Source organism: Musca autumnalis, unplaced genomic scaffold (genome assembly GCF_047663935.1).
Source record: "Musca autumnalis isolate F117 unplaced genomic scaffold, ASM4766393v1 scaffold_4, whole genome shotgun sequence".
NCBI classification, from domain to species: domain Eukaryota; kingdom Metazoa; phylum Arthropoda; class Insecta; order Diptera; family Muscidae; genus Musca; species Musca autumnalis.
The window spans coordinates 248206669-248271561 of record NW_027411977.1 but is presented as its reverse complement, the minus strand read 5'-3'; the positions used below and the strand labels follow the sequence as shown (position 1 = coordinate 248271561).

Sequence of the window (64893 nt, the reverse complement as noted above, 5' to 3'; positions counted from 1 at the left end):
TTTCTTTTTTGGCAGAGCCTGTTTTTTTTTAAGATTTTCTCAAACTCCTGCAAAAGAAATTACGTAAAAATGAAAAATTTATCTTTTTTGTAAATTTAAATTTTGTTGTGTTTTTAGTTGTATGTTGAGTCCCTTATAATGCAATATATATTACACACTGACCCTCCAGCAACCAACACCACCACCATCAGTACTAAACATTGTTATTAGAATGGTAAATTATTATTATTTATTGTTTCTAGAAAACCCCCCCAAAAGGAAAATAAATTAAGAAGTCAACAAAAAAACAGTTTATTAAACATACTATTGAACCAATTCGTCGATAAGAAAGAATGAATGGCTTGGCAATAGCATGCAACTTATTGATATTGTAAATTGTAAAGAAAATATAAATTCCCCCTATCTATTAAATAAATATTATATTTATAAAGAAAAAGAAACATAAAAACAAATAAAAAAAGAAACTACAAAAATTAAAAAAAGGAGTATAAGATGAAAATGGTGCATAAAATAGTAACAAAAGGATGTCATATAAGTGTGTGTCTGTGTGTGTGTGTGGAAATGCAAAATTTAACCAGCACAAGTTTTAGTTTAAAATTGAAACACTAAAGTCCATAAACATTTAATTGAGAGTTTGATTCATATTCAAAACATAACCAAACCAAGGGAAATAATATTACACAAATCAAAGTTGGGATGTTTTTCTTTCGTTTTCATTCTCCTACTGGCTGTAATTGTTTAGAGTCCTTTGCACCATTGCAAAATAATCTGAAACAGAACCCATGTACTTTTTTGAATCGAAACATAACTCCTCCGTGGAATTTAAGGACCTAAAGGCTTTTCAACTTTTTAGTAAACTAAAAAGCAATTAATTTTCTAAATACGTATGACAGCTAAACTTTTATGCCTTCTGTATATAATTCAAAATTCCGAAACAAATCATTAAACACAGATTTTTGTTATTAGAAATCGACCTCCCAAGCTTCTAAAGCAATCGGGTTTTCTGATATCATTAAATAGAATTGAGATGTTTCATTGTCTGTGGAATATGCGGAAAATAGTTGTAGTTCCATAAAATATAGTTTCAATCATATTATCGGTGTTCTAACGGTATTAGATACAGGATTTGATAATAAGACCAATGTATGGTAATAATGTTCTTTATTGTTTTTAAATTTAATTTTTTTCTGTTGGGCTGATCAGAATTACGCAAATGGCATACACACACACCCACGCATACGCAACAAGTTAATAAAAATGTGGCTCATTTAAACTATGTACCATAATATGTTTAAATGAATGATGACTGTTTTTGAAAATATTTATTTTTTTGGTCTTCTCTAATGGAGTCTGATATACGTTACTTATTTAAGTAACTTTCATTGTACATTATGTATTGAAGTTAGGAAAAAACACTACAAACAAATTACATAGAAATTTAATATGCAGAATTTAATACAAACTAAAACTAAAAAAACAAACATTGTCATTGACATAATTTCATGCTAAACTAATTGGCACACCATTGTTAAATGTTTTGGCTTTAAATTTAACACAAAATTCAAATCAATCAACACAATTAACTAAAACTAAAAGCTCTAAACAAAATGTATTCCTTTAAAAAAGAAGAAGAAACAAAAACAAAGCAATATTCGAGCATGATTGTAAATTTAATAAAAAAAAACAAAGAATCGGAAAACTCTTCTTAATTCTTAAAACGTAAATAATCATGTTTTCATTATTATTACTATTAATTTATTATTTATTAACAACAAAAAATAACAATAAACGTTATACACTATACATTTTTATAAAATAATGTATAATGTATGAATTGAGACAACAACAAAAATATTAAAAATACAAAAAAAAACTAAATAAAAATATGATGATATTCGACATTTAAATAGTTTTTATAAATAACTTTTTTTTTTTGTTCTTTATTACTCATAAAAGAAAGAAGAAAAAAAAACAAAACAACCCAACTACTGCTCCTCCCCCTCCTCCTCACCTTTCTCTATAACTTCGTTAAATATTTAAGTATAATTATTATCGTAATTAAAGTAAAAACTAAATAATTAAATGAAAGCATCAGCAGCAAAACAACAATACTAATTATAATTATTAAAAAACAACAACAACATCAAATTCTAATTATTAATTGATAAGTTATTATTGTGTAGTCTTAGAGAGAAACAAACAAAGTTTTAACTTGGCTTTTGTTCATTATTATTAATATTATTTTTTTTTTTATTAGAATATTAACAAATTATTATTATTTTTTAATAAACAGAAAAAAATAAAACAATCAAGAAACGTTTACATGAATTTATTACTCATATATTTTTTGTTTTCTTTTGAGATCGTTTTCAGTTTAAGCACTTAAATAATTAGGAGTTTTTTTTAATTTAGGTTTGAAAGATAATGATGTTTATTATGATATAAAATCAAACATTTAGAAAAACAAAAAAATTTAGCGCAATCTATTGTACAATTGTATAAAAAATATGTTTTTTGCTTAATAAATGTTTTTGATTTTTTTCTATAAAGTTATTGTAATCTAAAACGAAATAAATATATATTATTTATTTCCAGCTTTTTTGTATTATTAAAACAACAACAAACAGCCAACCAATAAATAACGAAATACAAATACAATTACTATTATTATGATTATTATTATTTTGTTATATATTATTAATATGAATGGACAACAAAAAAAAACAACACTTTCAATTTGAATATCATTAGAATTTAGAATTTAAGTCATTATTAGCTTCAAACTCATTACAAAAGTAAAATAGTAGCAAACAGGAATAATAATTATGCTATAAATATACATATATTTATATTTATAATATATATACATACATGATATGATTAGATAATAAAACTATAAAAAAGTTTTTGAGACAAAATAAAACAAAAAACATTGAAACTGAATTAATATAAATTATAAAAATGGGTATGAATGGAAGGAATATGGATGGATTTAGTGAAGAAATAAAAAAACACCATGTGAAAAACAACCAACCCACTAATCAAGGTAAATACCAAACACAATGCTTTACAAAGACTGTCAATAATTGCTTCAACAACAACAACAAAAACAGCAGGCTTATCCCTAAACTACATTAAAAGAAAAACACGAAAAAATGATCAGGATTTGAATAATTGTGCCAACCAAACAACATATAACAACATTAACAAACTCAATAATATCCTACTATGCTACTATTAACTAAATCAAGTCTGAAATTATTTGTTAAACATAATAAAGAAAGTTAGAGAGAAGAAAAATAACCGATTCACTCACACTGAAGTTATTTATATTTGTAACCCATAAACACATAGTGAAAGAGAGTAATAGAGTGATAGCGTTGGCTTTCGTTCATATCCCTGATCGTAAAAAAATGAAATATTTTTGTAATTTTCTAAAACAAAATAAAAAAAACGAACACAACAAACAACAACAACATAAAACAGTAAAGCATTTTAAATAATATTATATAAAAATGGATGATAACAATGAAAAAAAAATTGAGAAACAAGAATAAATTGCTTACGAATACCTGAAATGTGTGAGAATGGAAGTTAGTAGTTACTAGTTTAAATAACGTTTTATAAATAAGGCGTAAAAAAAATGGTGAATGAAGTGGAAATGATGCAATAGAAGAAACAGGAGGAGGATTATCTTCTTTTTAAAACAAAATTTATTGCTAAATTACTAGTTTTTAATTAATTGAGCTAACATAACCTAGGGAGTTTGTATTGAAAAAGTGAATTCTAGCGAAGTTCCACACAACAAACCAATGTGCTACGATCGTCTCGCTGGTGGCTTAATTCAGCTGATCAGGCATATCGGATGTGAATGGTTAGAGGACAAAGGCTGAGTTTGATAACCTCTATTTATACAACTATTATTACAAATTTGCAGATATGTGGCCTGTTCCCGTACTTTATAAAGTGGTAAAAGTCGTAAAAGTTGTAAAGTCGTGAACGATTTTCATATAAATTTTGTGTACGGGAACGCAAAATGTGTAAAAGTGGTAAAAATTGTAAAAACTTTTTAGTTCTGGAACAGATTTATGAAGTGTTTTTGAAGCCCTTTCTTAATCAAGTCAACCTCTAGTGTCTTATCTAGAATCAATTCTCAATACATACCCAGTCAGAATTTTTTGACAATTTTAATCAAATTCGAGCCCTTGTTGATCCGACTGCGCGATTAAAAAGCTAGAATTTGTCGGGAGAAAAATGTAACCTCAGGCGACTTATCTAAATAATTAAAATATGAGTCTTCGGCTGCGTTAGTTTAGAGTCATTTTCGACCATTTGCTGATGGTGTATAAAGTCCTTTTTCGATTCGTATTTTAATCGTTTATTGGTGATTTGTTGAGTAATTTGGGGCTATTTTTTGAGTCATGTTTATAATCGTTTTTGAGCCTTTAGTGAGTAATTTAAAAGTCATTTTATCATTTATTCTTCTTTGCTTTTTGTTTCTTTCCTTAGTTTTGTTTTTTTCTGCTTTGTTATGACTTTTAATTATCCCTTTAGGATACTGTTTCTTCATTCACTTTCTTCATTCCACTTGTATTCTTTGTCAATATTCATAATATTATACGTGATATTTATATCAAAGTTTTGAAGAAAGTGTATATGGGAATTATATACAACCAAACCGTTATGTTTAAAAAAAAAACAAAACATTCAGTGTTTAATCACCTAGCTATTCAAAATATTATCAGAAGATACATGATTATAATCACTTTTCAAACACACATGTATGACCTGTTTTTGATTAAGCATTTTTCAATCTTCAGATGATCAATATATGACCATAAATAACGGAAATAAACAGGCATGTCACAGATTCCGATCGGAATGGTTGCAATTCCGAAATTTCATTTCGATCGTTTTTGTCTTAGCTTCTTTAGATTCCGATCGATTTTGTGAAGTCAAAAAACTTAATTATTTATTTTAAATGCGAAATTAAATGTAAATTTGTTAATAAAACAACATTTTAATTATTTCTAAGTGTTTTTAGAATATTTTAAAGTGGCAGACTTAAACAAAATAAAAATACAATTCCGTTTGCAAAATCAAAAGTGGTTTCATTCCGAAAAATTCTTCGTTTTCTGAAGAAGCTAAATACGGAATCAATTCCACTTTCGATCGGAATTCGTTTCTGTGACATGCCTGAAAATTCAGATTTTAAACGCCTCAATGATTTATTTGTGATTGCTACACATTTTGTTGTTGTGTTTTAAATTGAACTCTTTTTTAAACATTAGATCGAGCCACTTTCGAGTTTCTTTCTGATCGTTAAAGCGACTTAGTCAGTTTTTGATCACCAAAAGGATCAAAAAGACTCCGCAATATGATTTTTGAAAAAAAAAAATTCCAAAAGCTAGCTGGGTACACACATACAAATCGAAGAGGGGTTTTCTTCATGAATTGTAATGCCTTCCAGTTTGGAAGTTTGATAGATTAGAACGCTAAGACCTCGACAACATTGTTTGTTTGTTGGAGAGGACCCAGGTTCAAACCTCAGCCGGGCAGCCGGGCTCTGCTTTGAAATTTTATTTATTGTTGTCTTATTAGGACGAAGGTAATTATTTATGAAAGTTATTAATTAACTGAATTAATCGAGCTAACATGACCTAGGGAGTTCGAATTGAAAAAGTGAATTCTAGCGAAGTCCCACACACCCAACCAATATGCTACGATCGTTTCGACGTTGGTTTTTGATATCTTTCAAAATTGAAAAACAAGCTTTTTCACATATTTATTTATTAATCATTCTGAGGCTTATCTTTCCTTTACCGACCCACCTCTGAAAATTATGAAAAAATTACCTCAGATAGTGCTTTTCTGCGATGTTTTGCCAAAGTTATAGGTTAGGGCCTTTGTGGATCTTTGGAGGCCCATATCTTCGGAAGTATACATTTCCGCAACAAAAGCAATACATGGTTGGAATCAGGATAAAAAGCACTATCTGTGGTAATTTTTTTATAATTTTCTGCGGTGGGTCGGTAGTTCCCATTCCGAGTGTCAAGGATTTTGTACAGAATATTGTTCAGAATATTGCTGTATATCAGTGAGTATCAGAACATTTCAAAACAATCGTAAAGTGGGCGATAAAAAACCTTATGTAAAAAGTATATGAGATACATATATCATGATACAACGGCCAAGGGTTATAACATTCAAATTGCGTTTTGGGCGATATGAATTCCATCTATAAGTCAAAAAATAAGCATCCACATAGTCATAATTAATTTTGCTGCTTGTGGTCGTCGATTGCCATTACGAAATGTCACTTTAGTTTTCATATTACTTAAAGCGGAGAGAGATGTATAACCAAGTCGATACTGAGTCATACGAAGCACAATGGTTCAGAATCTCTTTATCCTGATCATAACAGAGATTTTTTTGTTCATCAGATATCACAATCAGCCTTCCGGTGAATCAAAAACGGCCAAATTCGTTCTAAAATTGCAGAGGAATTCAAGGTCAAAACCATGGTGTAAGAAATTCGCCTTGGTCAAAACTAAACTTTGAGTTTTTCTCAGTATTTTTCATCAAATTATGAGTGTTAAAAATGGTCAGATTGATTAAATCTAATACATAAAACTAAAATACATGCTCCTGCAAAATTTCAAGCTTCTACATACGTTCCTATCCAAGAAAGAGCATTTCGGAAAATGGGATAATATTGCAGATTTTGTTGTAATGACGGATCCCAAAACTAAGCGTTCTCGCGGTTTTGGTTTCGTTACTTACTCCCATTCGTATATGATTGATAATATCCCATATACTCGCATTCATAATCATTTTATAACGTTTTTTTTGCTTCTCCTGTAAACTAATGGAATTGTTACTTAGTAGAAAAAATGTTTGTACGTTTGTTTGTAGTTTATGCACTAAAAACCGCTGAACCGATCTTTCTGAAATTTTGAGTATATCACTACATGGCCTTAAAGTAACATAGGCTATAAAAAGTTTTGAAATCCGGAGATATAGCGTAAGAATCGGATGTCCCTCCAAAAAAAAAATAGATTTTGTATGCAAATATCTATAGAATGGTAAAAGATAAAGTCTCAAAATTTTGGATGTGTGAATGAATTTGGTCTAGAAATAAATTTGCAAAATTATATTGAAATCGGTTCAAATTTCGATATAGCTCTAATATATATTTTCCACTCCTTCGGGTACCTCCCTCCCACACAAAATTTCGGAAAAGTTTAGTTTAGGGCCTGCTCTTGAATCGCTTTGATTTTTGTTGTAGCAACTTTTATTCACTGCCCCCTATACGACGGTACAAGTTTCATCAGGGGCAAGTCCATACTTCCTGAGAAAATAGCCTAAAAGGTGCAAAAAAACCCCTATGACACAGTGTGCAGTGGTGGGAGCGTAAGATAACTCTCGAACGGATCTGCCGTTTCGGTCCAAAATGTGGCCTTCGTAATATTTTGTGCAAACTTAGTTTAAGTTCGAAGATAAGCCATATCGGTCCACTCCTTCAGGTACCTCCCCCACAAAAGTTCAAAAACGTTCGGAAAAATTGTGCGTACGATAACTCTTGATGGGAGTGACTTCACACATCCCAATATATCTAACAGGTACAGGTCAAGTTCGAATATGAACTATATTTATCCACTTCGTCGGGTACTTCCCACACACATTTTTGGATAAATTCACTTTAAGACCTGCTTTCGGATCACTTTGATTTTTGTGAAGCAACTCGCTGCTTAACTCGGATATCGTAATATTTCTTCGAATATTAGATGAAATTCGAAGGTGGAAGGAGTGGACATTCCGGTACCTCCCCCACAAAAATTCGAATATATTCGCTAAAATGGTAATCTAAATATTGACGAAACTCAGTTAAAAAAGCCCTATCTATCGATAATCCTATCCATATTGTTTTGAAAATCACCCTAAATATGTAAGTTTTTTTGGAAAAAAAAGTATTTCAATCCACACAGGCTGAGGGTATATCTCTGTCGGCAATGTCGACTGATACTTTTTTATACCCTCAGCCTTTAGGCTAAAGAGGGTATTTACACTTTGATACGACCAAAAATGTGCCTCATCGAAATAATGGTTTTAGACCCCAAGTATGTTTGTACGATATCCGTTTCAGACAATTTTGAGTAGATCTAGCAATGTCCGTCCGTCTGTCTGTCTGGCTGGCTGGTGCGCACGATAACTCTCGAACGGATCAATCGATTCGGTTTAAATTTTGGGTATCGAAATATTTTGTCCAGATTCGATTTAAGTTCGAAGAAATTTTCAAAAATTGTCGCAAAACTTGTGCGCACGATAACTCTTGTAGGGAATAACCGATTTGGTCCATACTTTGCACATCGTGTAATTTCTACCAAGCTTAGATTAGGTTCCAATATGGACTCAATCGGTCCACTCCTTCGGGTACCTCCCACACAAAATTTCGGAAAAGTTCAGTTTAGGACCTGATCTCAAATCGCTTTGATATTTGTTTACGCAAGTTGTATTCGCTGTCCTCTATACGACGCTGTAAGTTTCATTAGGGGCAAGTCCATACTTCCTGAGAAAATAGCCTGAAAGTTACAAAAAACCATATGACACCGTGTGTAGTGGTTGGAGCGCAAGATAACTCTCGAACAGATCTGCCGATTCGGTCCAAAATGTGGCCTTCGTAATATTTTGTCCAAACTTAGTTCAAGTTCAAAGATGGATTATATCGGTCCACTCCTTCCGGTACATCCCCCACAGAAGTTCGAAAATGTTCGGAAAATTTGTGCGTACGATAACTCTTGAAGGGAGTAACCAATTTGGTCCATACTTTGCACATTATGAAATTTCTACCAGACTTAGATGAGGTTCCAATATGGACTCAATCATACTTTACACATTCTCATAATATCTACCAGATATAGATCAGGTTCGAATATGGACTACATTTGTCCACTCCATCCCGTACCTCCCACACAAAATTTTGGATAAGTTCACTTTAAGACCTGCTATTGAATCACTTTGATTTTTGTTGAAGCAACTTACATTCGCTGCCTCAATTACGATGGTAAAAGTTGTTTCAGGGGCAAGTCCATACTTCTTGAGAAAACAGCCCGAAGGGTGTAAAAACCCCCTATGGCACCCCCATGGTCTATGTCGGCCCATTCCTTTAAGTACCTTTCAGCAAAATCTTTGAACTTTAATCCTAATCAAACATTTTTGTCGGTTCATACGAGACCAAAACTTTGAAACCCCCTAAATACATAAGTTTTTTGTGAAAAAAAGTGTTTCAATTTGCACAGGCTGAGGGTATATCTCTGTCGTCAAAGCCAACTGATACGTTTTTACTTGTTACTTCTTAATTTCCATATTTATATCTAAAAAGGGAATATTTGTGTTAATTCGGCGAGAGTATTACATATTTAAGTGATTCTAGTAGTTCTCAAAGTTTTAAAATAATGACCTTAAAAGAATTTCACTTCTTAAAATTATTTTCCGTGAGGAAAATGCCGAGGGAAATATTCATGATTGCCCTGATTGTTTCCTAAAAGTTCTACTTCACTAAAGTTGGAATTTTACTAAAATTTAATACCTGTAGTGCGATTCCGTAACTCCTTAACGACAGAATTAACGACGAATGTCGGTAGTTAACGATAATTTTCGGTAAGTGCTATTCTGTATACCAATTTTAACAATTTTTGTCGGTAAATTTTGTCGTTAATTACCGAAAATTATTGTTAAGTTAACAACCAAAAAAAAGTAGACGTTAAGACTTAACGACAATACTTTATTGCAATATTTAGCTGATTTCTTTTAAGAAAAGCGACTTTATATCAGAATTCGGCACACAACAACAACAACTTGAGCAAACACTGTTGTCAGTCCATGGTTTTTCAATTAGTGAGTGGAGAGAGAAGCTCTCTTTGCTTGCTCACGAGTAAAGAGGTGCCGAATTCTGCTTTATATGCACAAATGTTAATAAGGCGGGTGTATATAAAGTAAATTACGCATTGTTGACCTATGTTGACAACTTTTGGTGGATTAGTTTCGTGACCACTGGGAACCTCAAATATCAAATATCCTCAAAATGTAGAAAGTCGGGAGGTACCGTTATATGGGGGCTCTACCAAAACGTGGACTTATGGTGAACGTTTTTGGTGGATATGTTTAGTGGCCGCTAGGAACCTCAAATGGCAAATTACTGCTAGTTCGGTTAAAAAATTGTAGCTAAAATCGTCAAAATACCGAAAATTGCGAGATATCGTTGATCCACGAAAATCTTTGAAGAGGATTAACTTATGTCAAATTTTAAACCTCTATCTTTGCGCCGCAACGCAAAATATGATCCTACCTTTGTAAATAGACAAAATAAAACAGTGCTTTAAGTATATATGTATAGGATTCTACCACTTTAATATTTTTATATCACACAAACGAGGGATGTGTGCAATAAGAAATGACCTTCTGACCAATGATTATGATTACATACATCTATTGAACATAAATAATTCAGCTTATGTTGCTACACCACAGACATGTATAGATGCACCTTTCCTTATATTGCAGGCAAATTTACTGGTCCAAAGGACAAGTTCCTGTCCACTTCTAATCCATAAATTCGAGATATTCTCTATATTGCCTTGCCGAGCTATTGCATTGGTGCTAATGACATGTTTAATAGCCTGGAATAAAACCACCAAAATCTTTGACAAGAATTGTTATTTACCTCGTAGAAATACATACATACACACTTGACGCTTTAGAAGTTGAAAGTATCCTTGTATTATGCATTGTTTGGGCCCTTCCAGCCACTTATTTTCGGCATATTCCTCCAATAAACAGTCCCTTTTCCATCTGTAGACGATTTATGTTCTGTTGTTCCGAAAAAATAATATTTTCTACTCAAAAATTAATTAATAAATATTGAAATATAATATTTGACAATTTGTCTTTCCATCGATATTCGTCGTTATGAGTTAACGATTTTTACAATCGGTAACATAAAGTTACAGAATAGCACAATCGTTAATTCGACCGAATATTTTTGTTAATTACCGATGTCGGTTCGTTACTTAAAAAAGTTACAGAATCGCACTACAGAGGGAGAATAAAATACCGTGTAAATGCTACGGTAAGTTATTATACCGTTTCTTAAAGCCAAAAACAACGAACAATATATTTTATAGTTTCCGAGAAATATATATTTCCTTCTCAAGAAATTTGCAAAAATAACATATTTTCAAAAATGGGGAAGAATTGTCGTCTTTAGGAGCACGTCACGCCCAGCGGTGGCGACAAAAAATTTGGGTTTTCCCCAGGAAAATCAATTTTAGGACCATTGTGCGACGTGAATATTAACCGTCAACTCATATTGGTGCGTATAAACTACGTCGTAGATCTCTCTTAAATACCGCACGTATTACCTCATCTGCATCCGCTAGTGCCCGTGCCTCTGATCCATACATTAACATAGGTGTATTGGTGTCTTGTAGAATGTCCGGTTTATTTGGCAAAAAGTAGCATTTTTTAAACTAATCTTGTTATATTTACAGTGGCGTCGAAATACATGAAGGCTGGTGACGTAAAATTATTCTAATTGATAACCATCGATGTTATTTGGGGATATACATATGATCCCAACCACAATATCGTAAAATATAAAAGTAAATTTTTGATAATTTAATAACTGCCTAATCCTCCTATGTTTCGATATTGTTAAATAAATTGTAAATATTAAACAAAAAAAAAAAATATAACAAAATAATACGCTATAGAATTGAATAAGAGCATTCTGTATTATAGATTTTTTATTCTAATCCGAATTCAACGAAATCATTTCTTTTATTGCTATTTGTCTATTTCTTTTCATTCTAAGTTAAAAAAGAAAACAAACGTTTTAATAAATGAAAAAAAAAAAACATCCTCAAAGAAGGTGGCATTTAACAGTTTGAACTTGAAAACAATTTCATGTATTAGAATTTAAACCTAACAAACACTTAACACAAAATAAAGACTTAACGAAAAAACATGAATGAATTGTAAAAAACGTGGATGATAAATTTGCATTGTTAAAAGAAAAAAAAAAAAACACAGAAAGACAGATAAGTGAATGTGTAATGTAATATACTACTATAATAGACGGTTCTAATTTGATGTAAAAAATAATCTAAAAAAAACACAAAAAGTCTTATAATAAAAACTTGCAATTATTATAATTTATTGAAAATATTACATATTAAGTGAAAAATGAGAAATAAAAGAAAACTTAATATATAATAATAATAATTATAAATAACATACAATACACAAATATACGAAAAATATAACAAGTTGCATTTATTCTTCATCATCATGCCATAGATGGAGGTGGTTCCAAAATATAATTTGGATAGAAACGTAAGCCTTCTAGTGACTCGTCCCTGCATAGTTTACCCAAACGTTCGGCAGTCAACAAACGTTCCTTGGCCAATATCAATGATATATTGCGAGCCTTTGCCAATTCTTCCACAGCCAAGGATGTAGATTCTTGAACCAAACTAAGAGTATCGCTGGCCGTTAATTCGTCATCTTGTGAGTCCAATTGTAGGACCATTGCTCCACTTGGGAATGTGCGTAATTTGATTGGTCCCTCCATGCAACGACAGGCTTGTAGCAAATCTTCTGGGGATAAAAGTTCCAAACCTCTGGCGCGATTTACACGACAATAAACATCGGCCAATGACATCATTCCTCCTGCTTCCTGTAAAACAAGTTTAATTTGTTTTATACATGTATCTCAGATGATGATATGTGAAATATACTACCTCCAGAGGATCTAGCAGCATTTCACATAATTGCCCTGCCAATCTTTTATAGTAAGCCGACTCACTTGAGAAACCATCTCTGGTGACGGGATCATCAATTCCCAAACTTAAAAGATATGACTTAAATCGCACAGTTTCATCATCAGAGATTTCACCTTTTTGCGAACGTATCTTATCACTTATCACCCTTGCTATAGAAACCATATCTTTCGCCATTGCCATTAGAACCCTTAGATCCTGGAAGGCCAGTGCAATATTCTCTTCAGTTTCTTTGGTTTTTTGTTCAATGGCCTTCTCTATGCCTCCTATACCGGTACGCATACGCAATTTCGCTTCTCTTGCAGCCTTTTCTCGAGGATTTTCCTGAGCCTCGCCGCCATTAAGGCCACTTCCAGGAGACGGAATTTGAACATCCCATATTCTCGCTTGCAATGTCTCCCGTAAGGCATTTGCGAATTCTGGCAGTACTCCATGCTTTCCAGAAAGTTTAATAAAAGAGTTGTTGCTATTGTCGAGTGGTCCAGGTTGTTTGTCAGCTGCAGGAGGCCGTAAATGTAGTATTAATCTGGTTTTGCGTCCAAACACAAAATTACTAGCCTGCTCCTCACTGACAGACACAATGTATTTTAAATTAAGACATAGGCAAACGGCAGCTCTTGCAATCTCTCCAGGACGTCCCCAAAACAATCTATGAGTTGTCAACACCAGCTCCCCCTCCTCGAATTGTGTCTGTTGCGAAAAAAAAAAAGATATGAATCATTGGAAATCATAGGACTAATGCGGTGGCTTTCTTACCTTTTGATCGCCATCGTAGAGTTTTATTTGACTTTCCTTGCTAACAAAGGATTCATTTTCGTTAAGTCTTGCTTGGATGTATTCAAATCTATTCATCTCCTCTTATGATGAGCCGACCCAAGAATTTCAATTGAAGATGATTCTATTCACTCTTAGGAACTATATGGGTATTAGCAGTCCATGGCACAATTACCAAGGTAGATGCATGATACAATAAGAGGGTAGAATTATCAGCATCATTGAATTTATGTCAAATTTTGACATCTTATGTTACCAAAAACGGCAGTTGCTGCTACCTTCTAAGGCCGCCATCAGACTATCTGCTTTTTCACATGTGTGACATCAGCTGTTCTGTATTTTAGTATACCCAAAGTGACAACATACATGTGAAAAAGCAGATGGTCTGATGGCGGCCTTATTGTGTCATGGGTAGATGCATCAACCAACAACTACAACAAAAACGAGTTCAGTACTGTGAAATGTCAAAAAGGTTGCCCACATGGTACAATTACTTAGGTAGATGCCTCAGCCCAGCTGATCGAATCTGAAACGCGTTGTCCAGTGTTGCGTTTTTGAAGTCATTTTATATAAGCGTACATTTTGTACGAAAAGAAGTACGGGTTTACATAAAGGTACCTAAAATTTTTATGTGCGTATTGTATTTGAACATTTTAAAATAGAGTAATTTTTGTGAATCCCATAAAAGCAGGTAAAACGAATAATAATACCTGCGTTACCGGCGTAAAATTAAAAAAATATATATTTGAAGTAAGCAAATTCCTTCTCATTTTATACAAAGAACTCTGTCCATAACATTTTTTATTTCAAAACATTTAAAATAATTTCAATTGCGAAAAATATAAAATAAATAAATTAAAAAATCATAACATTTATATGCTGTTTATATTAGAGCTTTTTGCAGGGTTAACCTTCATTATCAGGATTTAACTGCTTAATCTGACCAAATTTATCAAGATTTACCATACAAATTTAAATCTTCTCATGACAGGATTTGTTTGAGATCCAGCACGAAATCTGGATACTAATGTCATGCAACACTGTTTTTGTACCAAAATAGGCAACACATTTCCAAATGTACGAAAAGTTGCAAGCGTTTTCACAAAACATTTGTTTACATTTTGTATCGTTGTCAAAACACGCAGCAAAACAAATAAAGACAATTTTTAGAATATTGAGAGTTAAATATACATATGTATGTACATATATTTGAATAGTAAAATAAAATAAAAATTCTATTTCTTTTCAGGAAAGAATACAGCAAGAAGTAAACGTTGGTCATAAATCGCAAAACTAAGAAGCTTTAAAAGTTCCAGAACAACTGTCAACAACCAGCAGAAACAGCAAGAACATGGATTCGAGAAAATACATAGTTACACGCCATATCCACAAATATTATAGGGGACCGAACAGTCATGGTAGCTCGAAAGCTGTTCTAGGATATAGAGAAGACTACCCTCCTACAGTGTTTGGAATAATAAATGGATAATCAACGATATGTGTGGATGCCAGTCTAAGAAGTCCAAACCCCGTAGAGTGAAACATGGAGTTCCTCAAGGTGGGGTGATATCTCCGGAACTGTTAAAACTCTATTACCTGAAATTCCACATCCTCTGACGACACATAGATCTTAATGTATGTGGATGATTGTCATATCGTCGATGACATACATACATACTACATATGTGTACATATGTGATAGTTTAAATATCTTCATAGCTGGCCTAGTGTATAGTCCAGTTCGTCCATCTGAGGAATATGAAAATGTCCACCGCTTAATCTACTGCCACATAGTTCATCAATTGTATGGAGAACAGTCACTGAACAGTCGATAGTGTCCTGATTCCGACCACTAACTACCTTAAAATATTGTGCGTAACGTTCGATGCCACATCTATTTGCGACAAGTTAAGAAATAGGAAAAATATGCTCCAATAGATGGCCGGCAGCACTTGGGGTGCAGACTGAACGCAATAGGCCGGTCTGTGGTAAGTTATGAATGTTAACGCTATGCAGTGGAATAATATTCAAACTTTCCAGAATGCCGCATTGAGAACTGCAACAGAGTGCCTGCTCATGACACCAGTGGACCATTTTTATGAGGAGACGAATCAGTGAGCAGCCCTGCCTCAATTTAATGGACAGACTTCCCCCACCGAAGCACGTCACGAGATATATTCATAATCAGAGGCAGGTTTGGATATCATTAATTCTGATGCAGTCGCACAGACAGTACAGATATGCAGTGTGAATACCGTACTGAAGGACGCCAGCTGCCAAGGGAAACACTAGTGGTTTTAGCAATTACTTCACTGAATTAATCGATTACCCAATACATGCCCTGCTTGGGATCATCTGTTTCACGATTTTTTATGGACGCAAGAATCTATTCTAAGAGCAATCTTGCTTACTCCGTCCGCTTCTGAGAAATGGCGGATGACATGATATGCCAATCCAGATTCAATCTTACAAATCGCAATTGCACAATTCATTGCCTAAATACTTTAAAAATCCCAAACTTCATATGAATAGAAGTGAACAGTTAGATAATGGGCCGAAAGTTCCAAAAATAAATGCAAGTGGTATTTTTGTAATCTGTCAGCGCAATCGTGTCGCCTCTTTCTAATACATCCCCTGCTAATACGGGTCGCGAATGTACCAATAAACCTCGTTCGGACATAGTTTTCGGATTCCAACGATATAATTTTTTTCTAGAAACCCTAAAAATTAGAATATTTCTGTCATCAACTAGAATATGAAAATAAATAGTTTTCAATCAGACTATATGTTTGCATTCTTTTTTATTTAGAACATATCAAAGATATCAAAGAGATAAATGTATGTACATATGTATAGCCGCTGATATAGCAGTAAAAAAAAAGATTCCGCTAAAGAGGGTCAAGCAGCAAACGAAAAATACCATGTTGATGGAAAAACTCACTTCTATTAGATAGATTTACAAAATCCAGTGGATTTCAAATGCCAATTCCATAGCGCGAACGACAAATAAAATTCAATCGGTTTATATTTGACATATTAGCTGTGTCTGGTTACCCTAAAATTTGTAACAATTTGTACCAATTGTTGCTGGAAGTCGTCTGTTAACACAAAAAACCAGCAAAAGAGAGCGATTCGAGAGAGACATTTTGACAGTTCTTTCACTGAGAGCTTGCAAATTCTTGCTGGACAAATTTCTTCTAGCAAGCACTTGCAAGCTCTTCTTCTTCCTGAAAACAATCAATCAGCCGTTTTTAGTTTTTAGTTGATTTATGTTTGTGAACATTAAAAACAATTTTATTGTGGAAATAACATAGTCTAATTGTATTGTTTTATGGAGAACAAATTTCTAAAGTGGAAAAATACTTTTTTGTTTCATTTTCTTTTTTATTTTTAATAAAATACAACGTGTTTGCTTCCTTTATTGGCCGGCAAATTGTTCTGTTTTGGCAAGTCAGCTGATTGCTTGCTGGTTTTTGCTGGGAAGGTGTCTGTTTACTTTTTACAATTTTCTAGCAAAAGAGAATAAAAACCCCTTACTCTCTGAGAAAGTTCTTGCTGGACAATTCTTGCTGGGAAAGTAACCAGACAGACTTATTCGCAATTGACTTGACATTGGAAATCCAGCAGATTTCGTAAAACGTAATATGAGCTACTAAATTAACGGGTTTTCCACCAACTTCGTATTTTCCGTTTAGGGATAGCTGCCTACGAGGCCCAAAACGGTGTGGTATCTTCAACATCGGTTCTACTGAATGGGTATCGAGCTTGGAAAAGTTTTCATTTCATATCCTTGCACACTCTTCGTTATTCCATTTCCCTCTTGTTCATGCGTGAGCTAACTTTTGCTGTTATTGAATGAAGAGTAGCTCTATACGCCGCACTCTTCTTTTATGTCTGGTCATCGGTTCTTTGCAAATTTTGGATGGGCAATATAATATGCAGCTCTCATGTGAATTTTCCAATAGTTGAGCCGAAGATATTCCTTCAATCCTGGGATTAAAATATTCTAGAACACTTTAAATTTCTTGGTCAGAACTAGGTATTTCTGGAAACTCACAACATATTTTTTGTATGTTCATCCTTTTATTTCCGCCATTGCTTGGACCATACTCTTTTATCAGACATATTTGGAGACGAATTGATTTCATGGTAGGTCACATCACATTTAAGATTTCTTTCGATGCGATTCCCGTCCTATGTTTACATATTTTCCTAATCCTTCAGAATTACTAAATTTATATTGATTTCTTTTTGATTTGCTGTCTTGTATGTATACACAAACAAAAATCAGCTGTCAATTATATCCTCACAAAGGTATATATAAACGGTATAGATTAACCCACTGGATCTTATAACCTCACAGGGTTAATCTTCAATAGTATAAACGCCCTATTACATGAACAATACAAATACAAAAACATTTTTTGAACAAATTTATCAAAATACAGTCGGACCTCGATTATCCGTGATGGTCGGGACCGGAGGCATTACGGATAATCGAGTTTCCCGGATAATGGAGGCAATGCTTTTATGCAGTTTTTGAACATATTTTGAAGTAAAAATGGCATAGTATCGTACAATAATATGAAAATCTGCAATTTTTTTTAAGTTTGTTACGGCAATCCACCAAAATTTTAAAAGATACTTAATATCATCATCATCACTTTCATCTGAATTGACTTTGTCCCATTGTTTTTGTGATACCATAAATACACAAATTGTGTAATACGGAGAATTTCCAGTTTTTGTTTGTTTATCGTTTGTTTGCTTAATCAAATTAATTGGAAAGTGTTCTTTTAGGCATTTCTTGTCTATCACGGATAATGGAGGTTCCCGGATAATCGATTCACGGATAATCGAGGTTCAACTGTAGTACCTTTTGTACGTCTTCGTTCACTTCCACATTTTGTTTCAACACTGACACAATTTACGAATGACAATCAAAACGGACAACGCGTTTTTGAGCAGTCAAACCCTATCGTCTGAAAACGCTCTAATTGTACCATGGTTGCCCACAAATCTTGGTACAATAAAAAAGGTAGATGCATCGGCGAATTGCTACAACAAAGCAACTTTTTTTGTAATGTAAACTGTCAACATTTTCGCCAAATGGTCTCTTGTTGTCTCTTTTTATCGCATGTGTTTGTCTATAAAGTGTAGACATGCTATCTCTTACTTAACGAATCATATGGTTTTTTGTTTTGATTTTTCATGGCGAATTCATAGTTTTTTTGACGTTTTAGATTCGATCAGCTGGGCTGAGGCATCTACCTTTCTAATTGTACCATGCCACAAATGGCGCAATCATATGCTACGTTTACATTCCAAATTCCATAGCTCAAACGTCAAACGAAATCTCATCTGGATTTCATTTGACGTTTAACCTATGGATTTGACAGTTGAAATCGAGTGGATTTCGTAAATGTAAACCAAGCAATACAGGTATCCGCATCAGCCCAGCTGATGTACTGTGAGCTGTCAAAAAAGTTGTTACAATTGAAAACACAAAATTAAAAATCAAAACTTTAAATGAGAAATAATAAAATTTTGATTGATTTTTTGTAATAATGCGTTTATTAATACCTGCCTAATGAAATTATGTTAAAAATATGGTGTAAATCGCTTTATTTTTGGGCAACATTTTGACATTTCACAGTACTAAACTGTTTTTTTTTTTTTTTTTGTAGTTCTTGGCTGATGCATCTACCTTGGTAATTGTGCCATGCGTAAAGAGTACAGCCATAGACTAATGAATCGTATAGGCTTATTCGCAACTTTTGACAATTTATAGCTCTGTTCCTTTACGAGCAATAATCTTCAAGTTTTACTACTTTTTACTCGAAAAGCGTTCCTTTACTTCAGACACCATACAATTCATATGAGAGCAGTTCACAACTTTTCCTACTTTTGCCGGTTTTACCACTTTCAAAAGTAAAGGAACAGGCCGTATGTTAATACATGTTATTACAAACAATTTTTATTTGCAGCTTTTCACACTGATGAATCCACCTTTATAAATAAGCCATGAAGAATAGAGTTGGGCAATCTAGTTCCTGGAGCGGATCGATATTTCTAGTTCCCTTTCCCAAAAGGAACTAGTTTCTTAATATAGTTCCATAATTTCAAATAGTTCCGAGAGAGATATACATAGTTCAATGAATCTTTCTCTTTCATCGTTCTTTCTGTTTCCTTCGTTCCAAATAGTTCCGAGACCAATATAGTTCAATGAATCTTTCTCCCCCGTCGTTCTTTTTATTTCCTTCGTTCCAAATAGTTCCGAGAGTGGAGTAGTTTAACGAATATTTCTCTTTCTTTTTGTTTTCATCTTATGGTGGATTAATTTACATACAAATAAATAAATTGCAGTGATGTAACGAGGATGTGATTTACGGTTATTTTAGAATGTGACTGCATTTAAATGATGAACGAACCGAACGAGAAAGCTCGAAATGAGTGTGGATGGAATTAAAGGAAGAAAATCAACTATACAAATGAAAGGAATTATATGCACGACTGGAAGTATATGAACTAAAGTTACTACATATATAAATACAAGAGCCGGATATAGTTCCGATAGTTCCTTGGAACTAGTTCGTTCCGGAACTACACAACTCTAATGAAGAAGAAGAACTACCGTATTTCAATTTTGTTTTGTTTTCTTCTTCGTTGGACGAATTCTATGGTTTTTTCTTTTCGTTTTTTCGTGTTTAAATTATAATATATTATATTAATAATTAAAATAATTAATATTAATAATAATACAATAATACTATTTGAATTAAATGCAATAACAATTTTAATAAGCAGTGAAATTTGCTCTAAACTTAGAAACCAAAAAGAAGGCGTTTTTTGCAAAGAAAAAAATCTACGAGGAAAAAACAACAGTGAACAAAAATAAAAATAAATTGTTGCGCCACAATTTTTATATTAATTCATTTTCATAATGGACACTGCCAAGACGACAACGACGAAGGAGGCAAGTAAAATGCTAGAAGAGGCTCTTCTGCAAATCGATGGAATAATAAATCAGAGTGGTCAAGGTGGTGGAGGAGGCAGAGGTGAAACAGCTAGCGTAAACCCAAACGGCGGAAGTTGTAATATTTTAAATGAACGTAGTGTTATATCCAACGCAAATGTTCTGTCAACAGCGAAAACATTAGCCATGGCACTGCAACAGGTGAGACAAATTTGTTTGTTTGTAATATGTATTCAGTTGAATTTAGTTTCCATCATAATTGGGATAGGAAAAGTGATACTATTTAAAGCAAATTGTGCAAATTGTTCCTAATAGTTAAAATGTTATTGAATTATTGGTCAAATTCAATACTTTCACAACGCACATAGGTAGGTGGTTGTGTATATTTGAACGATTCTGTCCGTATTACATGTTTATATGGGGAATTGAGGCAAACTGCAAGACTTACCTTTATTCATAAGAATTGTGCATTGCAATCTGACATTTTAAAACTTGAAATGTACTCTGTTCTTAGGTTGGCTTAGCTGCCCCCACCCCGGACCCTGTAACAGCCGTCATTATTAGCGAATGGCTGGATCCGCATGTACCGCGACCCAGTGACGACGAACGGGTAATACGTCTATTACGTGACAAAGAATCGTTAGCTTTACAATACCAAATGGTAGCCGATAAAGTGTGTGAACAGGCTGATCGCATTGTAGAACTTGAGGGATTGCTGGCGGAGAAGACACAACAGTTAAGTGCCAAAGATGAACTGCTGCAACGACAATTATGCACACGTTCCGAGCTTGAGACTCAAAAACTTGAGTTGATGTCGGCTCTAAGTGAATTGAAGCTGCACAGAGCTGCATTGGAACGAGAAAATATGGAATTGAAGAATTTTGAAAATTTAACTGTTTCCCAGGAGCCAATAAGACGAATTGCAGCCCCCTTTGGCAGCATGGGAAACTTAAATCAAACGACACAATCACCAAAAACACCACCATCCTCATTGCGTCATCAAATACATCCGCTATATCATAGTTTACCCAGATCACAATGCCACAAGAACAATAACAGACCAAAATTACCCATTAACCCAAACCATTTGAGCAACAACAACAACAATAATAATAGCAACACTACGAACAATAACAGCAATAAATCAAATGACAATAATAGACAGCGAAATGTTGCTTTTGCCTCAAATGAAAAAATACTCATTGATGATGATTGCGGTCGTGGTGGTGGTGTTGGTGGTCAGGATGGAATGTACGATAGCTTTATGTCACAATCGAATTCCAATTCGACACCTTCTCCAACATTGAAAGAGCGTTCGGCAAAAGGTTTCCGTCAAATTTTTGGTAAGCTAAGACGCAGCAATAGCGGTAACCTGGAATTGCCAGCATTAGAGCAGGCTGAGCCAGAGTTTCGTAGAGGAGATCGTGCTAGGGCAACAGCTGGAGGCCGGATTGAGTGGTCAACATCGCAGGCATCCATGAATTCCAATAAGAATTGGAAGGAATGGTCACTGCAAGATGTTTGCAATTGGCTAAGCGAAATTGGAATGCAATGCTATGAGGATGAATGCAGGTTAGTAAACGAATTGAGATAGAGTGAAGCGAAAGTTGATAATTAACGTGTTACATATTCCAGAAAATGGCTTAAAAATTACCCAGCTTCGTGTATTTTTAATGCATCTCCGGTGGATATTGAAAAAGAGTTGTGCTTGAAATCTCCTTTACATCGCAAGAAGATTACTTTGGCCATTGATGAACTTTGTGGCCGAGAAGAAGATCCATTAGCTCTGAAGGCCGCTCAATTGGATATAGGCTGGGTAGTACGCTGGTTGGATGATATCGGTCTGCCCCAGTATAAAGATAACTTTTTGCAATGCAAAGTAGATGGTCGTATGTTACATCGCTTGACCATGGAAGACTTGACACATTTACAAGTAACATCATGTCTTCATATTGCTTCATTGCGAAGGGGTATTCAGTGTATGCGCGAAATGGATTGGAATCCCGAATGTTTAATAAGACGTTCTACAAAGGTGCCAAAGGGTAACAGTTCTGAGTTGCCGGACGAACAAACAGAAGAAATTGTTGATACCAGTTTGGAATACATAGCCTTGTGGACAGCACATCGTGTTATGGAATGGTTACGGGTTGCAGATTTATCAGAATATGCTCCAAATTTAAGAGGCGCTGGAGTACATGGTGCTTTAATGTTGTACGAACCCAGATTTAATGCCGAACTATTGGCTGACTTATTAAGTATACCACCAAGTAAAACGTTGCTAAGACGTCATTTAGCTACACATTTCAAAGAACTGTTGGGACGTGATGTAATTCAAGGTAAACGAGATATTGAGGCACAACCTAATTACCAACCTTTGACCATAACGGCCAAACTGAAGCCACCCAAAAAGACTCAATTCTCTTTGAAACGAAGAAAATCTACAAAAGGTCTAACATGTGGTGGTGCCGAGATTGAATGGACCGACTATGTCTGCCCCATGAATGGCAGTTCAACGAACGAACACCAACAACAGCATCATAATAACTCAAATACATCATCATCTTCAACAAATTCGACAAGCAATTCGACACAATTGCAGTAAAATGCATTTTCTTCCTTACATAAAAACATATTTTTCGATTTAATTTTCTACTTAAACGCCTGTTAGACTATGAACTTATACAATGATTTAAAGTGTCAATACCATAGAATGTACGTCAAATAAAATCCAGTGGATTTAGAACTACGATTTATTTGCCGAATATACTATGGAATTGACATTAGAAATCGAGTGGATTTATAAGTCTAAACGTACTACTATTATGCTCATATTCCTTACTAACTTTAAATTCCCCAACACACACACCCACACCTAACTTCCAATGCATTATAAATATTTGTTTCCGTTTGTTTGGCACCTTAAATCCCTATTCTCATCCTCACTATCCACTACATAAGAACCAATGTGTGTCTTCCAAAAACGCCCTAACAAAACAAAGTTTTGTTAAACGTTTTTGCTCAAACGAAAACCAAAACTAAAAAAGTAAAACGATAGTATTCCCAAGCATTAAAACTAAATTATTTTATAAACATAGTTAAATAGTTGACAAGGCATTCGGAAGCTATGACATTTGTTTATTTTTGTGTGTTTTGACAATAGAAATGACCGCAAAAACCAGAAAAGTATTTTCAATAAAAAAAAATACAACAACCACCATTAATTAATTTTTCTAATACAAAGTGTATTTATTATTTTCACCCTTAAATTTGCATTTAAGTTTGAATCGTAAGATTTAAAATGATACATTATGAAAACCTACCTGCAAATATTCGAACCTTAATGATAATTAGACGACAACCCTGAAATTAATGTTTTATTTTTAAGAGTTTATTTTATTACTTGTTTTGAACAATAACATTATTTATTTAACGTACAAAAATCAATCAACAATTTAACTTATGTTGTAGATAAAAAATAAGTTGTCTTCAGCATTTGGTTTTATTTAAATTATATACGTATGTAGGTATATCCGAATGCAACAGATGAATTGAAAAACAATAAATAAAATTTGTTAATCAAAATTGTAATACAATAAAAAATAAAGAAAATTTATATAAGAAAAAAAAAAACAAAATAAACATTACAACCTTAACACTTAAATGACTAGAATTCCACTTTTTATATTGTATGTATGTACATATCAGCGTATGTGTGTATTTATAAGTTAAGGACGGATTTGTGTGATTGTTAACAACATAGCATTTGTGGGTGGGTGTAAGCCATATGTTAGTGAGTGATGTTTGCGAAGAGTTTCCAATGTTCTCTTTATTAAATGCTTGATCGTCGGTCATCATTCATACATATTTTTAATATTAGAATATTTACATACATACATATGCATACGTAGGCATGTTTGTAAAACATTAAATTCACAACAAAACTTAAATCATATCTTTGGCAGCATTTTAGATGTTTTTCTTAATTTCTTAATTAATATTTACAAAGATAAATGTATTTTAAGGGGACAAACTTAAAAAAGTAACTTGTGGTTCGAATTGAATCCAGTTTAGAATAATAAAGCCTCTTCAGTGTTGTTTTAATGCGGTAACGGCCAACTATATAAAAAGAGACTTCTGTGTCCGGATTTTCGTTGCGACAATTTTCGTGGTCTCCTTTTGAACTCGCCTCTTGTATTTACACAAGCAACTTGTTTTTCTTTTCAATTTACGTAGAAAAATCGATATCGACTATACCTTTTTTTTTTGAAGAAATCGTCAAAAAATTTTAAAAGGCCAACAAGCACCCGCATTCGATTGCACCCCTAGAATGCAACGTGGTGAAGAGGAGCGTTGTACGTTATTACATTTCACTGGTAGCGAAATTGTAAACGCCATCGGAACTTCAAAAGTAATGTCGAAGCGGCTGGATAAGCCGGAGCTCGAGCAGTTGAAGATGAAATCTGTCTTTGGGCACCCAAATAGTTCTCGAAGTCTAAAGAATCCTAAGTCAATGCCCGAGAATATTGCGAGCTCTCTTGTGGACCTCAAATGACCATTAAGTGTTGTGCAGTAAAATAGATTCATTTTTATATAGCGATTTTTGAAGGCTCATCGTTTTTTTTTTTTTTCAAAATTTGTGTTGAATTATACAAATTCTCTATTCGATTAAATGTTCTTCGCCTCTGTGGTCTTCTATAACACTTTCCATTGGGTGAAAATCGCCTGTAAGCGATAATGTCATGTTTTTTCCCAATGACTCATTTATTTCTTCGTTTGTACTAGTCACCACTGCAACAGTTGATGCAGCCTCAGCTGTTCCATTTTCATTCCGTTGTATCTCATCGGGTAAATAATCTTTCCAATTTCTAAATAAATATCTTGTAAATTTTTTCAATTGACGAAATTTACAGTAAGTTGCACCTTCAGCCGATTCCAGCTGTTGTGTTTGTATTAGAAATCCTTGTTCTTTAAAGGTTTTCTCTAGTTTCTCCCTTTGAGTGCTACGTCTTAGTTGATGTAGGGCTTGTTTTTTACGCGATAACATAAAACGATTTGTACTGGACGGGGATGTGGACGGTGTTGGATTATTTTCAAAATTATCTTCAAAATAATTTGAGATGCATGGTTCATTTGGTCTCATTTCTTCTACTGCTATTGGACCAGCCGATAGAACAGGATGTGGAGGCGGTGGAGTTTTTGAAGATATTGTGGTATGGGTAATAACACTACCATTTGTTGCTGCTGTTGATTGTGACAACAGAATATTGGCCGTCGGAGATTCTGTTAGCTGTAGCAATTCATTGCTAAGACCTGCCGATGGGGGCGGTATATCTATTAGGAGTTTTTGTCCTGTTCCATGTAACAAACCCCCCGTTTGCATTACTTCTCTGGGAAAATACTCATAGCCTCGTGTGGTTTTATCTCCGGTTCCACTGAAATAACGATAATTACCTCCTGCATCTACCGAAAGCATTTTCTTCTCTTGCAATGTTGGCTTGGAACCGCCAGTGAACTTAAATTTGCATATGCTAACTTCTGTTGCTGGATTAGTTGTGTTCTCCGTATTCATGGGTGGTATAAAAATTGCAGAACGTTTGCGCTTCTGTGGGGCTTGTTGTTGCGATGTGTTGGTGCTGTTGTTGTTGCCCATAATAGTACTAGAGCTTGCATTTGTGGCAGTTGAATTCTCGGATTTTATAGAGGAGGGTGTTGACAATTGTTCGGGATATTCCAAACTTAAACTATTGGCAATTGAGGGTGCTGGACTTGAAGCCGCCGTGCCAGTTGATTTTTCCACTTTGGGAGTCAAAAATAGACCACTTGGTATAGGTATTTTTAATGCTAATTGGTTGTCTTTTTGTATTGTCCGTATGGGTCCGTTGGCATTTTGCAGCAATACACCACTCTCCAAGAGTTTTTGGTAGTACAACGATAAGGGATTTAGTGGAGATTCTTCATTGTATGTTGAGGATTTCAAATGAAGGGAAGATGTTGAGGGTGGAATATCTTTAGCCTCCAATTTGATGCTTTCATTATCCAGTTCATTGAGATTCGTCAGTGATCGTTTTAGGTTATTCGCCAACATGGAATCCCTATCAATGTCTGTGGGTGTGGTTAGGGGTGGTGTGTGACAACTTGAATTTGTTTCGGAAGCATCATCAGCACTTGAAATGGAGTAGGCATCTGCATGTTGATCCCTTAAACAGAGATTCAAGGGTTGTTCTTCACTATCGTCAGTCTTTGTGCGAGGGTCTTCTAAACGCTGCTTGAGATCGGCTTGAGAATCTTCACATGGCACTTGCCTTTTGGGCATAATTGTGCCATAATTTTTGTAAATCAAATGGCATATGTCTGCCTTTTTAGGTTTACGTCCCCTACGTGGTTTACTGTTATCCAGTGTGATCTCTCCCATGTAGGGTAGGTCGGAATAGAAATGTGCCTTCCTATGATTAACAGGTTTTGTGACAATTTTTGTTGTGTTGCTAGCCTCGGAAGTACTGTGAATGACGGTAGTGGTGGTGGTGTTGGCGGTGGTTGAAGAAGTTATGGTCTGAGTTCTATTTTGATTATGTGGGTTGTTATTCGAGTCCAAAGGAGATTGTTGGGGTTTGTTTGATTGATCAGCCTTAGAAGCATTCGCAGTCCTTTGAATTTCGGCAATTTTTTGCAACCAACTTCTAACATTCTCATGGGAGTTCCTATGCGTAGATTTGGATGTCGAACGTTGTTGGTTTGTTGTTGATTTTGCAGGTTTGGTAGACCTAGCTTGCTGACCTTGTGTTGCTTCATAGTGGCTTAGATATTCTGGTGGCAATGCCTGATGATGAAATCTTAGTTTTATGGAATTGTTCGGTTTCTTTTTGGCCCTGACAGAACCTGAACTGCGTTGTTTTGGATTTGTACATTGTGTTGACATTATGGTGGGGGTGGTGGCATTATTTTCTCTTTGTTGCTGTAACTGTTGTTGTTGCTGCTGCTGCTGGTTTCTGGCACTCATTAGATTTGCTTTAACTTTGAGCTGTTGTTTGGTTAAATTGCTGCAGCCGCTTTTTATTGGCCTTGTTGGTGGAGGCTCTATTGTTGGTTGGGATGATGATGTTGGTGGCGGGGGTCCATTAATGTTTGTTCTTACTGTAGTTGTAAATATTGGACGTTCTTGAGGTATAATGGAGCTACTAGATGCCTGAGGAAGCTCTTCCGATGTCAATAGACATTTGGCAAAATCGGCTGGATGTTCATCGTCTTGACTTATAACACTATTAGCTCCATGACTAATCAAAGGATCTTCAGAACCTTGAAGCAGCAATTTACTATTGTTGCTGGGATCAAATCGTTGGTTATGATCGTGGGAAATGTGGTGATGAACGGATAAGCGGTGATGGGCCAATTCGTGGCTATTCATGGGATGCTGCTGCCAAGTACTTGGATGTGAGGGAAATAGATCTAAGGCGTTGTTATCTTCAAGTTTAACAGAGGCAAATGCCGATGTTGGAGCTACATTATCCACATCAACTGTCAAATGTTTTGGCAGTAAGGGTGATGAACTTTGTATCCGAGATATGAGGGTTGGGCACATATCCTTTTCTGTGTGGTTATTGGTGGAATTGAGACCTTCGCCCACATTCAGCAATGAGAAATCATCTCGGGCAATATCTTGCATGCTATGGCCAACTGGAACGAGAGAAAAAAAAAATAACCACATTTAAAAAATTAAAATTAAAGATACAAATGCCTATAAAAACAAATATAGGTAACAAAGTTATTCTTTTTTTCATTTTTTCATTAGATTTACCGTTAAATAGAAATTCCGGTAACATTTTTAAATTATCCATCAAAATCATAAAGTATTTTGGATCAAAACAAAGACACCTCCAACTCTTAATTGTGACAATTGATCAAAACAAACGAACACTGTCGTGAGAAAGGGAGAAAGTGAAAAAATTCACGGGGAATTGCCGTTCATGATAACACCAAAAATTCCTTGTCAGTAATCAATCTAAGTGCTATGAAAGTATCTTCAATTCTTTTCCAACGAAACATGAACAGCACACACACAAATACGCGGTTATATTGAAATCCATGCAAACATTTATTTACCGGTCGTCGGAACTGCTATACTCAGAGAATGCATATGACACACGAGTGAGTTATTGTTTAGAGTACAGGGTAGCGTATACGTATTTTTTAATGATGAACTGTTGTTTTTTAACGTTGTTGTGAGAATAACTCGGAGAACATTGAGAAGAATTGAATCCGTGTGAGAAAATACTTTCGCTTGATTTTGTTTATATTCTGATGCCGATGGGGTTTTCGTTGCCTTTTTGCTTTTTTTTAAGTTGTTTTTGGCTCATGAAATTTGATGCCCTTTAATTGTGAATATGACCAAATACGGATTAAATAAAAGTCAAAAGCACACACACGCACACTTTAACAAATACACATGAATACACGCGCCACTTGGGTTTTGTTTTTCTTCTTGGCCAAATAAATTTTTGAGAAAGTCAAGAAGTGAATTCCTCGGAGATGGTCAGTTGTGTTGGGGATATAAATAAAATTTGGTATTTTTGTATTTTATTTTTCAAATGCCGTGACCATTATATAGTTTGAGAGAATATTCTTCTTAGACACTTGTTAATTATGGCAATTAATTTGTTTTTAGGCTTGTTTTTGTCACTGTTTTCAATTTTTTTTGTATGATATCTAATGATTTTAGCCGTTAATGTGGCACACGCGTATTTTTATTGCCGTATTGTTTGACATTTCTTTGTCTGTCCGCCCCAAACACTACGCGTTGACATCCAAAACGCAACTAAAAATCAAGCGCAGAAAAATATCTTTATTGCCAAAGAATCTAAATATCCACCTTAGATGGATGTTGTTGGCTGTTTCATCGTTTTTCCCATACGACTCTGCCACATTTCACGATCATCGGCATTAGTATCAGCATCAACAAAGAGTATTATACTATGGCATAAGGAAATCACAACAACAATGTAACGTCATAGTCACACTCACACATAATGTCCGACAGTGCGCTGATATTTTCAAAATGAATTGTAAATGTTGAAAGAATTTTCCTTTTTTTGTGTGTTGTTGTCCTACTCATTTGTTGTTTTGAATACTCACACTTTTCAAGCGGGAAGAATTGAAAAAAAATCACCAAAAACAAATTGTCAGTAGAATTTCGTAAGAAAGTGTGTTTTTTTTCTTAGTTTTATTTCAAATTTGAAAGAAATCTTTAATAGAATCAACTTTTTCAATTGGCTTTAAGAGATTGAGAGAGGGAAAGAGTAATGAGAAGGAATATCATTGGTACACTGAGAAAATTTGAACATTTTCCTACGCTTCACTATGGTATAAGGGAAGTTTAAAAGGATTATCTAAAATTTCTTCCTAAAATGTCCATAGATGTTACTAGAAAAACCGATTAAAAGTGCGAAGTATTTGAATTGAATTATTTTTTTTTTTTTAATTTAGAGCAAGTTTTTCTTTCCCAGATAGTAGAAAGTGGAGTTGAACCAGTCTCTTAAGACATCACTACAAGAACATTTCGTTGTTGTTGTAGCAGCTACTACACATGTATCCATTCTTATTTTATTGATTCGGCTCTGCTCAAGTTCCAAAGTTTGCCAGAGTGGCCGTTCATTTTTGCATCAGGCAAACACATGATGATTTTGTGCCTAGAAAATAATATAAAACAGCACCTATCGTAAACGTTAGATATCTCAAATGACCTAAAACACTTCTCATTGCTCGGTCGCTATCAGGGTGCTCAATAAACTGTCAGCTAAAATATCTCACGCAACACTTCGGATCTGTCGAAACCACCCCAATTAACATGACGGATGTCCGACCGTCCTTTTTCCCAGGTTTCTATAACGCCTTAACTGTTGTTCACAAATTTACTATCGCAGAGTTCAATATTGTCGAAAGGGTTCGTACAGTGTACAGTGGTTCAGAATCGTTTTTTCCTGGTTAAAACTCGGTAACTTTTGAACAGATAAAACTTTCAGCTTTCCGATGCATTAAATTCGGTCAAATTCGGTCTAGTAGTTGCAGAGGACCGATATTGACCGGTCTAGTCAAGGTCAAAATCAAAATTTTGATTATTTTTTATTTTGCATCAAAATATAAGTTTTTTTTGAGTTTTTTCATATTTCCCAATCTATTCAAAAAGGACAAACACTAAAAAACAAAATATAAAAATACAAAAATTAAAAAAAAAAATTTAAAACAGCTTAAAATTTGTACAAAATGTAATGTAATTTCCAAAAAAGTGTTAAACGGACGGAACGGGACGGGTACAAAAGTATATATTGGTCAAAGTGAACACTTTCAGGCATCATTCTGCTGTTCCCTAAATGTCCCAGTCCACTAAATTTGGAATAAATATAGCTCACATCGTGTAAAATCTTCAGTAATTTATTAAAATGGTTCTTAAAGGCAACAGACCTACTTATTAAAAAAAAAAAAATGAACACAATATCTTCCAGAAAACTCGATTTCTGAACCACTGTGCGGCGAAGCTCATAGCGCTCAATCGCTAATCGCCTCAGCTGGGAAATTAGGGTCTTATCTTATGTATTCAACCAGCAGGAATGTGGCGAGCGCCTACAGCAGTGATGATGAGAGGGATCACTTGACCGTTAACAACCACCCCCAGCCCCCACAAACCAAGTATAGGTCACTAGAGTCAATATCCAACGAAAGAGTAACGTTGTAACGTTACGTTAGAGCGGGTGACGTAGGGGATGGAAGATACAAAGCAACGGTCCTGACCGGCTTTAACATGGCAAAGCCCAGGATTTATCTTGGTCCCTCTTTCATCTCAAGTGGACACTGACCTCCCCGTGGTGTCACCTGGGGAACTGCCTTTAACACCCGTTAAATGTAGTGAGCTAACATGTGCCGCGCGTTCACCCATAAGAACGTTAAAAACTTGGGTTTGGGCGTCGGGTTAGTATCCCCTAGAAAAAACAGCCTACTATGAAAAAGCGAAAGAAAAGAAAATCAAACCCCTCTAAAGTTGACGAACCCCGCAAACGTTTTAAGGACCATGATCTGCGAATCTGCACCTGGAATGTTCGCACTCTTTATAGAGAAGGTGCAGTCTTCGCATTGGCAAACGTACTTGAAAAGTACAAGACCGATATTACTGCCATACAGAAAATACGATGGATTGGGAAAGGCGTCACAACAACACCTAAAGGTGACGCACTGCATTATAGCTGCCATGACGTAAAGCATGAGTTTGGTTGCGGATTTGTAGTTAGTCGGAGACTAAAACATCTGCCATGACACAAAGCACGAGTTTGATTGCGGATTTGTAGTTGGTTGGAGGTTAAAACATCTGGTCTCCAGCTTCACCCCAGTGAATGAAAGACTCGCTGCAATTCGATTAAAATCAAAATTCTTCAACATCAGCTTTAAAGAATGCTGATGCTCCCACTGAAGACAAGGACGAACAGACCAAAGGTATATTTTACGAGCGCTTAGAAGAAACTTATGACCGTTGCCCTGCCCATGACATTAAAATTATACTAGGCGATTTTAATGCCAAAATTGGAAAGGAGCTTTGCAGCTGCAAGAAACATGGTAGTTAGCAGTACCAGATTTAAGCATCTCGATATTCATAAGGGCACCTGGCTGTCGCCACATCAAAGAACAAGAAATCAAATTGATCACGTTGTGATAGATGGAAGACATGCATCAATCGTGTTGGATGAACGATCGTTCCGAGGTGCAAACATAGACTCGGAACACTACCTTGTTGCATCAAATGTACGTACCAGATTAAACGTAGCAAACAAAGTGCGAACAGACACAACACGGAAGTTGGACATCGGTTAGCTGCAATCACAACAGATAGTCACAGCATATTCCACTCAACTGGCCCAACTGCTTAATCAAAGCACTCCTCATCCCGATAACATATCAGCGCAATGGCAATTCATTGCCCACTCCATGCAAACAGCCGCAAAATCCATACTTGCATACCAGAGACCTCCACCAAGGAATCCATGGTATGATCAGGAGTGTCGTGCTGCCACCGTAGCAACGCGTAGCGCACGAAAGAGATACATGGAGAAAAGGAGAGAGGAGAAACGTCTTTTCCGCAGGAAAAAGAGACAGATGGAAAAGCGGGAGTGTGAACAAATCGAGATGTACAGGAGACAGAATGAAGTGCGAAAATTGTACCAAAGAGTGAAACATCAAACTGATGGCTTTGGAACTGGTACATCCTCCTGTAGAGACCAGCAAGGTAATCTGGTAACTGATACCGATAGTGTGCTAAGGATATGGAAAGAGCATTTTTCCACACTGTTGGTATTCAATAGGAACGAAGTCGACGAAGATACCACAGATCCAATCCCAGAAGATGGTATTGAATGTATACCATCCGGCCAAGATGAGGTAAAGACAGCAATAAACCGGCTGAAGAATAATAGGGCAGCAGGAGCTGATGGCCTACCAGCCGAGCTGTTTAAAACCGGAGGTGACACGCTGATAAGGTGTTAGCTCCATCTGGCAGGAAGAACGCGTATCCGACGATTGGAACCTGAGCATCCTGTGTCCCGTCCATAAGAAAGGAGATAAGACTTTATGCTCCAACTATAGGGGTATAAGTCTTCTCCCTATCGCCTGCAAGATAATGTCAGGGATATTGTGCGAACGACTGAAGCCCATGGTCAACGAAATAATTGGACCATACCAATGCGGCTTTAGACCTGGCAAGTCCACCATTGACAAGATATTTACCCTGCGGCAAATCCTGGAGAAGACCCAAGTGATGCAGATCGACACATACCACCTTTTTGTCGATTATAAAGCAGCCTTCGACAGCCCGCTACGAGAGGCAAACGTCAAAAGAAGTGGCACAATCTACACCAATAGTCACATGTTACTTGCTTATGCTGATGATATAGACATCATGGGACGATTAGTAAAAGAAGTAACCAATATCTTTATGAAGGTCGAAAGAGAATCTGCTAAAGTGGGTGTGGCGGTAAACGGCGAGAAGACCAAGCTGATGGTGTCGACGCGCAATGCGTCCATTGAGATCGGACCAACTGTTGAAGTTGATTCCTATAATTTTGAGGTAGGAAAAGACTTGTGTTTACGGAGGTACCGAGGTATAGCACCTCCGTAAACACAACAGACGACATCAGTTGTGAAATAAAAAGAAGAATTGTATTGGCCAACAGATGTTACTTTGGCTTAAGTAAGCACTTTAAAAACAAAGCCACATCTCGTCAAACAAAATTAACGCTTTACAAAACACTGATACTACCCGTGCTGAAGTATGGTTCCGAAGCCTGGGTACTTGCGCAAGCAGATAAGGCAGTGCTTGGCGTGTTTGCGAGAAAAATTCTTCGAAAGATCTACGGACCGATATGCGTTGACGGTGAATATCGACGTCGTATGACCCACGAGCTGTATCTGCTATATAACGACATCAATATTGTTAAACGTATCGAGATGCTGCGATTGCGTTGGATAGGCCATATAATAAGAATGAGCGATGATGAACCCGCTAAAAAGGCGTATAAATTCGAGCCACATGGAGGTGCATGCAGAATTGACAGGCCAAAGAATAGATGGCGCAAACAAGTGGATGAAGAGATGACAAGGCGTGGTATTCCAAAAAGCGAAGCACGAAACAGAGAGAATTTTCTTAGTTATGTCTATAGTCTTAGTCTCTGGAACCAATGTTCTGTAATGGGCCAGCTAAGTAAGTAACGTTAGAGCAGCTGGTGCAATGGTGCAAACGCAGCAAAAACATAGTCCGGCATTAATCTCTATCCCGGCACGGACCAGAAGAATCCGTAGCAGGCATTCTTGAACATATCACTCGCAAAATGAAAACGAACACGAACATGTAGTTGCTGGGGTGACGGTTTCTTTCCAAGGTGATGCTTTCAAGGGTCAATGTGTATAGAACCGGGGATTCGTTTTTTCGTTCAGTGTAGTATGGACTGAATCGGTTATGTGGTGTCATTATATGGGATTGTTTTCATAAGTGAATGTGTATGCGTCAGAATGTGCATTGGCATATCACTCGTTTGCGAAAGATACGGTTTTGTTAATATGAATAATGTAATTGTTAATATAAATAATATAATTTCCGAGGTGATATTTTCAAGGGTCAATTGTCAATATAGAGCCGGCCGGTATGGGATTCGTTTTTTCGTTCAGTGTTGTATGGAATGAATCGTTTATGTGGTGTTATAATATGAGTGAAGTTTTCATAAGTGAAGGTGTATGTGTCAGAATGTGCATTGGCATATCACTCGTTTGCGAAAAATACGGCTTTGTTAATATAAATAATGAAATTGGAAATTTATACATATATTGAACTTATTTTAATTAAAATGTAATTACAATTTATGTCTTTGCAAACTACTGTTATGTCCTAGGTAAATTTTACCGGCAATTATACCCGAGCTATGTAGGGTAACAAGGGGCAGCTGCGCCAGTGCCGATTGATGCTAAAGGTCGTCCAAGGGAAAGTTGTCGCTTATTCGATGATCTACAACTTTCCCTTTGCCGATATTTGTGTAGCATCAATAAAATTGGCGCTGGCGAAAATACGACAGTGGCGAAGCTTCCCCATGTTACGCTACATATGATTGATTTAGACCTTCCTTTTACTAAACTTAGTTGTTCTCACATTTCTTCTACTATCTTTTATTTCTTTTATTTTATTTTGTGCTGGAAACGTTTCTTATGTTTCTTCATAAAACAGAATGGTGAGTATACAAATCACATGACTTTCAATACGTATTCAAACATAAATTCTAATTTTAAATATTTATTTTCATTCATGGTAACTAGAATATTTTTCAGATCAATTCCGAAGTCGTGCATTTTGTTAAAGCAAAAACATATTTGGAATACCTAACAAATACACATACATACATTCATACAAACATAATATGTACGCATGAATGTAGACACTGATTTTAGTTGCTATCATTAAATATGCTCGAAATATTTAACATATGTGGGTGTCTAAAATTGAAAAGAATTTACGCCCGTTCTGCTTTTCCTTAAAATAAAAACAAAGATTTGCTTTTGAAAGCCAACGAAGTCTTGTGAAATAGGCTCTCAAGTATGTATGGCGGTGAATGGATTTTCCTTACCTCTCCGAATTGTAAAAAAATCTCTGAAAATGCAAAACAAGCTTTAAAACATCACTTGCCGTATTTTATTTCGCTGCTGGCGGTAATATCCGCTCGGACACACACCAACACACCTCCCAAAAAACAAAGTCACCCAAAAAACTATTTTGGGACATAACCACAACACTATTCTCACGTTAAAAATAGCAGAAACAGAAAAAAAACAACAAAAATCATTTTGGCCACTTGTTTGAATTTTATTCTTGTGTGTTGTGCCATTAATATTTCAACATCACAAACAAACACACATCACAACATCAAGCGAAGCGAAACAACCCCCTGCCAAAATATTTCAAACTTTTCAATTGTCAAACGATGGGCAACGTGTTTTCTTTTATTTTCCTTTTTGGTTAAATCTGCAATAGCGCCTTCGTCACAACAATAACAATGAGATGTGAGAGCGCAACAGAGCAATTGAGGGAGACATTTTGAATAGTTGCATCAAAGGAAACGGAAGGAGTGCCATGATCCACGAGGAGAAAAACTTAAAAAGCAAAATTGTTTGATTGCATTTTGAAGGCAAAGTGCAAGTGCAAATGTCAACAATGACAAAAACTGACTTAAGTCCAATAATATTGTCCTCCAAATAGGCTCGTTGTCATGTAAACAAATTTCACGTTTTCTTATGCTCTTTATAGCGGTCTTTGTTGAGTAATGGCGGATCCCAGAAAATGTGTCACACACATTTTTGACATTATGGCTTTATTTAGCAGTCTTCTTCTGTGTCATCTTCAAAATATTATTAATAGAACTGTAACTAATACTTAAAATTTATTTATTTTAAGGAAATCCAATTTATATGTAACGTGTTCTGTTCTGTCCAAGTGCCTAAGTCAACATAGACGTTTTGTCTCTTTCGTGTGTCTTCAAGAACACATTTATACACATGTAAATACATATGTGGTTATAAGTAAATTCATAAAGCTATTTCAAGAGTTCGCTATAAATAGCCTCAAATGTTTTGTTGAGTCGTTGTAGTGCATCTCTGCACAGATCCATTTAAATGTGTCTGTCTGTCTGTCTGTAAGTGGGTCAAGTCTTTTAGGGGGGTAATTAAGTAGTATATTTTTAAAGAATTGTGATTTCGTACAGTGTCTACGTGTGTGTGAGTGTGGGTTTTTGTATTTTAGTAATTGTAAGAGCGAAAGTGCAAAATTGTATTTTATTCAAAACTTAAAGCCATTTTAGTGAGTGAGTCACTCTGCTCTTTGTTATTCTGATGCTCTCAGTTGAGATACAATTAAGTGGTTTTGTTTACAAAGCAAATAAGGAAAATATGAATATTTTTTTAAATAAACATTACCGGAATATGAATTTCATTTCCGAAATATGGAACCCTATTTCAGTAATAGAATTTGTCTCGGCAAAATTCTCAGCATGATTTATTTTATGTGTCATGTAAACTAGTATGTTATATAGGAAAAGAGTAAATATATGTATATTTGAGATGCCGTGTGAGATAATGTAAACATTCTCCTTTAGAAGAAAACAGATAGGAAATATTTAAGGTTATGTTTTTCCCATTAGTACATACATTGATTTTCCTGTCTTCAACATGGTATGGGGTTGCGTATGATTAATAGAAAATACCTTGATCATATTAAGTATACGCAATTGTTTTAATTTGCAAAAATAAAAACAAAGGGCCGCCGCAAAATGGTTCAGAAATCGATTTTTCTGGCCATAACACAAAGTTTTCGTCGTCGCCGATTGTTAATTTCAATATGTGATTCTTAATCATATTGAAACTAAAGAAACCAAAAATGGTTGAAAGGTCTGAGCATGACGTACTCCCAGAGACGACAATTTTTCCCCATTTTTGGAAAATACGTAGTTTTTGCAAAAATGAAGAAATAGCTATTTCTTGGAAACTTCAACAGATATTGTACAGATGGTACTAAAATTTAGTGAAATTCCAAATTTAGTGGAATAGAACTTTTAGGGAACAATGTAGAAAAAGGTTTGATAATCACAGAAACATGACGGAGAGTGTTCTCTTACGGCCCATATGTACTTTTGTACCGCTCCGTCCGTTTAACACTTTTTTAAATTTATTGAAATTACATCCCAGCAAAAATCCTTATTACATTACATTAAGGAGTATGTTTTGCGCAAATTTTAAATTTTTAAAAATATTTTTGAAAAAAAAATTAAAATTATATTATAAAATATAGGAAGATATAAAAACAAAAAAACCTCATATTTTTATGAAAAATAGTAAAAAAAACTTAAAAATTGAACTTTGATCTTGAATCCATCTGCAACTACTACCCTTGAAAAATCTTAAGAAATCCACGACCCTTAAAATAATATTTTAAAAACTCCTTGGAAAAAATTTAAAAAAATCCACGGTTCTTGAAAATATATTTTAAAAAATCTACGACCTTTGAAAAAATATTTTAAAAAATCCACGACCATTGAAAAAAAATTAAAAAATTCACGACCCTTGAAAAAATATTTAAAAAAAATCCACGAACTTTGAAGAAATTTATTAAAAAAATCCACGACCTTAAAAAAATTTTAAAAAATCCACGACCCTTGAAAAAATATTTAAAAAAAAAATATTGAGAAAAATATTTTAAAAAATCTACGACATTTGAAAAAAAATGTTAAACAATCCACGACATTTGAAAAAAAATGTTAAACAATCCACGACACTTAAAAAAATAATTTAAAAAATCCACGACGCTTGAATAATTATTTTAAAAAATCCACGACCCTTGAAAAAATATTTCAAAAAAAAAAAAAAAAAAATATTGAGAAAAATATTTTAAAAAATCTACGACCTTTAAAAAATATATTAAAAAATCCACGACCATTGAAAAAATATTTTAAAAAATCCATGACCATTGAAATGATATTTAAAAAAATCCACGACCCTTAAAAAATATTTTAAAAAATTCACGACCCTTGAAAAAATATTTAAAAAAAAATACGCGAATTTAAAAAAAAATCAAAAAATTCCGCGGCTCTTGAAAAAATATTTTAAAAATCCATGACCTTTAATAAAATATTTAAAAAAATCTAAGAACCCTGAAAAAATATTTCACAAAAAAAATATATTGAGAAAAATATTTTAAAAAATCTACGACCTTTAAAAAATATTTTAAAAAATCTACGACCTTTAAAAAATATTTTAAAAAATCTACGACCTTTAAAAATATTTTAAAAAATCTACGACCTTTAAAAAATATTTTAAAAAATCCACGACTCTTGAAAAATATTTTAAAAAAATGCACGACCTTTGAAAATATATTTTAAAAAGTCCACGACCATTGAAAAAATATTTTAAAAAATCCATGACCTTTGAAAAGATATTTTAAAAAATCCACGACCCTTACAAAATATTTAAAAAAAATTCACGATCCTTGAAAAAATATTTAAAAAATACGCGAATTTAAAAAAAAAAAAATAAAAAATTCCGCGACTCTTGAAAAAATATTTTAAAAAATCCATGACCTTTAATAAAATATTTAAAACAATCCAAGACCCTTGAAAAAATATTTCAAAAAAAAAAGAGAAAAATATTTTAAAAATCCACGACCCTTGAAAAAATATTTCAAAAAAAAATATTGAGAAAAATATTTTAAAAAATCCACGATCCTTGGAAAAATATTTTAAAAAAATTCACGACCTTTGAAGAAATGTTTTAAAAAATCCACGATCCTTAAAAAATATTTAAAAAAAAATTCACGACCCTTGAACAAATATTTAAAAAATACCCGAATTCTTAAAAAAAATTAAAAAATTCCGCGACTGTTGAAGAACTATTTTAAAAAATCCATGACCTTTAATAAAATATTTAGAAAAATCCAAGAACCTTGAAAAAGTATTTCAAAAAAAAAAAAATGAGAAAAATATTTTAAAAAATCCACGACCTTTGAAGAAATGTTTTAAAAAATCCACGACCTTTAAAAAATATTTTAAAAAATCAACGACCTTTGAAGAAATGTTTTAAAAAATTCACGACCCTTAAAAAATATTTTAAAAAATCCACGACCCTTGAAAAAAATATTTCAAAAAAAAATATTGAGAAAATATTTAAAAAATCTACGACCTTTGAAGAAATTTTTTAAAAAATCCACGACCCTTAAAAAATACTTAAAAAATTCACGACCTTTGAAGAAATGTTTTAAAAAATCCACGACCTTTAAAAAATATTTTAAAAAATCCACGACCTTTGAAGAAATGTTTTAAAAAATCCACGACCTTTAAAAAATATTTTAAAAAATCCACGACCCTTGAAAAAATATTTCAAAAAAAAATATTGAGAAAATATTTAAAAAATCTACGACCTTTGAAGAAATTTTTTAAAAAATCCACGACCCTTAAAAAATACTTAAAAAAATTCACGACCCTTGAAAAAAGTATTTTAAAAATACGCGAATTTAAAAAAAAATTAAAAAATTCCGCGACTCTTTAAAAAATATTTTAAAAAATCCATGACCTTTAATAAAATATTTAAAAAATCCAAGATCCTTGAAAAAATATAAAATATTTTAAAAAATCCACGACTCTTGAAATTATATTTTAAAAAATCCACGACTCTTGAAATTATATTTAAAAAAATCCACGACTCTTGAAATTATATTTTAAAAAATCCACGACCATTGAAAAAATAATTTAAAAATCCACGAACTTTGAAAATATATTTAAAAAATCCACGATCCTTAAAAAAATATTTTAAAAAATGCGACCTTTGCAAAAATATTTTAAAAAATCCACGACCCTTGAAAAATATTTTAAAAATCTGCGATTCTAGAAAAAATATTTTAAATCAGTTTCTCCCTTAAATTGAAACGGCGGAAGGACAAAACTCACGTGGAAATTCTCGTTCAGAATAGCCCCCATTTTAAAATTAAAACTACACGATCCTTGAAAAAATATTTAAAAAAATCCAGGAAATTTAAAAAAAATATTAAAAAAACAAATCCAAATGAACAAATATTTTTAAGAATCTACAACCATTGAAAAAATATATATAAAAGTCCAAGACCTTTGACCATTTTTTATTCACCGGAAAGCTGATTGTGTTTGAAAAATATTTTAAAAATCTGGGATTCTTGAACAAATATTTTAAAAATATTTAAAAAAAATCCAGGAAATTTAAAAAAAAATATTAAAAAAACAAATCCAAATGAACAAATATTTTAAAGAATCTACAACCATTGAAAAAATATATATAAAAGTCCAAAACCTTTAACCATTTTTTATTCAACGGAAAGCTGATTGTGTTATCTGTCGAACAAAAAAGATTTATGAAAATATCTTTATTCGTTCAAAAGTTACAGGAAAAAACGATTCTGAACCACTGTGCGCCGTGTGGCATATGACATACATATGTGATGTCTACATAGTTGACGTAGTGCAGTCTTTCCATCTGAAGAATATGTAAATATCCGCAGCTAAATCCACTGCCTGTTCACCAACTGGACGACTGAAATGAGACCCCCCCTGAACATATTGTTTCTGATTCCGACCACTAACTACCCCAAAATATTGGGTGTAATGTTCGATAGCATGTTTAAGTTGTACGCTCAAGCCACACCTTTTTTAGTGTTCCACAAACATCCCTGAAGGGACAAGGGAGATTTCTCTCATATCAATGAGTGCACCCCGATTCATATTAGCTCAATGATAAGGGACCTACAGTTTATTGCCGAGTCCGAAGGGCGTGTCTTAAGACACCACTTGTGGAGAAGTTTTACATGGCTGAAATACTCAGGAAATGTCGCCATCATTACTGAGGGGTATTTTGTCACCGTTGAAAATTGTTTGATGTTGCTTGGCCGGGGAATCGAACCCACGACCTTCAGCGTGCAAGGCGGGTGTGCATACCATTGCACCACGGTGGCAAGCCACACCTATTTGCGGAAATATCAGCGCATGGGGTGCTGACAAAGAAACCTTGGTGGCCCCTTATAAAGCAAAAGGCCGATCTGTGATAAGGTATGCGGCGCCAGTGTGGTATGCGAATGTTAACGCTAAGCAGTGCAAGAATATTCAAACCTGCTCGACCCGAATGCTGCCCTGAGGACTGCAACTGGGTGCATCCTAGACCATCTTCATGAGGAGACAAAGATTTTATCTGTACATCAGCACAATAAGATGTTTTCGATGCAATACCAGTTTGGGCGTTAACGCCGTGAGCGTTCCTGCCACAATCTAATGGACTGGCTTCCGCCACCCAGGTACGACAGGTGAGATCTTCATGATCTGTAGATCTGGAGGAACAACCGTAAACCTCTAGAAAAAAAACGGTAATGGGTTCTATGTCTGATAAGAAGTTGAGACTATTTTCTTGTCTGGCAGAAAGGACATCAGACCGTCTCTATCATTTCTTCATATCCACATAACCTTCAGAAGTCTACGTCACTGTCATCCTATCTTGAAGTTAGAGATCTAACTCTACGCTGACCGGTAACAAGTTCCACCCACAGTGGTCTTCATTACTAACTTATTGAATTAAAGAAGGGAAATAGTTCCTGTTGAGCGATCGCAGATAAGATCGCTTTGGATATCCTGTATACAGGGCGCCTGCTCAAAGTAGACCTCTCAAAGTTTGCCGATGCAGTAGCACATTGGGGGCCTATCAGATTCATCAATTGGTAAATCGATCGACTTAAAGTCATCACGATCTTCATACCTAAAGGCCTGGGTACATAAGCTGCCTCGCCTGCTTGCCTTGCTTGCTTCTGATAAAAGAATAAAAAAGAAAAGGGCAAAAAGTTTGCAATTTGATAAATTTTGAAATTTGCTTCATACCTAAAGGCCTGAGTACATAAGCAGTCTTGCCTGGTTGCTTTGCTTGCCTCCTTCACTTTGGATATCCTACAACCATGTTGCATAAGCCTTCTCAAGGTAGATCTCATGAAGTTTGTCGATATTGTAGCACATCGGTGGCCTAAAAGTTCATCTGCTAATTCGTTTCTGGTCTGGGAACATAAGATGCCTTGCCCGCTTTCTTGCTTCATTTCCGACATAAGATAAAATAAAAGCATAAAGAAGGCCGAGCCAATTTCGAACTAGATTGCCCTTTTCTTCTTTATTCTTTTATTTTTTATACCCTCAGCATTTATGCTAACGAGAGTATATACACTTTCATACGGGCAAAATGTGCCTCATCGAAATAATGGTTTTAGACCCCAAGTATGTTTGGACGAAATGTGTTTCAGACAATTTGGAGTCGATTGAGCAATGTCCATCCGTCTGTCTGGCTGGAGCGCACGATAACTCTCGTAATATTTTGTTCAATCTTAGTTTAAGTTCGAAGATGGGTTATATCGGTCCACTCCTTTCGGTACCTCCCCCACAAAAGTTCGAAAATGTTCGGAAAACTTGTACGTACGATAACTCTAGAAGAAAGTAACCGATTCGGTCCATAATCTGCAACTCGTGAAATGTCTACCAGACTTAGATGAGCTTCCAATATGGACTCAATCGGTCCACTCCTTAGGGTACCTCCCACACAAAATTTCGGATAAGTTCAGTTTAGGACCTGCTCTCGAATCGCTTTGATTTTTGTTTTAGTAACTTGTATTCACTGCCCCCCATACGACGGTACAAGCTTCATAAGGGGCAAATCCATACTTCCTGAGAAAATAGCCTTAAAGTTACACAAAACCCCTATGACACCGTGTGAGGTGGTTGGAGCGCAACATAACTCTCGAACAGATCTGCCGATTGGGTCCAAGATTTGGCCTTAGTAATATTTTGTCCAAACATAGTTTAAGTACGAAGATAAGCCATATCGGTTCACTCCTTCAGGTACCTCCCCCACAAAAGTTCAAAAATGTTCGGAAAAATTGTTCGTACGGTAACTCTTGAATGGAGTGGCCGAATTGGTCCATACTTTACACATCCTAATATATCTACCAGATATAGATCAGGTCCAAATATGGACTATATTTGTCAACTTCATCCAGTACCTCCCAAAAAATTTCGGATAAGTTCACTTTAAGACCTGCTATCGAATCTCAATTACGATGGTAAAAGTTTTTTCAGGGATACATCCGCACTTCTTGAGCAAACAGCCCGAAGGGTGTAAAAACCCTCTATGCCACCATATGTAGTGGTTGGAGATCTTCTTCCATAATGGTCAATGTCGATCCATTCCTTTAAGTATTTCCTCCGCAAAACTTTTGCTCTTTAATCCTAATCAACATTTTTGTCGTTTCATACGCCCAAACTTTTTAAAACCCTCTAAATACATACGTTCTTCGGGGGAAAAAAATTGTTTCAATATACACAGGCTGAGGGTATGTCTCTGTCGGCCAAGCCGACTGATACTTTTTTACTTGTTTATGTCAGAAATGAAGCAGGAAAGCAAGGCAACCAGGCGAGGCAGCTTATGTACCTAAGCCTTTATATTACTATTTCCTGGAATCGATTAAAGTTTAACTACATACATATGTTTCGAATGTCATACAGAGCCTTTCTGCAATCAAGGATAGCTCGAGAGCATTTAAGGCCTGGGTACATAAGCTGCCTCGCCTGCTTTCCTGCTTCATTTCTGACATAACAAAAATAAAAGAATAAAGAAGAAAAGGGCAATGTAGTTCGAAATTGGCTCCGCCTGAAGCAGGAAAGCAAGGTAAGCAGGCGAGGCCCAGGCCTTAAGGGCCTGACTATTGACAAATATAGTCACGGGCCCTGCAAGTCTGGAATTGCCAGATTCAAGCTGACTAGCAATTATGTTTAAGACATTCGTGAAATTCGCCACGTTCCTTGCTATCGAATTCTAAAAGCCGTTCTCTCAGCTGGAACTGGAGTAGGATATAAAGAGATTGGAGATCCAAAAGTACGTTCAAAGCATCCTGACGTAGCTCTTTGCACACTTGATAGTGCCTTATTCTCAAGTGCTTGCCACCAGACAAGTCCACCATAGGTTAAAATGGGCAGAATCAACACAATATTACTCTAACCAATTTATCATCTTGCTAGAACAAAGCACTCCTTGTTCTGATACAGTAGGTTCGTATTGCTACTGGAGAAAAGACGAGACACAAAATGCCTGAGAAAAATATCGACAAGTAGACTCTAAAAAGATCAGTAAATCTCAGCACGCCTTACATGACATGGTTGGGCAAGTAGAGAGTAATATGGAAAATTCCAACTTTACTTTGGCGGCTTAAACTACTACTTCATGATGAAATAGATAAATTTTATTTCAGTGGGTGATGGAATGGTCCAATTAATTTGTTGCAATGGCAAAGGGGCCTATTTTATCAGTAGTTGGAACACACTCTCTTGTCTCTTTAATTGGTACTGTGTTGGGTATATGATGTTTAGTGTATGTTGTTCTTAAGTCATCTCTCTTCTTATGTACCATTTTGCATAAGATATAAATCTTAAACGGAAGCCGTTATATATCTTCTATTTGTTGTGTTACCCTCCTAATAACACCCACCCCTTCCCCCTGGCATTGTAATTACAACCTTGTTACTAATAATTTGTAATGGCTTTTAAAGCTGAATATGGCCAAAACCAAATGAACCACTTCATAATATGCAGAATATGTGCATGCATACGCCTGCAATAAGTTTATCCATAAATGCCTGCAGCAACAGTTGTTGAACAACAAGTACCGGGTAATTTATAATGTGATCATACAGCAACAACAACAAAATAACACAAAGTAACATGATTTTTTTATTAAGAAATTCCCCACTGTTATTTTACACTATCCACTCTTCACTCTTTCTCGTTGAGGTTGTCTAGTTTATGTCTCTGTCTGTAGTTCTCGGTAAACTAAACTCTCATGGTAAGGTAAAAATGTGGGTGTTTGACATCAACAGAGATTGTCATCATCAATGTTTGTTCGTTCTACTCATTTGTTCGTTTCTCACTCAATGCAATTGGAAGTGTGAATAATCTTGGGATTTAAACAAATATTTAACTAATTTTAATTTGTTGACTACATTCTAAATATGGCATTTGGGGGGGATAATGGAAGTTAATAAATCATCATGGCACACACATTGCATAATGATGTAAGCTGGAGTTGTCGTTGCCACTAATGATAAATGCACTTGAAAGTGTCATAATTGTGCTGGCGTTTATGCCAGCCATACAATTTAACTAGGTTCGATCGACAACAACAACAACAAAACACCATTCACAAATGAAAACTACAAAATCTAATCAAGTGGAATGCAAAATTGAAATTATTGGAAATATGCAAAAGCAAAAACGAAAAAATAACAATCAGGTTTTGTCCATTTTCGGTTGAAAATAATTACTCTTATAGCAACAAAAAACATTAAGAACAGCTTTATTTAGTTAAGCTGTCCACCCTCTATGTGTGCTGCAACACAACACCAACTTTTAGAACGCAGACTCAAACGTTTTTGGCGAAAATTTATTAATGCAAAAAGCAAATAGAATGCCGGACAGACAGACAAACAGTCTGAAGAATTACATTAAATCATCCAAGTAAAGGAAGTGTGGCGGCGGAGGAGCAGAAGAAGAAGAAGGTGTCAGTTGTGGTGGTGGTGGTGTTTGGGGGATGTTTGGTTACAACTAAAAATCCACAACTGTCAAATGCTGGGTACTACTATCTGGCGTGGGAGTAAATGTGTGAGCCACATTTTTTTGCGAACTGTTTTGTTAAAATGTTGGTTTCAGAACCTTGGAAAATCTATAAAATATCAAAATCATTTGCAAGCCATAAATTACTTGAACTGCCTCCAACCATATTTGTGCCTTATTGATTTGTGCATAATATTTTTCAAATGTTGTGGTCAGAATATGTTTATTTTTCTGTTTGAATTTTTGCAATCTAAGTAAACTGAAAAAAAATCTAAAATCTAAGTAAACCTAACCGAGTAGGCTTATATTCATATTAATCTTTATATATAATAATAATGTTCCACAAATATCCGATAAATGATAAGGGAGACTTCTATCATATCAATGAGTGTACCCCGATGACTTAGGTGATGGAAGATACCAAGCAACGGTCCTGGCCGGCTTTAACATGGCAAAGCCCAGGATTTATCTTGGTCCCTCTTTCATCTCAAGTGGACACTGACCTCCCCGTGATGTCACTTGGGGAACTGCCTTTAACACCCGTTAAAGGTAGTGAGCTAACATGTGCCGCGCGTTCACCCATAAGAACGTTAAAAACTTGGGTTTGGGCGTCGGGTTAGTAACCCTCCTCTAGAAAAAACAGCCTATTATGAAAAAACGAAAGAAAAGAAAAACAAACCCCTCTAAAGTTGACGAACCCCGCAAACGTTTTAAGGACCATGATCTGCGAATCTGCTCCTGGAATGTTCGCACTCTTTATAGAGAAGGTGCAGTTTACGCATTGGCAGATGTACTTGAAAAGTACAAGGCCGACATTACTGCCATACAGGAAATACAATGGAACGGGAAAGGTGTCACAACAACACCTAAAGGTGACGCACTGTATTATAGCTGCCATGACGTAAAGCATGAGTTTGGTTGCGGATTTGTAGTTAGTCGGAGACTAAAACATCTGGTATCCAGCCCATGACATTAAAATTATACTTGGCGATTTTAATGCCAAAATTGGAAAGGAGAATATCTTTGGCCCAACAGTCGGCAAATTCAGTCTCCACAGTGGAACATCTGACAATGGTATGAGCCTGATAGACTTTGCAGCTGCAAGAAACATGGTAGTTAGCAGTACCAGATTTAAGCATCTCGATATTCATAAGGGCACCTGGCTGTCGCCAGATCAAAGAACAAGAAATCAAATTGATCACGTTGTAATAGATGGAAGACATGCATCAATCGTGTTGGATGTACGATCGTTCCGAGGTGCAAACATAGACTCGGACCACTATCTTGTTGCAGCAAAGGTACGTACAAGATTAAACGTAGCAAACAAAGTGCGAACAGACACAACACGGAAGTTGGACATCGGTAAGCTGCAATCACAACAGATAGCCACAACATATTCCACTCAACTAGCCCAATTGCTTAATCAAAGCACTCCTCATCCCGATAACATATCAGCGCAATGGCAAAGCATTGCCCACTCCATGCAAGCAGCCGCAAAATCAGTACTTGAATACCAGAGACCTCCACCAAGGAAACCATGGTATGGCCAGGAGTGTCGTGCTGCTACCGAAGAGAAAAATGCGGCATATAGGGCTACTTTACAATCAGTAGCAACGCGTAGCGCACGAGAGAGGTGTCGGGAGAAAAGGAGAGAGGAGAAACGTCTTTTCCGCAGGAAAAAGAGAGAGATGGAAAAGCGGGAGTGTGAACAAATCGACATGTAAAGGAGACAGAATGAAATCCGAAAATTCTACCAAAGAGTTAAACATCAAACTGATGGCTTTGGAACTGGCACATCCTCCTGTAGAGACCAGCAAGGCAATCTGGTAACTGATACAGATAGTGTGCTAGGGATATGGAAAGAGCTTTTTTCCAAACTGTTGGTATACAATAGTAGCGAAGTCAACGAAGATACCACAGATCCAATCCCAGAAGATGGTATAGATTGCATACCGCCCAGCCAAGATGAGGTCAAGACAGAAATAAACCGGCTGAAGAATAATAAGGCAGCAGAAGCTGATGGCCTACCAGCCGAGCTGTTTAAAACCGGAGGCGGCACGCTGACAAGGTGTATGAATCAGCTAGTTAGCTCCATCGGGCAGGAAGAACGCGAACCCGACGATTGGAACCTGAGCATCCTGTGTCCCGTCCATAAGAAAGGTGATAAGACTTTATGCTTCAACTATAGGGGCATAAGTCTTCTCCCTATCGCCTTCAAGATAGTGTCAGGGATATTGTGCGAACGACTAAAGCCCATGTTTAACGCAATAATTGGACCATAGCAATGCGGCTTTAGACCTGGCAAGTCCACCATTGACCATATATTTACCCTGCGCAAATTCTGGAGAAGGCCCAAGAGATGCAGATCGACACCTACCACCTTTTTGTCGATTATAAAGCAGCCTTCGACAGCCCGCTACGTTCAAAGGTATTCCAAGCCATATCTGAATTTGGTATCCCCGCAAAGCTCATTCGGCTTTGTAAAATGACTCTAACTGACACAAGATCTTCAGTTAAAATAGGAAAGAACCTCTCCGAAGAGTTTTGTATAAAAAGAGGTTTCAGGCAAGGAGACGGCCTTTCGTGTGATCTTTTCAACATCCTGCTAGAAAAGGTTATACGAGAGGCAAACGTCAAAAGAAGTGATACAATCTACACCAATAGCCACATGTTACTTGCTTATGCTGATGATATAGACATCATGGGACGATCAGTAAAAGAAGAAACCGATACCTTTATGAAGGTCGAAGGAGAATCTGCTAAAGTGCGTCTGGCGGTAAACGGCGAGAATACCAAGTTGATGGTGTCGACGCGCGTCCATTAGGATCGGACCAACTGTTGAAGTTGGTTGCTATAATTTTGAGGTATAAACAGACTTCGTATACCTCGGCACCGCCGTAAACACAACAAACGACATCAGTTGTGAAATAAAAAGAAGAATTGTATTGGCCAACATATGGTACTTTGGCTTAAGTAAGCACTTTAAAAACAAAGCCACAACTCGTCAAACAAAAATAACGATTTACAAAACACTGATACTACCCGTGCTGATGTATGGTTCCGAATCCTGGGTACTTGCGCAAGCAGATAAGGCAGTGCTTGGCGTGTTTGAGAGAAAAATTCTTCGAAAGATCTACGGGCCGATCTGCGTTGACGCTGAATATCGACGTCGTATGAACCACGAGCTGTATCTGCTATACAACGACATCAATATAGTTAAACGTCTCGAGATGCAGCGATTGCGTTGGCTAGTCCATATAATAAGAATGAGCGATGATGAACCCGCTAAAAAGGCGTATAAATTCGAGCCACATGGCGATGCACGCAGAATTGGCAGGCCAAAGAATAGATGGCGCAAACAAGTGGATGAAGAGATGACAAGGCGCGGTATTCCAGAAAGCCGAACACTAAACAGAGAGAATTGGAGATCTTTTCTTAGTTCGGTCTATGGAACAAATGTTCTGTAATGGGCCAGCTAAGTAAGTAGAGTTAGATCTCTAAGTGGCGTCGATACTGTAGACTTTTTGTAGATGCAGTAGAGATAGTGACGAGCATCTACCTTGTAAGCGTCCTTTGCAAACTAGCTAGATACTCTCACCTTCTTATAATATCCAATGACATACATATGTTCCCACAACATCCCCGAGGGACAAGGGGGATCCTCTCATATCAATGAATGCACGCCGATTCATATTAGCTGAATGATATGGGACCTACTTTTTATCGCCGAGTCCGAACGGCGTATCGACACCATTTACCATTTGTAGAGAAGTTCTTCATTTCTGAAACACTTAGGAAATGTTGCCTACATTACACTGGGGTGATTTTCCAGAGACGAAAATGTTGATGTTCTGGTCAGGTATTGAACCGCACACCTTCTAAGTGCAAGACGGACGTAATTACCATTGCACCACAGTGTTTGGATCCAAAAAAATATTTGTTTGGGTCTGATTGCAAACAGATATATGTTTGTATCCAAACATAATTTGGTTATGTCCAAACAAATATATGGTTGCAACATTTTGTAAGATATCTCAATTTTATATGTTTGGGTACCAACATATTTTTATGTTACAACGTATTTTTATGGGTGGAGAGGATTTTTGTCAAAGAGAGTAACAACAGGGCTCTCGCAGCTGCGGAATGCTGGTTTATAATAAAGAGCTGTGTGCATGGTGTAATAGGAGACACAGAAGTTTTGTGATGTGTATGCGTGCTTTGTTGTTGTAAACCAACGTGGCAAGCGAAGAGGGAAAGAAAAAAATGGTCTTTTTTCTTCAGTGTTCTAGAGACAATCGTTGAGTAAAGTCGGTAATGTGAGTGAATAAATCAGTGTTTTGTCTTTTCTTAAAGAAATTGTGCTTTTTAGTAAATTAAATGTCCAATACATTTTATAATTGAATCAAAAAGGTGAATGCAATTATTTTATTTGACAAGGAAGAAATTGCATTTAATATTGGTAATTACATCAATACATTTTTCGTATACATACATATGAATATTTAAAATATAGATGTACCTATTTATTACATTATCCCGCTGATGATTTGAACCTTGATTTGAACAACTAAATAGAAGTGTTCATCGATGTTTCTATATAATTGTTTCTTTTTAAAAGTGCGTTATTTCATTCAGTTTTTTCTTTTATTAAAGTCAGTTTTGTCTTTCTTTGGAATTTTTTATGTAGCTATGTGTCTGTAGTGATTTTGCTTTTTTTCTATGCCTTTCAATAAAACACCACCATTTATAAATGTGTGTATATGTTAGAGATAGCCAGTTCAATGTATTTCACATTGACATTTACGCTCCCTTGCTCTCAGAAAGCGCCCACTGGTGCATGTGTTTGTTTTTTTTGTGGCTTTTGGGGTTTTTTATTTGTTTGCACCCAAACATATAATTTGTTTGTATCCAAACATATAATTTGTTTGCAGGGCCCAAACATATGTCTGGGACTGCTTGCAAACAAATATATGTTTGCTGCAAAATAGAGAGGCTTTTTTTCTGTGTGTACCTTTGTAAATTTGCCAAAATCCTATCAAGGCTTGGGATAAGCACGTAACTACTCACTTCACGGTGCGCCTGAACCAACTTTAAATGGGGAAGGTGCTTACTTCTTGAAGCAGTGAAAATTCTCTACAACATTTTCTTTAATCCCATTTTGATAGGACTTGCGGTTTCCAAGCAAAATCGTGAAAACCTAAAAAACAATAAAATGTGAACTTTGACCGCAATTTATTTAAAAATCCCTCCGTCGATTTTTTTGATTTTTCTCATCTATGAACATTTTAGTTTCAGAATCCGCAAAAACTTCCCAGGTGTAAGCAACATCCTTTTATAGTTAGTTCAGGAGGACCGCGCCTTTCTTTCTGAGTCTCTTTATTTTCCAGTAAAACCATCGATCAACAACACATCAATATTCCCGAAATTTCTTCATCTTCACCCTATGGAATCTTCTTCAAACCTAGCCAGAATAAACACAATGGACCAAAGGCCACTATATTATTAAATGTCTGCGCATTCGTAAGCATAACCTAAATAATTTAACATAGAATATTCTAGCTCCAATCCAGATGCTAACCTAGTGAGTTGCGAAAGTATTAGTGAGGAAAAAAAACCGACACGTTTGTGTTTTTTGGTTTTCTGTCACGTGCGCTGTCAGAATATGTAAAATCAGATATCGATTTGCAGCACTTTACCGTTTTTATCTGGAGGAAGAGTGTATAAATAGGCCTCTAACTTATTATAGACGAACATGCGACCACGTATATCCTTGTTTATGAGATGGGGATTTTATATGAAAACTATGAATTTATGAATAAGTAGCTACATATATAAATAAAAATATTCGACCCTCTCTCTACCCTTAAATCTCAGTTTGTCTTTTATGAAAAACGAAATAGAAATCAAGAAAGCCCAACATTGCTTATATTCATTTCTTTTTTATACCCTACACCACACTTTGGTAAGGGGTATTATGTCTTTGTGCATTTGTGTGTAACATACAAAAGGAAACGAAATAGACCCATAGTTCCGTATAGTTCCGTATGTCCGTCCGTCTGTCCATGTATTTTTGTTCGCAACGTACAGGTCGCAATTTTTGTCCGATTCAGGTGAAAATTGGGGACTACAATGTTTTTAGTCATAGGAAGAACGCTATTGGTTTTGTTGAAAATCGGTTCAGATTTGGATATAGCTCCCATATATATTTTCGCCCGATTTCACGTATTCGCTGCACCAAACACGCTATATACGTTCAATTTTGATGAAATATTGAATGTGTGACTGAATTTGGTCTACAAATAAGTGTGCCAAATTATATCGAAATCGGTTCAGATTTGGATATAGCTCCCATATATATTTTCGGCCGATTTCACGTATTTTCTGTACCACACACGCCATATATGTCCGATTTCAATGATATTTGGAATATGTGACTGAATTCGCTATGGAAATAAATGTGTCAAATTATATCGAAATCGATTAAGATTTTGGATATAGCTCCCATAAATATTTTACATATTCACAGTGGTGTAGGGTATCATATAGTCGTCCCCGCCCGACTTTGATCCTTTCCTTTTTTTGTTTAAAAGACAATAATAATCTTTTAACTACAAAAATTTCCCTACTTGCTTCCTTATAAGAAAAATTGAAATTTCTCTTTTACAATTTCCCTCATCGTGTCATACACGTTATTGCCCAATTGTTCCTGCTGAGAAAATACCAAATTAATTAGTCATTTAATTTGATGGAATTCCCATTAGTTGTGGTGTGCGTCTTGTTTTTGGATTTGGCTATTTGTCTAATCCCAATACCACCAGTCAGTCGTACTTTATTGTTTTTGGTAAATTGTCATTTATTATTTTTATTGTTATTTTTATGTATGTAGTTGCTGTTGTAGTTGTTGTTGTTGCATGTGTTGACCATAATGCAGGTAGGGTATCTCATAATATGCGCTCTCTTGCCATGTTTTGTTGATTATTTTGGCTATTGTGGATGTTCATTCATTCAATGGACGGGACACACATACTTGTCTCGTCGTCGTATTTATAAATTTTGTTTTGTTTTAAATAAGGCAAACAGCCAACCTACCAAACATTGCCATCACCGCCGCCACACAACCATCAACAGAGCGCTCAACAACGATAACTGACAACTCTGCTGTTTTACGATCCCGATTTTCACCATTTAAAGAGCCTATGACCATAAATTTCAATACCAAAAACATGCAAAATGAGTTACTGGCCGAAAAAAATAACGACGATGCGTCGCGTTGTGTAGAGAGACAAAGGCTGGCCAAAAACAAACAACTGCAACAACAACTTGGTACTACTTGAAGTAGTCCGAAAAAAGTATGAATGAATAAAAATGAAGAAGAATGAATGAAAAATATGCAGCAACAACAGACAATCTGTAGACGGCTGGCTGGATTGGATGGTTTATTCTGTTTTCTTTTTTTTGGCAAATGGTTAAAATAATTGCACGACTCATTGCAGAAGATAATGGGATGGGAAAAATATTTGTGAGCTCCTCCCTACCTCCCTAAAACAATTTAATGCATGACTTAAAGAGGATTAGATTTAAGCTAATCTTCCAATAAGTCGCCAATGAAATTGAAACCTTTTAATGTTGTCCCATTTCAAACAACCCCCCACCCCCAGCAAAGAAGACCATAGGAGGAAATATTTGCAAAATGTTTGTTTTGCTTGGTCTGATCGTGTTTGTGTTCATTTGTCCATATGTTGGGCCTGTTTGACACTTTTAATAGCCATCCCCATATAGCAAAAACTGTATATGGCGGCTCGTTTATTTTGACCATAAAAGAAATATACGAAAACTTTGCGGGGGCCAATACGTCCATCCAACACATACCAACTACGCCATATGCCATTTACACAAAAAGGACTTTATATGGTGGAAAGATAGATACTACTTGGTGGTTACCTAACTAACTAAAAAATGCTAAATAACATTTTTGCAATTATTTTGAGCATACTTTGCTTAGTTATTCCATATTTTCACCAGTTGTTTATGAGTGTAAAGAAAGAAGATGAAGAAGAAGCGGAATATAGGTATTTATGTACATTCATATACCACTAAGTTATCACCAGCTTTGCAGTGAGATAAAACCAAGATCGAGCACCTCCTCTGTCGTTGTCCTGCCCTGGCTCGTAGACGACATAGGTTAGTAGGTGTTCACTTTCCACCGTGTCTAACTTTCTACTCAACTGTGGAACCTGCTGTGATCTACAACATCATCAAAAATCTGAAGTGGCTGGGACAGCGCAACCTGAACGCGTAAATCATGTTTCAAATATTCTGCCTACCATCAAAATAAAACTTTTTACCTTCTCTAAAACTATTCCTCCCCTCTTAAACTTTCTGTAATTTATTTGCTCTTTACTTTTTAATAACTTCCTCTTTTTATTTCTTCCCTCTCTCCTCCCCTTTCCATCTCCTCTTTTCTTTACAGCTTTTTCCTCTTTTTTCTACTGGATGATCACAATTGACCGGAAGGTCTCCGAGTGACGCAGTCACAAGTTAGTGGCTGCACATCCCCAAACCTAACCTAACCTAAGATATGACAGTAAGAACGAGGGACCTCATCCTAATCGGGGGAATCCGAACTACATAACATTTTTTCATGTTTGAAACACTAGCGAAATACCTACCCTGTGGTTTGTAAACCTAAGAATTCAATGTTCTTTTACAACAATTAGACAGGTCAATGTGTTCCAACTACAGAAGGGTGAGTCAACTTCCATTGCATAAACATGTATGATCACCTTAGTCCAGCAAATCCACCATCAAGCAGATATTAATCTTATGTCAACATCCGGAGAAGACACAGGACTCTATTTTGATTTTGAAACGGAAGGGCTTTAAATAATTAGATAAAACTAGGCGCCTTTGAGGGACAAGACCCAAAGGGTTACTTGATGTAAACTTGTCAAAAATATCGGACATGCCAGACTTATTCCCCGAAATCTAAGTGTAGTTACAGTGGGTTCCACAATAAAAGGCGAAACACTAAGTTGAAGGTTTAAAAGCAGGGGAAGTTGGGAACTGTAACTAGGAGGTAGTTAGGTAGTTAGAACTAGTAAAAAACTTTAAGTTCGGCCGGGCCGAACATTTTATACCCTCTGCCATAAAATATTCTGAAATAAAATTAAATAATTAGTATCCTGTTTGGTGGAAAAATTATTCGACCGCGGATACCCCAAATGCTTAAATTAGGTAAAAAAATGGGTGATTTTTGGTGAAGGAGTTTCGGGACCCTTGAGAACTTTAAATGTCAATTTACAGCTAGTTCGGCTAAAAATTGTAGCAAAATCATTAAAATACCGAAATGGGGGTTGGTTGCCACCGTGTGCAATGGTATGCACACCCGCCTTGCACACATAAGGTCGAGGGTTCGATTCCCCGGCCAGGCAACATCAAAACACTTTTCAACGGTGGCAAAATACCCCTCAGTAATGTTGGCGCCATTTCCTGAGTATTTCAGCCATGTAAGTGGTGTCTTAGACACGCCGTTCGGACTCGGCGATAAACTGTAGGTCCCATATCATTGAGCTAATATGAATCGGGGTGCACTCATTGATATGAGAGAAGTCTCCCCTGTCCCATCTGGGATGTTTGTGGAACAATTAATAAAAAGGTGTGGCTTGAGCGGACAACTTAAACATGCTATCGAACATTACACCCAATATGTTGGGGTAGTTAGTGGTCGGAATCAGAAACAATATGTTCAGGGGGATCCTCATTTCAGTCGTCCAGTTGGTGAAAGGCGTTCCAGTGGATTTAGCGGCAGATATTTACATATTCCTCAGATGGAAAGACTGCACATGACATACGTATGTCATATGCCCCACGGCGCACAGTGGTCCAGAATCGTTTTTTCCTGTAACTTTTGAACGAATAAAGATATTTTCATAAATCTTTTTTGTTCGACAGATAACACAATCAGCTTTCCGGTGTATAAAAAATGGTCAAAGGTCTTGGACTTTTATAAATACTTTTTCAATTGTCGTAGATTTTTTAAAATATTTGTTCATTTGGATTTGTTTTTTTTAATATATTTTTAAAATTCGTGGATTTTTTAATTTTTTTTTTGCAAGGATCGTGTAGTTTAAAAATGGGGGCAATTCTGAACGAGAATTTCCACGTGAGTTTTGTCTTTCCGCCGTCTCAATTTAAGGGAGAAACTGATTTAAAATATTTTTCAAGAATCGCAGATTTTTAAAATATTTTTCAAGGGTCGTGGATTTTTTAAAATATTTTTGCAAAGGTCGCATTTTTTTAAATATTTTTCCAAGGATCGTGGATCTTTGAAAATATTTTTTCATAGGTCGTGGATTTTTAAATTATTTTTTCAATGGTCGTGGATTTTTTAAAATATATTTTCAAAGGTCATGGATTTTTTAAAATATTTTTCAAGACTCGTGGATTTTTTAAAATATTTTTTCAATGGTCGTGGATTTTTTAAAATATTTTCAAAGGTCGCGTATTTCTTAAACTATTTTTCAAGAGTCGTGGATTTTTTAAAATATTTTTTTAAAGGTCGTGGATTTTTTAAAGCACTTCTTCAAAGGTAGTGGATTTTTTTTTAAATATTTATTCAAGGGTCGTGGATTTTTTAAATTATTTTTTCAATGGACCTGGATTTTTTAAAATATTTTTTCAAATGTCGTAGTCTTTTTATAATATTTTTCTCAATATTTTTTTTGAAATATTTTTTGAAGGGTCGTGGATTTTTTAAAATATTTTTTCAAGAGTCGCGGAATTTTTTAATTTTTTTTAAATTCACGGATTTTTTAAATATTTTTTCAAGGGTCGTGATTTTTTTTAAATATTTTTAAGGGTCGTGGATTTTTTTAAAATATTTCTTCAAAGGTCGTGGATTCTTTTTAAATATTTCTTCAAAGGTCGTGGATTCTTTTTAAATATTTTTTCAAGGGTCGTGGATTTTTAAAATTATTTTTTTAATGGTCGTGGATTTTTTAAAATATATTTCCAAAGGTCGTAGATTAAAATATTTTTTTCAAGGGTCATGGATTTTTTTAATATTTTCAAGGGTTTTTGAAAATATTCTTTTAAGGGTCGTGGAAGCTATACCAAAACGTATACCTATATAGCCCATCTTCGAATTTGACCTTCCAATGGAAAAAAGACACTCGGCTGCAAACTTTTTACGTCCTATCTCAATTATTTCGCACGCTATTTTATCCTGATCAAGAATATATATACTTTATATGATAGCAAATGATTAGTTCGAAGTTTAATATACCCTCCATACTCCATATGGCGGAGTGTATAATAAGTAAGAAAGTATCAGTTACCTATGCCGACAGAGATATACACTCAGATTCGGACCTAATGAAAATAAGTTAGCACAACACTTCTGACGTCTATAGGTTTTTTAAGTTTTTGGGCCAATTTCTCAGAAGGTATGGAATTACCCCCGAAAATATTGTATCGCCATACACAACTTACTTAGATTGCTTTTATACTAAACAGAACGTCTTGTTCCATAAGCCGATCCAAGAACAGATTTCCAAACGCACCAATCTTTTGTTTTACTTCTCGAATTTTGGATGCCATATCCTTGTGATATCTACTTCAACATCGGAGTTTTGGTCTTCCCTTGGGGCGTATACCGGGGAATCATTATCCATCCTGCTGACGTGGCCGAGCCAATGTAATCTTTGTAGTTCGATACGTTTTACTATATAGATGTCGATCGGCTGGTATAGCTCGTGGTAACTCATACGACGTCGGTATTCACCGTCAACGCATATTGGTCCATAAATCTTTCAAAGAATTTTTCTCTCAAAAACACCAAGTTCTGTCTTATCTGCTTTAGCTAGTACCCATGCTTCAGATCCATACATACCCAGACAAATTTAAAGGAAGGGGTTCCATGCGATGACGTGATTTCATGGCATGCCAAAGCATTTGTGGAAATGACATGCCAAAGCATTGGTGAAAATGACATGCCAAAGCATTGGTGAAAATGACATGTCAAAGCATTGGTGTAAATGACATGCTTTGGATCCAAAAATGAATAGCATCTTTTGGGGTCCACGCTCATATAAAATTCATCGATGAAGATGCTAAAAAGATGGCATGCCAGATCACTTGCTCCCATGATTGAATGGCATCTTTGGCATCGAACATTTTGCTGGGTAGGTACGTAGTATCAGTGTCTGGTAGAGTGTAATTTTTGTTTGACGAGATGTTCTTTTGCTTTTAAACTGTTTACTTAGACCAAAGTAGCATCTGTTGGCCAATACTATTGTTCTTTTGATTTCAAAACTGATGTTGCTAGTTTTATTTATGGCGGTGCCGAGGTAAATAAAATCATTTACTACCTCAAAATTGTAGTTCTGAACATCTCGTTGTCAAAAATTTAAAAATTTCCAAACTTTGTTTTAGATGTGCCTGCAAGAGTTGTCCGATCTAGTCAATATTCGGATATAATCCGATTCTGTTAGAAATACGTTTGGCCAAATCGGGTTTTCCATTCGAGGATTATCTTACGTAATACCCGATTTTGTTGTTGCTGGCAGGCTTTTTTTAGAGCTTTTGGGGCATTTTTTTTCACGATGAATGGACTTGCCCCAAGGAAATTGCGCCGTCGTAACAGGATCCGCAAGAAGAACTCGTTGCAAAAAAAAAAAACGATTTCAAAACGAGCTGATAAACTGTACTTTTTGCAAATTTTGTGTGCAAGGTACACGAAGAAGTATACCCATTTAGTCTGTATTAAAATCTGATCTATGCAAGTATTATTACCATATAACCATTTAAGTGAAACATTTTTAACCTTTTTGGAGGAGACCGATATGACCTATCTTCGAACATAATCTATGTTTGGACAAAATATTACGATACCCAAAAAATTAGATTTATCGTGCGCACCAGCCAAACAGACTAAAGCATAGTACACACGGTCCAACAAAACTGACAGTCAACGTACTTTTACGGCAATTTTCTGGCAAATAAAAACTTTTTGTTAGCTAAAAATTATTGAAATATGTACAACATTAAAGGTATAATTTAGTGATTAGGAAAGTAATTATTCAGCTAGACTTTGATATTAACGAAATAGACCTCGATGACTGTCAGTTTTGTTGGACCGTGTGTACTATGCTTAACGGACATGGCTAACAAACTCCATTGTCCGAAACGAATTTCGTCCAAACATACTTTGGGTCTAAAACCATTATTTCGATGAGGCACAATTTTGGTCGTGTCAAAATGTAAATGTATACCTCTCTTATCCTATACGACTGAGGGTACAATTAAATAAAATGTCGAGTACTTACGGAACTTCGAATTTCAATGTCTCGTCAAATGTGAATTTCCGCTAAAGAATACTTGTATCGTTATAATTAGTATCCCAATGTCTACTTACATTAATATTGTCAAAAATTCACCGAGGCGCTCTAATAGCAGACTTGCATTTGGGGATACGTAGTGAAACGCAATAATCGATTTTTCGATTATTCGGTTTTCATCTGAAACATAAAACTCGATTTGTGCTCTAAAGCTGGGTACACATTGTCAGTTTTGAATGACAGCTTTGCTGTTGCTTGCTAGTGTGGCCTTTCATTTTTGTCATTCATCATGCAACCACAAAATGTTTTGTGGTTGCTGGACGGTTTGACAGTTATCGATAATTGCTAAATATCGACATTCAAAACTGACAATGTGTACCCAGCTTTAAAGTCTACTTTCGATTTTTTTATTTACAACCGAAAACCGGGTTTAATCGATTATAATCGACAGTTTCCGTTTCCAATAGCCAACTACGACTGTCGATTTTTCGGAAATATCGATAACTGTCAAAATGTCCAGCAAACATCCAAATATTTTGTGGTTGCCTGATGACTGACAAAAATTAACGGTCAAGCGATTATTTGAGCAAAACTGGCAGTCAAAACTGATCGTGTGTACCCCGCTTAATAGTCGACTCCGTTTTTCGAAAGTCGATTAAGAATAATCGATTTTCCGGTTTTCGCACAGTCAATGGTCGACTGCGGTTTTTGGGAATTTTACGATCAATAATCGATTAACCGAAATCGACTTTACATATCTCTAACTTGCATATGCTGGACCCACTTCAGGCTGCGAGGACAGCTACTATGCTCCGAGAGTCATGGTAGTGGCGGCTTTCACGAACATGCTTGACAAGAATCGTATAAGCACTTGATTCACTCTCCGTAATCTTTTTAAGCAGGGAATTTTGTGCTCAAGGTAACTCTCCTACTTACATGTAGGTTCATTGTGCCAGATGTGGGTAGCCTTATCACCATATCCTTGTTCAAGCTGCCGCAATAAACGACACAATAGTGGCTTCATTTAGTTGACAACATCCATATTGGTCGCCATTTCATTTCCTTTAATGTTGCAATGACCCGGGATCCAACACAAAGCATCTCCAAGGCTTTCTTGCAGTCCAAAATCGCCGCAGACTTCATAGTGTGGGAACTGAGTGATTTAAGGGCCGCTTGACTATCCACGTCGATAGTCGCTGGTCCAGATATATCCCTTTTCATGTTACTTATCGGTTAAGCTTGTTCTTTTGATTTCATTTAGAGTATCACTGTAGACTCCTGTCCCCGTTTCCATCTTGGAGCCATCGGCATATAGCTCTATACCAAGTAGAGGTAGGAAATTATGGGTCCAGATCTTCCTGTGGGGAAGGTGTTCCTTAATCTGGTCGAATTGGAGTTGTGGTGATACACACAATCACTACCCGGCAAACCAAATGTCTGATGTCCGACACGTCTGAACAATTTCGAAAGCAAAGTCGTTCAGATTTCGTTCCGATTTCTAAACGATTTTTTGGAGAGGAAATAGTTCAGATTTTGTACGATTTCGTTCCGAATGTCGGAAAGAAATTTCCGTTCCGAATTTCCCAAGGATTTTCTTCAGATTTCGTTACGAAATCGGACTGAAATCGATCTGATGTCGCTCCGACATTTCGTTCCGAAATTATGTCAACCACTTCATACAACTTTCTTTAAGATATCGTTACGATTTCGGATCAGATATCGGACATATCGTCCGAATTTTGTTCCGATGTCGGTACGATTGGTTTGCTGGCTAATTACCGCCGATCTTAATTGAAGTCCCGATCGTCATAGGATTGCTGTTCTACAAAATTCTATGGATGGTGATCAAGAAGTGCATTAAGGGCCGCTTGGTTAGTGCTTCTTATGGCAACGGTGGTTAGTAATGCTCTCGCTCTTTGGATGTTGTTTAGTTTATGGAGATACGATCTTTTACCGAAAGTATTCCATCACACCAAACAACCATAAGTTAAAATTGGATGACCTGTGGTCTCAGTCACCAACATTTGCAATGGAATGAATATAGAGCTATTAGACCACTCTTGGCACCTTCTTCGACATTTCTTCTCCATATTAATTGGTGGTCCAAAAAAATGCCGAGGTATTTGGCTTGTAAAGAGAACTCCAAAATGACTCCATCAACTATTAGTAGGGTGAATGGTTTGACTTTCCTGTTGTTCGTAAACAGAACCAGCTCAGTCTTTGATGTGTTCACTCCAAGACCATTACAGTGTGTCTTCGAAAGCTTGGCCCTGATCCCAAGATCCAGTGCAGCCTTTCAAGGTTTTTAATCGAAAGGAAATAAGACTGATCGGCCTATATTCTTTTGGAAGTGTATGACTTCCCCGCTTTGGGGATGTAACGGGTGATTTTTTATCTATTATCTTTTTGGCAACACTGGTTTAAACAGCTGACGCACGTTTCGTGTTTTTTTTTTTTTTTCACTGTCAAACATCTTCAGTTTGGTCTATAATTTAACAATGAATCGTCTTACAAACGAACAACGCTTGCAAGAATGCAAGAATTGAAGCCGAACGACCTACCGCAACGTAGAATTTTTGGTGAATCGGCTCTTGGAAAGTTGGCCGAAGATCCACTTTTGTGTTCATTTAACGTGCGATTTAACGCCTTTAGACTATTTTTTGTGGGGCTATGTTAAAACTCATGCCTATACACACATGCCCGCTTCAATTGACGCATTGGAACACAACATTGATGCATTTATTCACGAGATACCGGCCGAAATGTTGGAAAGAGTATGGCAAAATTGGATTAAGCGGATGGACCATTTGAGGCGCAGTCACGGTCAACACTTGCATGAAATATTTTGTGGTTGCTGGACTGTTTGACAGTTATCGATAATTCCGAAAAATCGACAGTCAAAACTGATCGTGTGTACCCCGCTTTAAGCTTTTTTTTTTTTTGAAAAACTTTCCTATAGTTCTTAAAAAATCACCCGTTATGTCACCATAAGTTCCTTCTATAGAACTGGAATGTACGATAAACGCAAACAAGCCCTGAAAATATATTCCAGATGTGGGATCAATGCCTCCGATACGTTATGTAACATTGCAGGTCTGATGCCGTGATTTAAAGGGTTGGACAATACTCACATATCCTGTGGTCTGGTTGCCTACAGTTGGAGCACTTGGCTAGAAGATCCAGTGCCTTTAGATCAGAGTTTGTCCATGTGTCATCATCCGGTTTAACACTACCGATGGATTGGGGTCCTTCGATTGTACCTTACGGATCGGTGTGTTTACTAAAGTAGTTTTAGTTCGTTTTAAATAATATTGATTTTATTTCTCTCCCTCATCTTCCTTCAAATGATATGTCAAATTAAAAGAGTGCACCTCCTCAGCCGATGTGTCATGTCAATGGCGGCGCTTATAGATTTGCATTCACATTATTTCTCTGCTTCCATTCCCTTTGCCTGCACTACTCTGGCGGGGATTTTTTTCCCACTTATTGAGGGGACTACTCATGTTAGTGTGTGTGTTCGTTTGTTTGTATTTGCATTGCATTAACAATGTTTATTGCCTTAATGACTACTCGTATTTAGCTTTTTTTAATATTTGAATGTAAAGACCATTTATTGTTTATAGTTAAATTTATGTAAATTAACCTTCACATTTTTGTAACTATTTCGCTTGAAGCGTTCAGTTTCTGTTGTGGCATTTTTTTTTTTTATTATTTGCCTTTTTGGTTTTTGTAGCTAACTTACCATTTTTGCATTCTCAATAAAACATGCACAAACGTAGCAAATGGGATTTGGTTTGAATGGACAGACGGACGGACAGCCGTGTTGTATATTATCATTAGTCAAATGAATGGATGGCAGAAACTTTGCAAATTCCACAGTGCTTGCTCTAGCCGGTGCACTTGGTCGATGATTGCGGCTATTAATCCAATCCGTACAACAGCGAACAAAAAACGTATTGAAACACGCAATGGAATCCACCTGAGAATAACGTTCTTTATGGCAAGTCACAGCAGCCAGTCTGGCAACAGCAGCTGCGTTATGACAATTATTATTGAATATTATGTGAATATAATTTGTTAACAGGTATTAACTACAGATGTTGATCTTTTTGGGGAGTATGTACTTATACATACGGCTTTTTGTTCATCACACACATATTTACGTATTAAAATATTTATTTTTTACATATCCATATTCACATAAAAATATTTAGTTAATGTTCTTCCACGGTATTTTCATATGTGTGAATTTAACTGACAACTGAACTCATTGATCTTTAACCTCCTCACATTACATTAACATTCTGTCATGTTTTTTTGTCTTGTTGTTCTTGTTGTTGCAGTTTGACACAAATATTTAATGCTTTTTTATTAACTTGGTAATTATAAATGTAATAACTACCTTCGTGGTTGGTTTTTATTTTGTTTAATAATGGTAATTAACTTGTTGTTCAGCGTCGTTGTTGTTAGGGAGTTTTAAATGTCAAATCATAGATTGGTAGAACAAGTTTCTAAAACAGATCACAATCAAACCATGCAATTATTAAAAAAAAACTGAGTCACTTCCGTTTTTTACTGAAATATGACAATACACTTTATTGTTTTCATTCTTTAATCATATTTTTTTTTTTTTGTTATAAATCACTTGTTTGAATTAACAACAACATTGCATTACAGAGAACATAAAAACATTTTGTGCATGGACCTCAGTTTAATTACAGTTTTTTTTTTGTTCTTTTACAAGAATTAAATTTAATTTATTATTCAAATGAAAGTAAAAACGGTAAACAAACAAATCCAAACAAAAGAAAAACGTTACAAAATACCGCTACGACAAATAAACAAACGTTTCGCTTTAACGGACGACAATCGACAAATGAAAACAACAAACAAACAACAGATCGCGGATTGCAAATATTTTTGCCAAATTGATTGTGAGAGAGAACAACAGAAATAATGGCAATTTTCTCTCTGTTTATTCAATGCACATACACAGTGTGACTAATGTTTTAGGTAAAAAAACGCTAAATTTGAAAAATGTGCCAAAATATACCAAAAAGAGATAAAAGCGCTGGGATTCAAAATTTATCTTATAGTACATTTATATACATCTTTATGTTTATTTCAGCTTGACTCCATATTTTGTTGTATTCAAGTATTTGAATAACAACAAAATGTTGTACAGTGGATATGAAATTGATTATTGCGGGCGGAGGGTAGGGAATACTATAGTTTCAGTTGTCACCAAACAACTT

The 64893-nt window shown here is 35.6% G+C and overlaps 3 protein-coding genes and 1 long non-coding RNA gene across 7 annotated transcripts; 2 read left to right on the top strand and 2 right to left on the bottom strand.

Annotated features, from left to right (window-relative positions):
* Positions 1 to 12184: 12184 nt before the first annotated feature.
* On the bottom strand, positions 12185 to 13777 carry Vps36 (vacuolar protein sorting 36). Its single transcript, XM_073987982.1, has 3 exons — positions 13596 to 13777; positions 12801 to 13529; positions 12185 to 12736 (listed from the first exon to the last, which is right to left on the bottom strand). The coding sequence occupies exons 1-3, from the start codon at positions 13689 to 13691 to the stop codon at positions 12347 to 12349; spliced, it is 1215 nt and encodes a 404-aa protein (XP_073844083.1). The 5' UTR covers positions 13692 to 13777; the 3' UTR covers positions 12185 to 12346.
* Positions 13778 to 14789: 1012 nt separating this feature from the next.
* Positions 14790 to 16395, top strand: LOC141401580 (uncharacterized). The gene is made up of 2 exons (XR_012412396.1): positions 14790 to 15601; positions 15654 to 16395. It is a non-coding gene; the product is annotated as an uncharacterized lncRNA (long non-coding RNA).
* Positions 16396 to 20266: 3871 nt separating this feature from the next.
* Liprin-beta (liprin-beta 1) lies at positions 20267 to 24250 on the top strand. The gene is made up of 3 exons (XM_073984528.1): positions 20267 to 20790; positions 21104 to 22161; positions 22225 to 24250. The coding sequence occupies exons 1-3, from the start codon at positions 20557 to 20559 to the stop codon at positions 23189 to 23191; spliced, it is 2259 nt and encodes a 752-aa protein (XP_073840629.1). The 5' UTR covers positions 20267 to 20556; the 3' UTR covers positions 23192 to 24250.
* LOC141402710 (uncharacterized) lies at positions 23956 to 64536 on the bottom strand. Of its 4 annotated transcripts, XM_073984523.1 has the most exons (3): positions 28621 to 28728; positions 28382 to 28507; positions 23956 to 28260 (listed from the first exon to the last, which is right to left on the bottom strand). In XM_073984523.1, the coding sequence occupies exons 2-3, from the start codon at positions 28428 to 28430 to the stop codon at positions 25247 to 25249; spliced, it is 3063 nt and encodes a 1020-aa protein (XP_073840624.1). In that variant the 5' UTR covers positions 28431 to 28507; positions 28621 to 28728; the 3' UTR covers positions 23956 to 25246. The 4 variants fall into 4 exon arrangements, with proteins under 4 accessions (XP_073840624.1, XP_073840626.1, XP_073840628.1 ...); XM_073984525.1 differs by lacking the exons at positions 28382 to 28507; positions 28621 to 28728 and adding an exon at positions 63381 to 64536; XM_073984527.1 differs by lacking the exons at positions 28382 to 28507; positions 28621 to 28728 and adding an exon at positions 64041 to 64213.
* Positions 64537 to 64893: the final 357 nt, after the last annotated feature.

What these genes read in the sequence shown, in the direction of transcription:
- Vps36 (XM_073987982.1), bottom strand. Translation starts at nt 13,691, where the DNA reads ATGAATAGATTTGAATACATCCAAGCAAGACTTAACGAAAATGAATCC. An exon ending in TCTACGATGGCGATCAAAAG is followed by an intron (nt 13,530 to 13,595) that starts GTAAGAAAGCCA and finishes TTTTCGCAACAG; the next exon opens with ACACAATTCGAGGAGGGGGA. An exon ending in TGCTGCTAGATCCTCTGGAG is followed by an intron (nt 12,737 to 12,800) that starts GTAGTATATTTC and finishes CTTGTTTTACAG; the next exon opens with GAAGCAGGAGGAATGATGTC.
- Liprin-beta (XM_073984528.1), top strand. Translation starts at nt 20,557, where the DNA reads ATGGACACTGCCAAGACGACAACGACGAAGGAGGCAAGTAAAATGCTA. An exon ending in TAGCCATGGCACTGCAACAG is followed by an intron (nt 20,791 to 21,103) that starts GTGAGACAAATT and finishes CTCTGTTCTTAG; the next exon opens with GTTGGCTTAGCTGCCCCCAC. An exon ending in TGCTATGAGGATGAATGCAG is followed by an intron (nt 22,162 to 22,224) that starts GTTAGTAAACGA and finishes TACATATTCCAG; the next exon opens with AAAATGGCTTAAAAATTACC.
- LOC141402710 (XM_073984523.1), bottom strand. Translation starts at nt 28,430, where the DNA reads ATGATTTTGATGGATAATTTAAAAATGTTACCGGAATTTCTATTTAAC. An exon ending in ACCGGAATTTCTATTTAACG is followed by an intron (nt 28,261 to 28,381) that starts GTAAATCTAATG and finishes CTCTCGTTCCAG; the next exon opens with TTGGCCATAGCATGCAAGAT.